Here is a 72,089-nt window from a genome sequence, read left to right as displayed (position 1 = left end):
AAAGAAGTTACGATTATTACCTAGGATGAAGAGATAACGTATGGAGTCATTATATTGTCCTGTTTCGTTGATGATTCCGGGACGTAATCATCCTAAAGGGAAGATAATTGTAACGTCCGCAGATCCAGGCTAGTCAATTTAGAGACAATAATCATCAAAAAAATGAGTTTTTAATGGAATATTATTTAGAAGGATCGATATTTTCCAAGTGGTAGTATATGTTACAAGGGTTCCGTACATATAAAGAACGTCGAAATCCAAGTTATAACGAAGAAGTTATGGCTCGTCGAAGTTTCACGACAAAACTAGCACGGCACCGGGAAACGTAAATAGTGAATTTACAATAGAGAACTTTTTAGCCTTAGTAATCTAAACAAAAGTTGTAGTATACATTAAACCGAGAGCGTCCATAAAAAGAACGCCCAAATCTGACTTCGTATGAGGAAGTTATGATTTTTATAAGATTTGGCATAGCAGTGCAAGGCCCAAAACTCAAATTTTAGTTCGAGCGGTTTTTGGCCTACACAACCTGACTGAGAGTTGAATACCTCATTAATAGGAACTCAACGATAAAAAGACAAACGAAAACGGAGTCCGTATGAACGAGTTATGAATTCTTCGCGGTCATTTAACAGTCTAATCTCCTCCTAGTATTAAATTTAAGATTGGTCGAGAATGGTATACATTAAACCGAGAGCGTCCATAAAAAGAACGCCCAAATCTGACTCGTATGAGGAAGTTATGATTTTTATAAGATTTGGCATAGCAGTGCAAGGCCCAAAACTCAAATTTTAGTTCGAGCGGTTTTTGGCCTACGCAACCTGAATGAGAGTTGAAGACCTCATTAATAGGAACTCAACGATAAAAAGACAAACGAAAACGGAGTCCGTATGAAGGAGTTACGAATTCTTCGCGGTCATTTAACAGTCTAATTTCCTCCTATTATTAAATTTAAGATTGGTCGAGAATTAGCCGATGGAGTCTAAATGAAAGTTGTAGATCTTGTTTTTACCTACACGTGGAAAAAAAGAACGTCGGAAATAAAGCTCGTATGCGAAAGTTGTGAATTTTTCAAAAATCGGCTTATTTCCATCCTGTGTGATGCCACGTGAATATCAAAAATTCACGACGTGAACCTTCCTCCAGCCTCCTATAAAAAGAAACACCCCTCTCCTTCATTCCTCACACCTTAACCCTTCATTCCTTTCTTTATACTCTCTCTCTCTCTCTCTCTCTAAACCCTAAAACCCCCCAAAAAGCCTAGGGAACCTCCCTAGCACAAGGCGTAAGCCCCAGAGTGCCCGACGGCTCCGAGAAAACGAGTCTTTCGGCTCAGGAACGCTACTCCAGCGGCGCCCGGTTTTGAGAAAAACCTGCTGTAAGTGAGCTACGCCTAACTTATCAGTCTATCTTTAGTATAGCTTATGATTCAATATAGTAATGTTATTAGGACCTTATAATAAATATTTGGGATATTATTATGGGTTATATAAGTATTGTTTAACGCTTATATAATAGTAATAATACCTAAAGTATTAATTAGTCTCTGTGAATAATAGACTAAACTCTAGTGGTAATGATACTAGGTTTTGTCAAAAGAAAATTATGTTAAGAGTAACGAAGCGTTGTCTGAGTTCTGAATCACCACCTTAACAAGTGAGAGCATAGTCCCTTTTATCTTACACATATATATATATGAAGTATTTTAATATAAATTACGTGCTATGTGTGCATATTGTCTGGATACTTGTTGTCTATGTTGGGTGAAAGATTTTTATACATGTTTTAAATGATTTAAACTGTATATGTATTTTATATCAACAAAATGTTTTGGGTAAAACATGGGTAGATGAAATAGTTGTTGTGTGATAACACGATGAAAGACATCAATGTTGACAATGACCCGGTCATCTAGTGGAGTATAGATGACGACCACGGACTATACTAGACAGTCCAGTGGAACGCTAGTAGGCTCGTAACCTGTAGGTGTTTTTTGAACTAGGTGCTCATTAGGTATTTTTAAACTAAGTGTGATCATTAGGTATTTTTGAACTGAGTGTGTTCACTAGGTATTTTGAACTGAGTGTGTTCACTAGGTATTTTTGAAATAAGTGTGTTCACTAGTTATTTTTGAACTAAGTGTTTACCAGATGTTTTGGACTACGTGTTCACCAGATGTAATCTATAAACCTTGGTAACGATGCACTTCGTGCCAATTCCTTAGGATGATCCTTATGAATAAATGAACGAGGAATAGTTGATTCTTAGGGTAGATCCTTAAGAGTAAAGAAGATAATGGGGATGGGTAATGTGGTTGGTTGTTTGATGTTTAAGCATAATAATTATATTATTGTGGGTTGAAAACCCTATGTGTAACATCCCAAAAATACAGGCCAAAATTTTCACTTTTAAATACGTCATTATAAAACCAACAGTGTAATAAAACATTTGTAATGTCATGTCATGTCAAAACCAAAGTAGAAATAAATAAGCATGTTATCATAAAACAATATCAGAGTGAAATCCCAAAGATCTCATGTGCGGAAAACCATAGTGTGATGCGCTGCGATCAAGCCGGCTCCTTTCCTTTAGACACGAAGTACCTGAAACCAAAACTGAAAACCGTAAGCACAAAGCTTAGTGAGTTCCCCCATCATACCACATACCATACAATCATATCACATACATACTGCCAGACATTTCTGGGGTGTCTGACCTACCCGGTACGACCATTCTGGGGTGCCGACCTACCCATGCGGCCATTCTGGGGTGTCGTCCTTCCCGTGTAAAGCCATTCTGGGGCGCTGACCTACCCATGTCGAGATATTCTGGGGTGCTGACAACCCTTCGGTCCTAACAACTGAACCTTGAGGACTATTTCACCCCCTACTACTACTATCACATATAACATAACACAAACATAATATCAGACATATATTGGGTGCCTGAACTACCCTTCGGTCCTAACAACCGAACATAACATGCTAGCATATAACATATCAGGTAGTAGCAAACCTAGATGATATCACAAAGACAATCATCTATCATAAGTCTCCTACTCATTGTGGCCTTAGACCCACCGCTACTGGAAGGTAACTCACCTCATACTGCTGAAGTCCCGTAGACATAACCCCACATTGCTGAAGTCCCGCAGACTTCACCCCAGTTGCTAGATGACAGATTCCCGAACTGTCAACACAAAAATAACACCCAATTAATAATTGGGTCCCAACACATAATCATAGATACTCACTTGGATAATTACTACATTACCCCAAGTTTGACTTTATGCAAGCCCAAGGCCCAATCCTTAGGCCCAAAGTCCACTAGGAAATCAAAGCCCAACATATGGCCCAATTTCCAAATTGGGCCCAGGCCTATACATGGTCTTATTCTAAGGCCCAACATCATACAATCATTAAGGCCCAACTATGCTCCATCTATGGCCCAATTTTACAAATTGGGCCCAACCCCTTACATGGGACTTGCCCTAGGCCCATTAAATCATTTTAGTCCATATAATTATTCTTGGATGGCCCATTATTAATCCAATCATCAAGGCCCAAAAGAAAGGCCCAACAATAAACCCAGGTGAAATTAGGGTTTCACATAAAATGATGATTAGGGTTAAGTTTCCTACTTAACCCATTAAGGACTTAATGCATTAAGTCCATTATCGCTTAGATTAATCTTTGCCAACGCTTATTATTTAATATCTCAAGTTACTAAATAATTCTTGTGTGACCCGAATAATTCTTAAAGTTAGGGTTTTAATGGCATTAGGGTTTTCCAATCCAAATATTAACCCATTTATCAATTTGTTGGCCTTTTATGTCAATTAGGGCTTTATCGGCCTATCAACCCCACTAAAATATTATTAAGCCCATTAGGGTTTTATTGGATCCATTAGAGTCCCTTAAGCTTCGTTAGGCCCAATAGGGTTTCAAGGCCCATTAGGGTTTTAGTCCCTTGTCCAATCATCCAAACGAGTCCAAACACCATCGAAGCACACCGCCACCCGACACGACGGTCGGTGGCGGCAGGAGGCGGCAGCCACCACCCCAAGGTGGTGGTTTTAAATTTCTTTTATTATTTCCATTTTTACATTTTACAATGAACTCTCAAACTAAACACACACACTATACTAAATACATACACACCCGCAACCACCCTTGTGGTGGCCGGCGGTGGCACGTGGTGGCAGCCACCACCTCACGGTGGTGGTGGTGACTTTTCCGTGAACTCCGACTAAACACAACACCCAAACACACATATTACTAATGGAAATACAACCACACACACCTAATCACAAAGTAAAACATGCATACAGCCACCTTCCATGGTGGGTGGAGGCGACGGAAGAAGGCGGTAGGCGGCAGCCACCATGGCTGGCGGCCATGTTGGTTCTTTTCCTTGGTCTCCTGCAAAAAAACGACCACCCAAACGAAAACTTGAGCCCTTGAAGAACACGAACCCGTCTCAGCCACCATCCAGGTGACGACAACAAACGGAGTGGAACATCATCCGTTAACAGCGGCAATGGTTTGCCCTCTTCACTCTCGACGCCTCACCGGTGATGTTCTTTAGCCACAACAATAGCAGCCACGACTGATGGAAACGGATGCAGAGCACCTTCAAACAGTGGCGATGGTGGTGGTAGCTGCGACACTGTGAGCAGGGGACGGAGAATGATGGCGACTAACGGCTGCTAGCTGCTGAGAGACGGGCTCCAAAGCGAGCGGTGAACGCATCGGTACCGGCGACAGCTGAGTGTGGCTATGAACGGTGACTAGAAAAAGGGAAAGAAGAAGGGAACGACTAAGAGATGGCATCGGTGGTCACAGCTTCATCGGGGAGTCTTTGTCGTCGCCGGCAGTAGTACAAGGGTGGTGCGACAACGACTGGCGGTCTCGGAAGTAGAGGAAGGAGGTGAGATGAATGGTGGCGGCTGGAACCGAGCATGGCGGCTGAAGAATTAGGTTTAGGGTTATGTAACAGGGAAGAAGCAGCCATCGGGTTTAAATCCCACTTCTAACAAACATTTACCCATTTCTACAAGTTCAGTCCCTCCCCATTGGGATCTTTTCAAACCAGCCCCAATAATTACAATTCCGCCCCTCCTCCACAATATATATATATATATATATATATATATATATATATATATATATATATACAAAACTAATCCAGAACTTACATTTTTAAACCCCAACTTCTAAAATTGTGACAATTAGCTCTTCGAGACCATCCTTTTATACATAATTATTTATTTTAGGGCTACTATTCGTTCATTAATTTATTTATTTAACTTAATAAATAAACGGGTATTACAAGTCTCCCCCACTTAAATTAGATTTCATCCTCGAAATCATTCCTTACCATTCCTTACTCGCCCAACCCCTCTAGTATCATGGTCACCATTATGGGCACACCCTAGCCCTACCGGGTTAGCCATGACCAAACCTCGTAAAGCCCTACAATCCGTATATGAACGAATTTCTTGCAACAAGGTAACATTTACTCGATCTGAATCTGCTGTCTCGAGATGGTCTGAATCCATGGCAGACCACTCATACTGAATCAATATCGTTGGACCCAGTCCACTTTATCTTTCAACCGAATACTCAACTTCCGATAAATCAAGGTTCCCATTATAAAACAGGATCATAGACCTAATTGTCTCTGCAGATCACTTGTACCTGGCCAAGGCTCAGATACTCCTGTTGTGAGTGACTTGTCATTCCCCAATAAACCAACTATTCAGTGAGTACTTGCAACCCCAAACACCAATACTAACACTGCCCAGACGTTGAAACTGCCCGAACACTGAACTGCTTGAAGCAGTATGCTGCCATATGGCTGCTTCCCACAAGCTACCGAGATCTCCTGGGTCTTAATTCGCTCACCAATCATCTGAAATATTGGGTTCCGGCCCGGCTGCGGAGCCAAAGGACTCTCACTTAGTCGTCTCACATGACTTTTGAACGAAATCCTCCTAGTTATCATGCCACTGGGAACCTAACAACTTTCTGATCTAACTGATCGAACCCATACGTCGAATCTTGTCATCATCAAATCCAAGGCTGGAAATAGTTGCTACCTGACCAATGGTAGCCTTAGCTCGCATGCAATCGTATACAGTCCATCGCCTTCCTGATCCCATAACCGTAGTGTCGCTCCTACAGTCCTATCATTGGCCCAACCAGATCTAATCCATTTGGGTAATTCCGAAATCCAATCCATGGATTTCCTTATCCTTACTGCTACACCCGAAGTGGTGGGTACTACTGTTCTTTCTGCATCCTAACAACACGCTCACACTATCTAATAACCTAGTGAATGTTGTGGCTACACCCGCAGTCTCACAACACTCTATCATTATTTGACCGCTAGTGAATGCTACGGCTACACTCGCAGTCTTACAACACTTCCCATTCTAACTGGCTACTTAGTGAATGCTACGGCTACCTCCGTAGTCTTACAACACTTTCCAAACTATCTGACTGCCAGTGAATGCTACGGCTACCCCATAGTCTTACAACACTTTCCATACTATCTGATCGCTAGTGAAAGCTACAGCTACCCCCGTAGTCTTACAACACTTTCCATACCGGTCGAACACGCACTCGACTTAACACACAACTGAGCTTGAATCCTAACCAGAACTATAACCTGGTTCCCGAAACCTACTATCACGTGACCCCACTGTATCAGTACCGCACCCATACTCATGATCAAAGCGTCACAGTAAACCATGAAATCATCTACACCCTCTTGCAAGGTGAGAATCAGTGCCTCGCACAACTGCTGTCTGAGAGTATTGAAGGCTGCCTGCTGCTCAGGCCCCCAACGAAAGATCACCGACTTCTTGGTCAGTTGGGTCAAAGGAACCGCAATCTCGTAGAAATCCCATATAAATCTCCGATAATAACTCGCTAGACCCAGCGGACTCTGAATCTCAGAAGGGGACCTCGGAATCTCCCATTGCATCACGACCTTTATCTTGGCCGGATCAACTAGAATACCCTTCTGGTTGACAAGGTGTCCAAGAGATTGCACCCCGCGCAACCAGAACTCACATTTGGAGAACCTTATAAAAAGTCTCTCCCCCACTTAGATTCGACTAAGTCTTCACGGCATGCGAGAATTGAAGGATTCCCAATCCGTCTTGCTTTCTAATATCCCACTGATGGCAAAAATGTGCTCACCAATGCTAGCGTTTAATCACCGATTAAACCTTAAGATCGCCCATCCTCTGAAATCTTGAAGAGTAATCTTGAAATCTGTTCCATTCTAACACCTCAATTCATCTCCCAGGCTGACCACTGAAGACCTTAATCTTCACTCTGGCTGATGACTCCTCGTTCTCATTTCCAATCATGCAGTACCACTGAACTATGATCGAACACAGCCCATGCGAAAATACAATTCTCTTGAACATGCTATGACCAACCACTTTTGCATCTAACACCCGCGACTAACATTATCCTTTTCATGTCACCAGCCCTGTCCAAGCAATGGTAGTGCCTTGAACTCCAAAGTTCATCCATAAACAACTACCAACCATACCTGAACAATGATAGGATCACTAAACACTGACTTCACTGGAAAACTATCACTCCAACCCTGATCGGGTATTCTCTAATTAATACTCCTGCATAGATCCCGACAAAGATCCGAAATGATAACGGTATGCGCGGAACCCACTACGCAAGACGCATCCCTCTTTGGGTTCATCAAAAACCTTTCCAGTAGGTAAGATGGCATATACAGTCCTTGATAACCAAACACTAGCAAAAATCTGACTCGAGATCCGACTTATCGAAACTCACTCGCAATCCCAAAGCGATACGTATTCCCAGTATCCAACTAATAAGATGACATACCCGCAACATCTTGAGGAATACTGATCCCCTTCTGCTAACATGACCAATCCTGCTACCCTGTAGCAGCCTGAACCCTTGGAGTGACAAACTCCCTCGTGTACTTTCTTGTATGCGCTGCACTGACTCAAGCCCCACTGGCCGTTCACCCGATGATCAGAAGTCATGGGTCTCTTCCCGGGACCCTCTACTATACGCACCTGGCACGCATCTCTCTTTCCAGGGTGCTCCCAAATCGATCCCGCATTTGCAACTCTTGAGAATCATATCCTTCAGGGTCTGACACCCTGTCACGCTCACTAGCTCGCTTGCCAATGGTTAAGCTGCAACAACTGGAACATCCTCTGTCCCCAAATCGGGTCACAAATGATTCCCTGAAGCTTCTTAGATTCTCCAAGACTCTCACTGATTCGAGTATGGATCCTGTGCTTTCAGTAGTACGGGCCCAATACTACCTTCCACACCTATCCATACTTTACTCAGCAATCCTCCCAGATCCTCCAAGTTGCCTCCTCAACTAGTACACCCAAGTCTAACTGAGCCTCACTACTAACTCACTGAAATATATCCTAGGCTTCCCTAGGTTCCCGAACTCACCCAGTCCTCAGTTGTCGCAAGATTCCCAGTAATGTCAACTAGCTACCTCATGAATATAGCCACATGCAACAGAGATCAGATAATCCTTCAAGTAACAGACTCATCCCTATAACGGTTGGACTCAGACAAGAGCTGCGCCATAAGGTCAAATCAATCACTATGAGATTATCCATCCTGTGCCACATGTGACTTAGCATATTCACTTAATAGTTAGCTCACATTACTAAAAGTCCCACAAAGCACAAAGCAAGCAGCATTCACATAGTGGAAACTCTAACCATCATATTCCAATCAAATCATTCTATCCTCTAATCAAGAATCTGTACATGCAATTCAAAGGCTCATACAATCAGGCATAACCTAAACAGGTTATCCTATCACTGATTGATCTGTACTAGAATGCAAGTCTACAAGCACATATAATAGGCATATAAGGCATCCTCATAGATCCTTAGCCCTAATCTAGCATGCAGTTCTCATAATCATATCATATCATATCATAACATGTATGGGTATCTTGGGGAAAACTTACTTGAGCTCGGCTGATTGCACGCATCACACACTTTGGTCTTCTCACAGTTCTTTTCTCTTTTCAGATTCTTTTCAAACTCCTTTTATAAAATGGTTTTACTTTTGAAAACTTTTATACCAAGCCCTTAGTTTGAGTTCAGACACACCCGAGAATATGTCCGAATCCTTCAAACCAAGGCTCTGATACCAACTTGTAACATCCCAAAAATACAGGCCAAAAATTTCACTTTTAAATACGTCATTATAAAACCAACAGTGTAATAAAACATTTGTAATGTCATGTCATGTCAAAACCAAAGTAGAAATAAATAAGCATGTTATCATAAAACAATATCAGAGTGAAATCCCAAAGATCTCATGTGCGGAAAACCATAGTGTGATGCGCTGCGATCAAGCCGGCTCCTTTCCTTTAGACACGAAGTACCTGAAACCAAAACTGAAAACCGTAAGCACAAAGCTTAGTGAGTTCCCCCATCATACCACATACCATATAATCATATCACATACATACTGCCAGACATTTATGGGGTGCCTGACCTACCTGGTACGACCATTCTGGGGTGCCGACCTACCCATGTGGCCATTCTGGGGTGTCGTCCTTCCCGTGTCAAGCCATTCTGGGGCGCTGACCTACCCATGTCGAGCTATTCTGGGGTGCTGACTACCCTTCGGTCCTAACAACTGAACCTCGGGGACTATTTCACCCCCTACTACTACTATTACATATAACATAACACAAACATAATATCAGACATATATTGGGTGCCTGAACTACCCTTCGGTCCTAACAACCAAACATAACATGCTAGCATATAACATATCTGGTAGTAGCAAACCTAGATGATATCACAAAGACAATCATCTATCATACGTCTCCTACTGGTGGGCCGGCATTGTGGCCTTAGACCCACCGCTACTGGAAGGTAACTCACCTCATATTGCTGAAGTCCCGTAGACATAACCCCACATTGCTGAAGTCCCGTAGACTTCACCCCAGTTGCTAGATGATAGATTCCCGAACTGTCAACACAAAAATAACACCCAATTAATAATTGGGTCCCAACACATAATCATAGATACTCACTTGGATAATTACTACATTACCCCAAGTTTGACTTTATGGAAGCCCAAGGCCCAATCCTTAGGCCCAAAGTCCACTAGGAAATCAAAGCCCAACATATGGCCCAATTTTCCAAATTGGGCCCAGGCCTATACATGGTCTTATTCTAAGGCCCAACATCATACAATCATTAAGGCCCAACTATGGTCCATCTATGGCCCAATTTTACAAATTACGCCCAACCCCTTACATGGGACTTACCCTAGGCCCATTAAATCATTTTAGTCCATATAATTATTCTTGGATGGCCCATTATTAATCCAATCATCAAGGCCCAAAAGAAAGGCCCAACAATAAACCCAGGTGAAATTAGGGTTTCACATAAAATGATGATTAGGGTTAAGTTTCCTACTTAATCCATTAAGTCCATTATCGCTTAGATTAATCTTTGCCAGCGCTTATTATTTAATATCTCAAGTTACTAAATAATTCTTGTGTGACCCGAATAATTCTTAAAGTTAGGGTTTTAATGGCATTAGGGTTTTCCAATCCAAATATTAGCCCATTTATCAATTTGTTGGCCTTTTATGTCAATTAGGGCTTTATCGGCCTATCAACCACACTAAAATATTATTAAGCCCATTAGGGTTTTATTGGGTCCATTAGAGTCCCTTAAGCTTCGTTAGGCCCAATAGGGTTTCAAGGCCCATTAGGGTTTTAGTCCCTTGTCCAATCATCCAAACGAGTCCAAACACCATCGAAGCACACCGCCACCCGACACGGCGGTCGGTGGCGGCAGGAGGCGGCAGCCACCACCCCAAGGTGGTGGTTTTCAATTTCTTTTATTATTCCATTTTTACATTTTACAATGAACTCTCAAACTAAACACACACACTATACTAAATACATACACACCCGCAACCACCCTTGTGGTGGCCGACGGTGGCACGTGGCGGCAGCCACCACCTCACGGTGGTGGTGGCGACTTTTCCGTGGACTCCGGCTAAACACAACACCCAAACACACATATTGCTAATGGAAATACAACCACACACACCTAATCACGAAGTAAAACATGCATACAGCCACCTTCCATGGTGGGTGGAGGCGACGGAAGAAGGCGGTAGGCGGCAGCCACCATGGCTGGTGGCCATGGTGGTTCTTTTCCTTGGTCTCCTGCCAAAACACGACCACCCAAACGAAAACTTGAGCCCTTGCAGAACACGAAACCATCTCAGCCACCATCCAGGTGACGACAGCAAACGGAGTGGAACATCATCTGTTAACAGCGGCAATGGCTTGCCCTCTTCACTCTCGACGGCTCGCCGGTGATGTTCTTTAGCCACAACAACAGCAGCCACGACTGATGGCAACGGATGCAGAGCGCCTTCAAACAGTGGCGATGGTGGTGGTAGCTGCGATGCTGTGAGCAGGGGAGGGAGAATGATGGCGACTAACGGCTGCTAGCTGCTGAGAGACGGACTCCAAAGCGAGCGGTGAAGGTATCGGTACCGGCGACAGCTGAGTGTGGCTATGAACGGTGACTGGAAAAAGGGAAAGAAGAAGGGAACGACTAAGAGATGGCATCGATGGTCACAGCTTCATCGGGGAGTCTTTGTCGTCGCCGGCAGCAGTGTACAAGGGTGGTGCGACAACGACTGGCGGTCTCGGAAGTAGAGGAAGGAGGTGAGATGAATGGTGGCGGCTGGAACCGAGCATGGCGGCTGAAGAATTAGGTTTAGGGTTTTGTAACGGGGAAGAAGCAGCCATCGGGTTTAAATCCCGCTTCTAACAAACATTTGCCCATTTCTACAAGTTCAGTCCCTCCCCATTGGGATCTTTTCAAACCTGCCCCAATAATTACAATTCCGCCCCTCCTCCACAAAATATATATATATATATATATATATATATATATATATATATATATATACACAAAACTAATCCAGAACTTACATTTTTAAACCCCAACTTCTAAAATTGTGACAATTAGCTCTTCGAGACCATCCTTTTATACATAATTATTTATTTTAGGGCTCTTATTCATTCATTAATTTATTTATTTAACTTAAAAAATAAACGGGTATTACACTATGTACTCACCAGGTTTCCAAACCTGACCCACTCAGTTTATTTATATCATAGGTATTGATATAAAGTCACATTACACTGAGATTAAGGAGATATAAATCACTAGTGATAATGAATGTAAGCTCTGTTTATGCTTATGTTTCTGTATTGACGATGACATCCCAAATGTTTTAAAATGAATAAAACTATTTTACTTCGGAAATTATTTGATAACGTATTTATCATGTTTTACTGGGAACAAATTCTGCAACATTTTTATTAAAAGAGGTACTCTGATTTTTATAAAGCATAAACAAAATCGGTCTTTTCTGGCCGTGAAAATGGGGATGTCACACCCAACAATCAAGGCCCAAAAATGAGACTTAGCCCAAAAGTCCACAGTAAGGTTACGAGGGGCGTACCTCCCTTGGGACGCTCAACGTACTCATGCATCCATATTGGCTATCGGGGATACTGGGGCAGTACGCGGGGCGTACTGGAATTACGCTCAAGGTACTCCCAAGATTCACTCTTTCTATTCATTTGGTCTTAATTAACTAAGACCTTGAATCAAATCACAGATCTGGATCCCCAAATAGCCCTTAATCCACAAAGTCAATGACTTTAAGCCTTTTCATGGCTGATATGGTAACAAACACCCAAAACACTCACTCTTTAAACTCAAAATGCTCAGAACTCATGCGTAGCTTGATTCCAACGTCTAAGGCTTGATTTTTATGACACAACACTACTAAATACGCTCAAATGGGGTTGGTCATAGTCTCTGGAGCTCAATAACGCATAAAGTCTCCAACTTTGTGACAAAAACCCTTAAATACTCTAATATGAAGCTCAAAACAAAAGAGTGAGAAGGCTTGCAGCTTTATACCTCATGATGAAGCTCCCAGCTCAGATATGCTCATATCCAAGGCCTAGACTTTCACTCCTTGTTCTCCAAAACTCCTTCTTTACTCCAAGAACACACAAAATCACTTAAGTCTCTCAAATGGACACAGACAAGCTCAAGAACGAGGATTAGGGTTTAAGAGGGTTTATTGGTAGAGGATGGTGTCCATGAATGAGGCCATATCATTCTTTATATAGGGACACCCCTCAATTAGGGTTTCCCTTTCTGAGCCTAGTACGCCCAACGTACCCTCTGGTATGCCCAACGTACAAGGTGGCTCAGCTTAAAGGGCATGCACATGAGTATGTTAAGCGTACACACACGTACACCTAGCGTACTCAGCTGCTACCTTTCTCAAATGAGGGACTTATCTTGGCAAAACTTCAAACTTCCAAAGCTTCCTCGATATAATTCCGATTCCAATGAAACTCATACTCACGAAAAGGTGTCCAGATGCCCTACGCTTCTAGCAACTTGTCTTAACCCCGAGACTTCATCATGCCAAGGTTGCAACCCACAAACCCTAATCTCAGACGATACAAAACAGGATGTTACAGACTCGTCGAGTTCCATAATCCACAAAATACTGGAACTTCGATCCTACTCGTCGAGTCTTTCAAGAACTCGCCGAATTCTCGTTCAAACATAATCGGAAACCTTTGCTCATGACTCGACAAGTTTATCATTTAACTCGTCGAGTCCAGCTTTATACTAGTTGGGACATTTAGTCCTTGACTCGTTGAGTTCTCCATGAACTCGTCAAGTTCTTTTTCATTCAGTTCGGACATTTCCTTGAACTCGTCGAGTTTGTTCTTGAACTCGTCGAGTTCCATGATCTTCAAGTCCATAAACGAGCCCAACTTGCTAAGTCCTCTTCAAAACTTAAAGGGTTGCTCAACATCATAAAAGATTAGGGAAGCCGCGTCCCAACTCGTCGAGTCGTATGGGTGACTCATCGAGTCCCTCAATGTCCAAATCCATACAGCCGATTTTAGTCGGGCCTAACACATCTAAAACGTAGATTTGACCTCCTAGGGTCCATATTACACGTAAAGTTACAAATTTTACTTGCATGCAAGGTGTTATGAGCCAAAAACACTATTTCCATGTCTAAAATGAAGTCTAGGCCAAAGGGAAGGGTTAAAGCATAATTGTAACGACATAATTTTTCAAATAAAATTTTCATTTTTAATTTCATAAAACACATGTCATTTTATATAAAACACCATAATAGTCAAAAAAGTTTTCAAAACCAAATCCAGGATCCACAATCATAACTCCATGTCCAAAGTGTGTGTACAATCACGTTGGTGCCTGCTCGCGATCCTCTGAAGTACCTGAAACACATAACACATAACACAGTAAGCACGAATGCTTAGTGAGTTCCCCGAAATACCACATGAATATAAAATAGCCACTCAAGGCTATAACTCTATAAGACCATCCGGTCAATGTGTCTCAATAGGACCTTCTGGTCCCACAACTCTGGTAGACCTTCCGACCCTACCATGATTTGCCTTCCGGCCCAAACTCTGACTGCCTTCCGTCCATAATTATGATTGCCTTCTGGCCATAACTCTGATTGCCTTCCGGCTTAACTCTATTGACCTTCCGGTCCCAAACATATGACATATACATATCACATAAAGTCACATAACTCATATCAATACATAAGACCTTCCGGTCACATATAAATACCACTCTAGGTAACATATAGTGAGAAGACTCACCTCGAACTATCTCAAAATAATCTTAAACTCAAATCTCTGGTCTAGCCTCCGTCTAATACACATAAAAAGAATTTCTTGTTTAATAACAACACTCGTTAAGCAAGACCCCCCCCCCCCTCCTTTATGCTCCCTCGGAAGGGTAAAATACCATTTTACCCCTTCGTGAGTCCAAAAGTCCATTTGTTGACCGAACCCTAAAAGTCAACAAAAGTCAACGCCCGTGAGTACGATGCGCGTACCAGATCCCTACGTTGGGCGTACTCGTCCACTTCGCTGATATGGGGCTGATCGAACCCTACTCCCCGCATAATGGGATTTACGCTCAGCGTACGTCCCAGTTTCACTATTTTCTCACTTATGGCCTTAATCAGTTAAGATGTTGGCTCAAAATACAGATTTGGACCCCCTACAGCCTCCTAATCCATAAATTCAAAGACTTTACGCCTTTGAATGGCTGGTTTGGCTTTAAACACTCAAAACCCTTCATCCATTTTCTTCCTTAAGCTCATATCCCATGCATGGTTAGTTCTTATTGACCAATATTGGATTTTTATGACCTTATAACATGAAATACACTAGCAAGGTACAGATCTAGGTTCTTAGAGCTCATCAACTCACAAAGCCATCAACTTTTGGGCCAAAAACCCTAAAACATCCCATATAAGAACAAACAATAGAAAAGGAAGAAAGTTTGAAGCTTTATACCTCCAAATGAATCTTCTCATACTGCTAAGCTCGGATCCGAGTGTTTGGGCTCTTACTCCTTTTCCTCCAAAGCTTCCTGATGTGTGTGAACTCAACTAGTTTTAATCCTACTTTTAAATATAAATTTAACACACAAAAGGCAGTGTACCTATCAATTGGGGGTATAATTAGGCAAGTAGGGTATCAAACACAAGAAACGGTGAATTAAACTAACTACTAGAATTATCTAAAAAGCAAATAATGGAAGGAAGGATTTTCTCTAGTTTTGCAAGACCATAAACTTAACTAAAACTTAACTAATCAACTAATAGCTAAAAAACACGTAACAACCCACTAAATTCAATGATCAAAAGGGTTTCTGTTTAGGTTCGATTCATTCACTCTTATGGTTAATTTTTATGATAATGTAATAGATTAATTGTTATTGGTTACTGACTATGGTGATTAGATTCACATTCGTTATTACCAATCCTGAGAAAATAAATTAATTTAAGCAGTGATCAAGTGATTAAACTAATAATTTCCCTAGTTTAATTATCCGAGTTAAATAAGACTTGTAATTAGCTAATTAAATTGGTAATTCAATTAACCTCTTGTTGATAGTGTATCATACAAGATCGCACATTAATTTACCCATTATCTAGTTAATCCTAGTTTCATATTCATTATTCCTAGGCATATAGCAATGTGTTCACATAAATTATATGAGATAAGCAATCAAAATATGTTCATGCAGCTTAATTACTTAGCAATTAACAGAAAATAGTTATGGTTAATGCATAAGGATCTTTAACAAGCTTAATTTAACAAAATTCACCGCATAACAATTAATCAAAAGAGTAAATTTATCCATGGGAGCAAACTTGTCTACTCTACACAGAAACTAACGAAATTGGGTCATGATTACAGTATATGAAAGCCTAAAAACGAATTTAAACAAACCTAACATAGTTCTATTCAAAGGTAAAGTGGAAAATTAAACCTAAATTGCCTTAATCTTCTAAGAATGAAGGATTAGGGTTCTTCAACGTTTTCCAGGGTTCCAGGGACTTCCTTGATCGCCAAGTAGTTCCACCAAAGTTCCAAGGAGAGCCTCAATTCGGGTTTGTTGCTTCTATTTATAGATTTCTCAAAATAAGGGCTACTCGTCGGGTATCCAACCGACTCGTCGAGTCCCCTTGAAGAATCGATGTACGACAAGGACTTTACGAATTGCTTCACGAACCTTCGTGTGTACTCATTGAGTAGACGTCCCTACTTTCCAAGTAGCTTCAGAATTTAGCATTTTTCTTCTTTCTTCCGTTCCCGAGCTTTTGATCGTACCTCCTGCTTCCTTTTGCTTCCGAGCTTCTCTTTTGGGACTAAAAATATAATTTGAACAATATTAAGTATCTTTTGTCCATAATATGTAAATACTTAGCTAATAAATAAAGAAAATCTATACTAAATATATAGATAAATATGCACATATCACTTCCTTTCCACTCTTAATTCTCAAGAACACACCAACAAGCTCTCAAGGGCACTCTCTAGCTACAAGAACGAGGATTAGGGTTTTGGATGGACAAGTCTCTGGAAATGGTGGCCAACAATGAGGCCATAACATTCTTTAAATAGGCGGCTCATTTAGAATTAGGGTTTCATTATGGGCCTGGTATGCCCCGCGTACACCTTGGTACGCCCCGCATACTAGGCAACCTCGGTGTCATGAATATGCTCACAAGTACGCGCGGCATACTCCCTATTATGCCCAACATACTTGATTATCACACAAACTACACAAGGGCTAAAACTGACAACTTAAGGAAAGAAGAAGGGCCAAGGAGATATACCTGATTTCGGGATGTTACAATTCTCCCCCATTAGAATCATATTTCTCCCTCGAAGTCTTGCTTCGCAAATAACTCGGGGTAATGCTCCTGCATCTCTGATTCTGGTTCCTAAGCCAAATCAGATCCCCTCCGATGCTGCCACTAGACTTGAACCAGAGGCACTTCCTTGTTCCTCAGAACCTTCACTTCCCGGTCTAGGATCGCGATCGGCCTCTCGATGTAATTCTGGCTCGCATCTACATGAATGTCCTCTAATGGTACTACTATCGTCTCATCAGGCACACACTTCCGCAACTGGGACACGTGGAAGGTGTTATGGATCTGGCTCAACTCCTCAGGTAGCTCCAACTGATATGCTACCTTGCCTACCCTGAAAGGTCCAATATATCGAGGCACCAACTTGCCCCGCTTCCTAAACCAAATTACTCTTTTCCATGGGGAAACTTTCAGAAGCACAAAATCTCAATGTCGCCCATAACTCTCTGCCCCACCTCTCCCCAACAGATGGGAGTACGACACCTCCTCCCATAAAGAAGCTCAAAGGGAGGCATACTAATGACTCGAGTGATGGTTGTTGTTATAGGAAGACTCGGCCAAAGGTAGGTATGAGTCCCAACTCCTCATGGAACTTCTTCCAGAATCTGGAAGTAAAACGTACATCCCGATCCGAAACTATGGACATCGGCACTTCATGCTGAGCTACCACCTCTCGCACATAAATCTCTGCCAACCTCTCAGCAAAAGATCTCTCACTAATAGCAAGGAAGTGAGCACTCTTCGTCAACCAATCCACAATCACCCAGATCACATCAACTCCACGTGCCATCCTCAGTAATTTGGTGATAAAGTCCATCGAGATCTGCTCCCACTTCCACTGGGGAATCTCCAAAGGTTGCAATGGACCATGAGGATGCTGGTGGTCTGCCTTGACCCGATGGCAGTTCAGACACCTCTATACTACCCACGCTACATCCCTCTTCATACAGGGCCACTAGTAGTCTCTTTTCAGATCCAAATACATCTTAGTGGCCCCGAGATGGATCGAAAACCTCGACCTATGCGCCTCCTCCATCAGAGTGTTACGAGCTTCACGTGTATAAGGTACCCAAATCCGACCTCGAAAGGTCATAAGCCCCCAGCTATCCATCACAAACTCGGATACCTGTCCGACCAACCGCTCATTCTTGCAGTTCTCCGGTCTCATGGCCTCCGACTGAACCTCTCTAATGGTATCCAATACCGGAGTCATCATTGTCATCCTCATGCATATATCCCAAATATGGGCACTCTCCGCCTTGCGGCTCAGGGCATCAGCCACCACGTTACCCTTGCCCGGGTGATACAGAATCTCACAATCGTAATCTTTTACCACGTCCAACCATCTCCTCTGGCGCATATTCAGGTTAGGCTGATCCATAAGATACTTCAAGCTCTTATGGTCCATGTAAATGGTACACCGAACCCCGTACATGTAATAGCACCAAATCTTGAGGGCGAACACCCCTGCCCCAACTTTAAATCGTGGGTGGGATACCTCTTCTCAGGAGGCTTCAGCTGCCTCGATGCATATGCTATCACGTGCCCCCTTTGCATAAGCACTACACCTAACCCCGATATAGATGCATCACAGTAAACCATGAAGTCCTCCATTCCCTCAGGAAGAGCTAACATTGGAGCTTCGCACAACCTCTGGCGAAGAGTCTCAAACGAAGTTTGCTGATCGGGACCCCAAACAAAAGCAACACCCTTCTAGGTCAACTTGGTGAAAGGAACAACAATCTTGGAGAAATCTCTAAAAAACCTATGGTAGTAGCTGGCTAACCCCAGAAAACTCCTGATCTCGGTGGGGGATCTCGACACCTCCCAACTCATAATCGCCTCAATCTTGTCCGGGTCGACCAAAATCTCATTCTGATTAACGAGGTGTCCCAAGAAATGGACCTCTCGTAACCAGAAATCACACTTGGAGAATTTGGCATAAAGCCTCTCTGATCTCAATACTCCGAGAACCTCTCTCAAATGCTCCTCATGCTGCTCTCTAGACCTCGAATACACCAAAATATCGTTAATAAACATGATCACCGAATGATCCAACATAGGTCTACATACCCGGTTCATGAGATCCATGAATGTTGTTGGTGCATTGGTGAGCCCAAAAGGCATCACCACGAACTCGTAATGCCCATAACGAGTCATAAATGATGTCTTCGGAATATCTTCCTCACGAACTCTCATCTGATGATAACCAGACCTCAAATCGATCTTGGAGAACCAAGATGCACCCTGCAATTGATCGAACAGATCGTCGATCCTCGACAATGGATAACGGTTCTTGACCGTTAACTTGTTCAACTCCTGGTAATCAATGCACATCTGGTGTGAACCATCATTCTTCTTAACAAAAAGGATCGGCGCTCCCCACGGTGAGCTACTCGGCCAGATAAATCCCTTTCCAAACAGCTCCTGAAGCTGCGAGAATAACTCCTGCATCGCTGGCAGCGCAAGGTGATAGGGTTCCTTGGCGATAGGTGTCGCCCCTGGAAGCAAATCAATGCGAAACTCCACCTGCCTCTCGGGAGGCACACCCGATAACTCCTCGGGGAATACGTACGGAAACTCGCTAACTACCAGAACCTCAGCGATAGCACTCGGTATCTCTGTAATATCCCGTGTATCCGACACATACGCCAGAAAACCCATGCAACCCTGTTGCAAGCTCTGACTCGCTCTGGTAGCCGAACAAAACGTTAACCCAGATCTAGTATCCTCTCCATATAGAGTAAGCACTCCACCATTGGGGTCTCGTATCATCACCATCTGACACTCGCAGTCAGTCATAGCTCCGAATCGACTCAGCTAATCCATGCCCACAATAACACAGACATCACCCATCGCGATCGGTACCGAATCTATTGGAAACTCAACTCCGAAAATCTCGAGCACACATCCCCGAATCACATCAGTCGCAAACACTGCATGCTCATTGACTATAGAGACTCTCAGAGGCCGACTCAACGCCTCTCGTCACATACTAATGTGGCGACTAAATGCTAAAGATACAAAAGATCGACTCGCGCCCGAGTCAAACAACACCAAATCAGGTACAGAACTCACAAGAAAAGTACCTAAATATATCACAAATAAGCATCATATATAATCAAAAGAATAAGCAAAAGATCACATACCAACCACAACGTCGGGTGTTGCGCGGACCTCCTCTACGGTCAACTGAAAGGCTCTCCCGTGAGCCTTCGGTGCCTCGACCTTCATTGGCCGACTCTCAGTAGCTCGAATAGAACCAGGTGCAGATCCCTGCACTGACCCCTGCAACAGCTGCGGGCATTCGGCCTTCCGATGGTCGGTCTGGTTACAATGAAAATAGAATGTGAACCCTTCGGGGCAATCCTTGGCTATGTGCCCCTCTTGCCACACTTGTAGCAAGCACCTGCTCGACAGACTCCTGCGTAACTCTTGATGCACTTCCCACAAGTGCGGCCCTTCTGGCCTCTCGATCTCGAATTGGTGGGCTTTGCTCGCATGGCCGCCGGCTGAGACTGTGTCGGTCGCCTATCCCTCCTCTGAGACTCTGCTTCCTCCCTGGCTTGAGTCTCTAGCTCAATCTCCCTTTTCCGAGCATTTGCCTGGAGCTCGGCAAATGTTCGGTATGTCGAGTTCGTCACAAACTCATGAATGTCTCTCCTCAGTATGCACAGACACGTGCTCAGGGCAAAACAACGCCCTCTCATGAAACATCCGCGGGATCACAGTCACAGACTCAGTCCCCTACTCGAGGGACAAGAACTCCTGGGCCAACCGTTCCCTCTCCACCGAAGGAACGTACTCATCTCGAAACATAGTGGTGAACCTCTCCCAAGTCACTGCGGTAAGCTCTGCAGTAGAGAAATCAGCTGTTACAAACTTCCACCAGTCCTTCGCTCCCAAGCGAAGCTGGTTCAACGCGAACTGTACCCTCAGATGCCCTGGACAAGAACATGTATAAAAGCATCCCTCAATGTCATAAATCCATATCATCACTTCTATCGGATCCTGAGTCCCATCAAACTCTAGTGACTTTGTGTTGCTGAACTCCTGGTACAGCAACGAGTCACCCCCATGTGGCCTAGCAGCAACAACGGTTGCGGTGGCTGCAACAACAACAACATCGGTAAGAGCAGCGTACCGCTCGTCAAATGTCTCAAACATCATGGTCTTGATAGACCCAAACATCTCCGGTATCTCAGCTCGAATGGCTGCAACCACCTCATCGTGAATCATCCTACAAATCTCATCATCGCTAACACCGCTGCTCTCTGGAGTGTGGCACGTACCCACCACGATGTCTCTGAAACACAACACAAAGGAAATCAAGACTCGCTCGAGTATTCTCGCACTCGACCACTCAACCCTACTTGTTCCTTAGTACCCTAAGGATTCTTACTTGGGTTGCTTACTGACCCGGTGTTTCCAGTAGTACGGGCCCTATACTACCTTCCACACCACATTAATATTCACCCCAAATCCTCCTCCTAGGATCCCAGATCACAAGTACTATATATCTTGTTGAATGCATGCTACCCTCTAGTAGACCTCTCATAAGCTCCTTCTTGCTACCTACCCACACTTGAAGTAATTCACAGTAGCAACAACTCCTAGGCTAAAGCATCACAAATCAGGTCACTCTAGTCCTAAATATAAATACCTAGCCTATTCTAGCATGCATAACACATCTCATAATATCTCATAACACATAACGTAAGGGTATTTTGGGAAATCACCGTTTGGGCGCTGGCTGATTGTACACACTGCTCCTTTCCGCGCTTTTGAAATGTTTTACTCTTTTTAGAAAAATTGTTGTTGTTTTTTTTTTGAAAACTTTTCTCAAATCCTCAATCTGAGTTCAGATATGCCCGAAGGTGTATCCGAATCCCTCAAACCAAGGCTCTGATACTAACTTGTAATGACATAAATTTTCAAATAAATTTTTCATTTTTAATTTCATAAAACACGTGTCATTTTATATAAAACACCATAATAGTCAACAGAGTTTTGAAAACATTATATCAAAACTAGGATCCACAATCATAACTCCATGTCCAAAGTGTGGGTACAATCACGCCGGTGCCTTCCCGTGATCCTCAGAAGTACCTGAAACACATAACACATAACATGGTAAGCACGAATGCTTAGTGAGGTCCCCAAAATACCACATGCATATACATTAGCCACTCGAGGCTATAACTCTGTAACACCTTCCGGTCAATGTGTCTCAGTGGGACCTTCTGGTCCCACAACTCTGGTAGACCTTCTGACCCTACCATGATTTGCCTTTCGGCCCAAACTCTTACTGCCTTCCGGCTATAACTATGATTGCCTTTCGGCCATAACTCTGATTGCCTTCCAGCCTTAACTTTGTTGACCTTCCAGTCCCAAACATACGACATATACATATCACATAAAGTCACATAGCACATATCAATACATAAGACATTTCGGTCACATATAAATACCACTCTAGGTAACGTATAGTGAGATGACTCACCTCGAACTATCTCAGACTCAAATCTCTGGTCTAGCTTCCGTCTAATACACATAAACAAAAATTCTTGTTTAATAACAACACTCATTAAGCTAGCCCTCCCCCCTTATGCTCTCTCGGAAGGGTAAAAGACCATTTTACCCCTTTGTGAGTCCAAAAGTCCATTTGTTGACCGAACCCTAAAATTCAACAAAAGTCAACGTCCGCGAGTACGTTGCGCATACCAGATCCCTACGTTGGGCGTACTCGTCCACTTCGCTGATATTGGGCTGATCGAACCCTACCCCCATGCGTACTGGGATTTACGCTCAGCTTACGTCCCAATTTCACTAATTTCTCACTTATGGTCTTAATCAGTTAAGACCTTGGCTCAAAATACATATTTGGACCCCCTACATCTCCTAATCCATAAAAATCGAAGACTTTATGCCTTTGCATGGTTGGTTTGGCTTTAAACACTCAAAACCTTCATCCATTTTCTTCCTTAAGCTCATATCCCATGCATGGTTAGTTCTTATTGACCAAGATTGGATTTTATGACCTTGTAACATGAAATACATTAGCAAGGGACAAATATAGGTTCTTAGAGCTCATCAACTCACAAAGCCATCAATTTTTGGGATAAAAACCATAAAACATCCCATATAAGAACACACAACAGAAAAGGAAGAAAGTTTGAAGCTTTATACCTCCAAATGAAGCTTCTCACACTGCTAAGCTCGGATCCGAGTGCTTGGGATCTTACTCCTTCTCCTCTAAAGTTTCCTTTCCACTCTTAAGGCTAAAGAACACACCAAGAAGCTCTCAAGGGCACTCTCTAGATACAAAAATGAGGATTGGGGTTTTGGATAGACAAGTCTCTGGAAATGGTGGCCAACAATGAGGCCATAACATTCTTTAAATAGGGGGCTCGTTTAGAATTAGGGTTTCATTATGGGCCTGGTACGCTACGCGTACACCTTGGTATGCCCCTCGTAGATGACAACCTCCGCATCATGAATACGCTCACGATTACGCACGGTGTACTCCCTATTACACCCAGCATACTCGATTATCACACAAACTACACATGGGCTAAAACTGACAACTTAAGGAAAGAAGAAGGGCCAATGAGATATACCTGATTTCGGGATGTTACAATAACAAATTCGTGAACTTTATGGCTATATGGGCTGAAAGGGATCTGTATCCGAAGTTACAACTTCATATAAGACTCCATACTAAAAAAGGTTCACAAAATTGCTAAAAGATGGCCCTAAACTCAAACATGGAGAGATCTAGCAATAGGAAAGTCAAGGAAGCAACTTTATACCTTAAAGGGATTGGAAATATAGCTTGAACCTTGGATCTACTGCTTCCTTGAACCTTCTAGCTCCATCTTCTTCTTCTTCCTCTAGCTTCAAAATCATACAAACACTTTCACAAATGACTCACACACTCAAAAAAGCTCAAAGGACACGAGTTAGGGCGTTCTGGACTAAGGGAGATGATGGGGGTTGCATGGGAGGCGAGTTAATGTGTTTAAATAGGGTGCAAACCCTAAAATTTAGGGTTTCATCCAGACAGGTCTACTCGTCGAGTTAGGGCTTCCGACTCGGCAAGTAGATTCTTCCACCTGAATCCAAGTTTTGCCTCTACTCGACAAGTTGGGGCCTCCAACTCGTCGAGTCCTAGAGTAAAAGTGTGAAATTTCTTATTTAAAATACGTACCAGGACCCGAGCGTTACAGTATTACAGTCATTTTGTAACGTCCATAAAAATTGCAACCAATTTAAACTTTTCAAAAACAACCCAATTTTATAAAGTCATTACAAAAAGGTTTTCAATACATTTATTATCAGAGTCTTCCCAGAACCATATTAGAAAACATAAGCATGAGGAGCGGTACGATCACGCCTTTGCCTTGCCACAGTCTCCTGAAATACCTGAAACATTTAAACCACAACTGTAAGCCCGAAAGCTTAGTGAGATACCCCAAAAATACCAACCACATATACCATACACATAACATGCCATATCATAACAGAACATAGAACAATCATGTACTTCGGGTCTACTGTGTGACTGGTCCGCCGCACCGGGCCTTCAGTCCAGCTGGTCCACCCTCCGAGTCTAGCCATATCCATCAAGTCTGCAGTGTGGTTGGTCCGCCCGCACCGGGCCTTCAACCCACCCGGGCCCGAAAGCATGATCCATAAATCGTATTAAAAAACAAAATTGGATTCAATAAACATAAATCAAATATCAAAATGAGAATTCCATAAATAAAAAATAATCAATGATGAAAAAAATCAGATTACGTACCGTGTATCAGCGTTTTCGATTTTCGGTTTAGGGTTTGGTTACGACCATCGGTGAATTAGCGTGTCAATAAGGATTTTCAAGTGTTACGGTAGTAATACAAATCATTTGTTGTAAATTGAAACTTGATATTTGAAATTGTAGGTATCAGTTGTTGTCGGCGAAGTATTGATAGTTGTAATCGGCATCCAAAGGAGATAATGGTGGTTATGGTCTTGGCCGGTGGTGAAGTCAAGAATGCAAATTGTTTAGTTGCCTAAATATAGGCTTTTAATTTGTACATACCTAATTTAAAGGATTTTATTTAGATATTCATTAATTACTTATTATGCTAATTACATATTTACCCTTATAATAAATATAAATAATTTAAATTTTTCTAAAATGTCATTGGTTCCTACATTCGGATGTCAATCCACATATGACCTAACACTCTCTGTGTGTATATATATATATATATATATATATATATATATATATATATATATATATATATATATATATATATATATATATATATATATATATATATATATATATATAGAGAGAGAGAGAGAGATAAACCCATTTTCTTTTATTTAATTACAACAATTAAAAGAAAGAAAGAAAGATGGGCCATTCAAACTTATGGATTATATTTGTAATAAATTTCTTATATCGACCAAGCTAGTAAATTTGCCAAGCACAGGGACCTGTCATTTTGTCTAAAAAAAATTTAATAAATCATAAGCCTCATTTGTGCACGAATAAAAACCCTAATTTCAACTTCATTCTCTTTCTCTTTTCTCTCTCAACCTCTACGCAATTAATCTCTTCAACAGCTACAGCCTCTCCTATGGCGACGGCGGGCGACGGAAGGGCTCCCTATGAAAGCAGCGGAGCCGGAGGAAAGTTCCGTAAGAGGCCTTACCGGCGTAGTACTCCGGCGACGCCGTATGATAGACCTCCTACGGCACTCAGGAACAACAATCCTGGCCTATTTACGAAGCTTGTGGACCCTGCTTCCAGACTCATCTATGCCGGGGTTCATAAGCTCTTCGGCGTTTTCCGCAAGCGTCTTCCTCCCCTATCTTTACAAGGGCTGCCAGGTTCAACGCTTTTTCTCTCAATCGAATAAAATTTTAATAATTTCATGCCTGTGTCAGCTTAATTAGGGTTTATTTGGCTGTATCCAAATGCTATATCTTATGGCTATTGTAGGGTATCAAAGTTGGTGTGCTATGTATTAGGTTTTTCTGTTTTCTATTGGATGATTGCTGCGTTCTTTTTCATTAGATTAGTTTTTTCCTTTGGCTGTAAAAAGGCATTCATTTTACGACATCACAGGCATTGCAATTATTATTTAGTTTTTTCTTGTTGAAATCTTGTTTCTGCATTTTTGAATTGCACGGGGGTTTTAATTTAGCGGTCGAAAGATGCTTATCTCTTGTTACACTGTTGGTCTTATCTTTCATAAATGCTTGGTTTCTGTTGGCCAAATTCTTTTTTCTGCATGTTTCAACTGCCTAAGCTTTTCTTCAATATGGCTGCAGAAAGCCACTTATCTATCCCTAATCAGTCAAATTAGGGTTTATTGATAGTTTTTACTCATTTAATTTGTACCTTGAGAAAATTGAGTCTTTAGGTTGAGACATTTTGGGGTTATAAAAGGATATATTATCATGACAGTGAATTTTGTCCAATGTTTCTCATTAGTGTGGATGTGTAGTTTATAAGTCTTTATCTACAAAAACTTGATATAGGCTAGGCATTATTTATGTGCAACATTGGGTTTTCAATGTTGATGAAATATGACTTTCCTGAGTTTAACTATTATGAAGTTGAAATGACATCATGAATATGCAATATTTTAGTCATATGTAAATGTATAATTGACATCTTTGAATGACAACACTAAAATTTATTGGTTTCCTACGAATATGCAGTTCCAACTTCACGAGGTCTTACAGTCATTCAAATTATGTGAATTGAGATATCTAAGAGCTTTAGGTTGGAACTCTAAATTAGGCAGTAGTCATGGAACTTTGCTTCCAAAGCATGTTTACAAGTTCATCAGTGAAAGAGAGTCATGAAGCTCAAAACAAGCAAATATGACATTTATATGTGGGAGACTGAGCTTATGATCTCATGTATTTGTACTAGCTCAATAGTAAATGGAAAGGATGACACCTAGCTTAGAATTGTGAGTCGGATCTATGAGAGAGTAAACTCCTCTTGGTCATATGCACATAGGTGAGAAACCGTTTTTGTGTTGCTTGGAATAAAATGCTTGTGATATGGATGGAATAAATATTCTTGAACATTTCAATTTTTTGCCCTGATGTGGAAAAGATAATTGTTGTGCATGTGTGAATTTGAAACCTTAAACTTTAAGAGTTCCGCTACAGACAAATTCTAGTTTATGAGGTACATGTTCCTTACAAAAGTTCTTATGTTGACAGGGATTAGTGAAGAACCACAAAATGTTTCTCAGGATGTAGGGAGAAATGTAAGTTCTTTATCTGTTTGCTTCACATGTGGTATGCTGGTTTCAATAACTGTACTAATACCATCTTAATTTTTTGCTCAAGTCTAAGGCCCAAAACTTCCTTTAGCTTTCACATATTACATTTAAATCAAGAACTTTCTTGAATTTTGCAAATATTAGTCAGAAAGCAAAATAATACATTTCTTTTTGTTGGGTTGTATGGTATTTCACTATTTCTTCATGACTTATGTTGCTGGTTTTGTCCTGATTCTCTGTATATTGTTTCTAATCTGAGCTGCTTTCTCTTATGAGTCGAATTCAGATGCCCTTTACTTGAAATAATGAACTACACAATCTCTTATATCATTGTCTTAAGCCTTTTATCCAACCATTTTGTTTGAAACTTTTGTAACCCCGATGCACTTTTGATTTCTTGAACTGAAGAATTCTATTGGAGTATCAAAAGCTAGCACTGATGAAGACATGAATTCTGCTGCCACTGGGATATCAGAGCTTGAGCAAATGTTGAAACAAAAAACCTTTACTAGGTTGGTCTTTCTCTGAGTACAATCCTACATTGCTATTTTTTACGCTTTAGTGGTAACTTTTTATCTTTACATCATATTACATATTGGGGTATGCTCATTTTGTCAATAAGCTGCAATATGATTTCACGGCATTTATGGAGAGGTTGCTTTGATTCCCACTTTAACCAAAAAACTTGCTTTTAAGGTAAAAATATTTCGTTGTAATCATATCTCATGCAATTCCAAGGTTGTACTTTTGTGTGTTTTGATAAGAAATTAGAATTACTAAAGCAACACACAAACAACACAATGATATGGCAAGAGTTTTTTAGAAGGACCGCAGGGGCAAATCTGGAAAGTGGCTAAAGAGTTAGTTAGGAGAAAGAGAAGAGTAAAGAGAGGGGAGGCATTTTCATTTCAGGGTATCGATTAGTATTGTGGAAAGATTATTGACTCTTAGCATTTAGCTAGAGAGAGAGGGAGATTCCCTGGGATTGTTTGAGGTTATTACTTCATTCAATATCACAGTTTGTAATTCATTTCGTTAGATTCAATGATATCATCTTCTTCTTCCCTAATTCTTCCTGTTTTCCTTTAATTTCATTATCTGTTGATATCTGTTTCTCATCATGTTTGAAGTAGAGGGAAAATACTTGGTGTTTTGAATTTTGCATAAATTACTTTTTGTTGCATGAGAATCAACTTTCTTGGTTGCATAAGAATTTTAAACTTTTCCATTTTGTACTCTTAATTGAATTTGCAACATTCTCTTTCAAAGCCAAAAAAGAAGAAGAAAGTTATTCCATATTGTTAAATGAACAAAAATGGCACACTGATGTTACATACTGCTACAGATCTGAAATCCAGCACTTGACAACATTGCTGCATTCAAGAACCACCGAGTCACCTGATAATGTTGTAGAAATAAATGGAGCAAAGCCTCAAACTTCACCTTCTCCCTTTTTAAGGCTTGAAGCATCAACAAGTGGCTCAATGAAAAAACATGGAGACAACAGGGATAACTTCCATGCTGCTATTTCAACTCCCTTTGTCAGTTCAAAAGTGAGTAATATTTTCATGTTTGTTTTTTTTTTCTTCTATGTGTGATTTTTATGTATAATACGTTATTATATTATCTTCAGGTTCTTGAAGAGGAGACTCCTTCACCTGCTGAGGTGGCAAAGTCTTACATGGGATCCAGGCCTACAAAGCTAGCTCCATCACCACTTGGATTAACCAGCCTTACAAGCCTTCAAAAAACATCAATTACTCCAAAAACTGCAAACAATTTCAAGGGTCTTGAAAACGGTTTCTTGACACCAAGATCAAGAGGCAGATCAGCAATGTACAGCATGGCTAGGACACCATATACCAATAGCCCTTTTAATTTTAACCAAAAGGTTTGCATTTGCTTAATTTACTTACATCTATCAAACTTACTCCTTAGTTTTTTTTTTTTTTACTGAAGTAGAATCTTTTATGTTACATAATTTCCAGGAAATCATCTCAACATCTTCTCAGTCTCTAAAACGTAGGAGTTCTGTTTTAGAAGATGATTTTGGATCTGGGGGCCCACTTCGTAGAACACGACAAAAACCTAATCTTTTATTACAGTCAAGAGAGAAAAGAGAACTTGGATACACTACTTTTCAACAACCAATGCTTTTAGAGAACAAACCTGAAGAAAATGGAGACACTGCTATCCACGGGTCAACCCATGGATCTGTTCCAGCAAAGTCAACTCAAACAGCTACAAAAATATTCCAACAACTTGAAAGATTGACTCCAAAATCACCCACTAAACTGACATCAAATATGCTCCATGGTCAGGCTCTTAGAAGCTTGGAGAAAGTGGATTTACCTAAATTTCTCCCGACCTCTCATGACACTCAGAAATCAGAGTTTCAGCATGAGTCAACTAGTAAGTCAACCTCTCGAGGCAAAGAAAAAGTTGAAGAAAATGGTGAAAGAAAGTTCCCTGTTCCTTTTAACATGTTGACACCTGTTAATGGTGATTTGGAAGTTTCTATAAAAGAAAGTTCACAGATTGTTACAGTTGACGATTCAACTTCGATTCTTCCACCTGAACCTCCTCAAAAGAGGCGAGCTTTTCAGATGAGTGCTCCTGAGGTATGTCGTGTTTATTTGTTGTTATCTTGCTATTTTTAGTTATATTTCAGCAGCTATATTGACTTGTGCTTATCTCATGAAGGATACATGGGAGCTTGATGACGATGATGATGACATCAATGTTAATGGGCATGTGTCCATTCCACCTGTTGTTGAAAACAGTAAACCAGAGACAAGTTTAGTAGCAAACAAACCTGTTTCTGCTGACATCATTGAACCTCCAACACCGCTGGAAGTCTTTAAAACTCCGGCACCGGTAGCAGCAACTCCGGTGGTGGCTGAAGTAACTCTGGTTGCAAAAACTTCAGAGAAAGTTGAGTTGAAAGAATCTGAAAAAGCTACACCATTTCCAAAAACTGATGGATTTCTTAGTGGGAATGTTATTGAGCAAGAAACAGGATTTAAATTCCCAACCTCACCTCCATCAACTTTCACCACACAAAAAGACAAGGCTACCCCTACTGAAAATGTGTCACCATTTCAGTTTTCTGGTAGCGAGCTTTCAGAATCCAAACCAAAAGCACCTGATTCGACCAGGTAAGAAGATTCTTTTATTTACTTTTTTTTTTTTTTTGCTCTCTGCTTATTACTGAAACCGAAGTTGGAAAATATGTTTTATTGCAGTGTATTTAATTTGGACACAAAGAATGATCAAGTTAAGGTCACCAACAAGGATGAAAATGGAAATGATCAAAAGCTGGAAAATATTCCTGCAGCTTCATCAACGAGTGCTATGTTCTCATTTGCCAGCTCAGCAGCGAAGGACTCAAGTGGTCCCACTCCGACCATGACACCTGATTCAAGCTCTCCTATATTTTCTTCATCAACTCCTTTTCCAGCTTCTGGTGCAGATGCAAATTCAGTTTTCAATAATAGCTCTTCCAATATTACCCCCGCCAGTACTTCCATAGCCACTAGTAGTGTCTTCTCTACTACATCTTTACCACCACCAGCCTTCAGTTTCGGGTCTTCTAAACCAACTTCTTTGGCAGAAACTGGGAAGGCTGATGCTATAACTGAAAAGGAACCAAAGTCCACCGTAAGCAGCTCGGTTTTTGCCACCACCCCAAGTGGTGGTGGTGGTCTCTTTGGCTTCAGTTCTCCGACAGCTACTTCCACCGCCACTGCCACCACCACAACAAATGGTGGTGCTCTCTTCGGCTTCAGCTCTCCGGCAGCCGCTTCCACCACCACCGCCGCCACAAGTGGCGGTGCTCTCTTTGGCTTCAGTTCTCCGGCTGCTACTTCCACCACCACCACCACCACTAGTGGCAGTGCTCTCTTTGGCTTTGGTTCTTCGGCAGCTACTTCCACCACCTCCACCACCAGTACATCAAATGCTGGCGCGCTCTTTGGCTTCAGTTCTCCAGCAGTCACTTCCACCACCACTACCACAAGTGGTGGTGCTCTCTTTGGCTTCAGTGCTCCGGCTGCTACCTCCACCACCACCACCACTAGTGGCAGTACTCTCTTTGGCTTCAGTTCTCCGGCAGCTACTTCCACCACCGCCACCACCACAAATGGTGGTGCTTTCTTTGGTTTCAGTTCTCCAGCTGCCACTTCCACCACCACTGCTCCATCGCAGGGGTCTTTCTTTACTGCTGCCAGTGGTTCTCAGTCAAACACACCGACATCTACTCCTGTTACTCAGGCTGTTCCCTTCCAGTTTTCTTCAAGCAGTTCTTTATTTGGATCTTCTGCTCCTGCTTTTGGCATTAGTTCTTCAGAGGGCAAATCCGGTAATTCCACTAGTGGGTCCACCTCCACCACTAGCATATTTGGTTCTTCTTGGCAACCCCCAAACTCTTCAGTATTCTCATTTGGGGCATCATCTGCAGCCACAACTCCACCTATCACATTTGGTGCATCATCTAATACAACCGCATCAACAGGATCTTCCATGTTTTCATTCACTACATCTGGTCCCACCAAGCCGTCTTTCACAACCCCCTCCACAGTTTTTGGAAACCCAACTCCTGTTTTTGCGAATAATAATAATAATGATCAAATGAGTATGGAAGACAGCATGGCGGAGGATTCTATGCAGACTCCTAGTCCAAGTCCTGTTTCTGTTTCACCATTTGGTCAAGCGGCTCCTGTGGCTGCATCACCAGGGTTCATGTTCGGTTCAGCCACCCCAGCCCCACCACAAGTGGCGGCTCCTTTCCAGTTTGGTGGCCAGCCAAACCAAGTGCCGCCTCAGAATCCATTCCAGTCATCGAGTGTAGAGTTTAATGCTGGTGGAGGAAGCTTTTCGTTAGGGTCTGGTGGTGGTGATAAATCTGGAAGGAGGATGGTGAGAGTTACTAAAAGCAAGAACAGGAGGAAATGAGGCCATTTTTTTAAAGGTATCAATGTTGATGTAATGCATATGCACCTTTTTTTAATATTTTTTTTCTTTATGTGTCTTGCTATTGCGAAGTATTGTTGTAGTTAGAATGTTGTTAGATCACAATTTTGACGCAAGTGTTGGTAGTGTGAAGTTTTAGATTCATATGTTACTGTTGTAGATTTCACTATCGTACTCTTTTATGTAGAAAATACATAAGCCAAGGGTATTGAATTTTTACCATAGGTATCATGTTTCTAGTTTCTAATAATAAGTTTAAGCCACTAGCAACTTAGAATGTTGTTTTTGTTTCCTATTAAAGGATTTGTAGTTTCGTTTTTTGCCTCCAATTGCAAATATTGCATCCGTCACATTCAACTCCATTTGTAAGTGAGAATTAGATGTGGTTGAAATTAGACCATGATCACCAAGAAATAGCACATTGGTTCTCTTTTCCACAGTGGCACATCAATTTGTGAGTCAAATAATGAATGAGTTCTACACCTGAAGAAAAGTTTCAAAAGGAGGTGTTAAGGATGACGGTATCCACCACATAAACGCATGATGATGATTAGAGTTTAGAGCGTCTGAATGCCTAAAATGACATCCATTCAAAATCTATCACTTGGGTTTGGAAATTAAAATTCATTGGTTCCTACGACACCAACCACTGAATGCTACCATGATTTCGACTCTGGTATCAAATTGATGAATAATATCAACTGCAGAAAATAAAGAATTAAATGAAAATTAATGTTTATTGATTGATTTCAACTCTTCATTTGAGAGAACTCAGTTTCATATCTTTAACATCAACTATAGAAGCAATCTCTTTACCCTAGGACGGAGACCCAAGTGTACGACTGCATACACATTATTACCCCATTGTTGTAAAATCGTCATGTGAAACACAATTTAAGGTTGTCCCATAATCTTACTATATTGTCCAAACTTCATGAAACCATGATCCAAAATAAAATTAATTGCTAAGCGGTTTATCCACAATGATTAGAAGGGAGTGAAACTACACATCCCCCCTAAAAGAAGGCAACAAAGACAAGTATAGAACCAAAGGAATGCTAGAATAATGAGAAAATCTCAGAAATACAACACCATATGCTTCTTTTCATAGAATCCATTTCCATAAAGTTTAATCACTAGCAGAAGAAAATAGTTCTGAGACCAACTTCACCACCCCCGACATTGGTGCATCATCCTGCACAAACCAACATTTTTATATGGATAAACACCTTTATATTTAACTTAAAACCTATCCAAAAGAAAAAGAATATATATTTCAATTTTCACAAGAGACAGAATATTCACACTCACTAGGTAAACAATGTCAAAGCCTTTCCGGTAGTTATCAAGAGAGTTCTCAATGTTATTATTCCTGCAAAAAGCCAACACAACCAATGAATTACTCATTCAAACTTTAAAGTGCACATGTGGAAATCAAAATCATGTTTGTTTTAAAACTTACAAAAATCCAACAGAAATGCGAGTTTCATAGTTCAAACCATCAGACATTCTCAAGTCTCCCATGTGATCACCAAGAAGAAGCACATTGGTTCTCTTTTTCACAGAGGCGCTATCAATCACATGATCATCGATTTCACCCAAGTGATCATGTAAAGAAGCAGCCATATCAAGAGCATGCTCATTCTTATTTAAACTATGAATCAGCTTCCCTGAAACAACCATAAAGTTTCATACTTTTCAAGAAACAAAACCAATTCAATTGTATTATTTAAACCATGATTCAAGAATATACCTGTAAAAGAAACTAGGTTACCATTCTCATCAAATTTCATCCGGTTTGATACAATCTTAACATTTTTGAAAGTTCTATGAAGTTTCTGACGAAGAACCTGATGAAATTGAAATTATCATAGTTATAAACTGGAAGCATTAGCTCTATATGTAAAGATTAGCTTTTTGCTAATTGGTTAACTTACCTCCTCAATGATATCTGCTAGACCTGCAGAAAATATAAGAATTGGGACATCCCTCTCCTGCAGATTTAAAAGAATTGAGATTACTTTACTATTAAGGAAACCCTTCAAATTATGCTAAGATGGGAAAGAAAATGTCAAAACTTGCCTCTAAAAACTCAAAAAGCTCAACCACACCTTCTCTGAAAGCAATCATGGCACCAGCTACAGAGTTTCTTATTGCATCATATGTAAGGCCACCTTCAATAAGGAGACTATGGGTCTTACCCCACCTACATTGAGTTATAAAAGAACGGTTTAGCTTTAGTATTTTGTTATATTTATCTTGAAGTACTTAGAAATGGAAATGTAGATACCACTCTTCCATGAGCTTTGTTTTTTCATCAATTGGAATTTCAGGGTCAAATTCTAAAGGGTGATAGTAGTTGAATAACTCATCTCTCTTTGCATTGTACTCAGGATTCTCCTGTTGCAGGAGGGCGTGACTAGCTACAATTGCAATTAGACAATAGTTTAATTGCACAGCAAACACATAATAACAATAAAGAATGTGTTACAGTGTTTACTCATTCAAATTTTTTAATAAATCACAAACTTACAGTGTCCTTTAAATCCATCAACCCAAAACTTTGTCAATGTGTTGTCAAAATCTGCAATAACCTACAGTTTAAACAATGAAATAATTGCAAAAAGTTAGATCAATAAGCATTAAATGATTTAAATCTAGAAAGGGAAAAACGGCTTGCATGCATCAGCATTTCAGTAGAAGAATAAAGATCAAGAAAACCGGTGACAACTCATGATTAACGCAACAAGTATAATAAAAAGCCCCAAATATCGACAGGGTCTCGAGTAATAAACCTGGAATTTCGAGGGTCCTGCAAGGCGAATAGCTGTTTTTTTCTGATGAAGCAACTTGGGATCATTGATGACTACCTTAGACGAACAGCAGTTGGAACCATTAACCATTTTTACCATTTCAGCTTGACTCATGTTCCTCTTACTACAACGAACCCTAAAAATTAGCAAAAAGAAACATAAAATCAGCAACGTAGATATAACTTCCTGTACATGCATTGTAGCTAGCATATATGAAAGAGGCAAGACCTGTTCTGTGGATTGAAGATAGCAATACCTGGAATTGGAGTGAGAGAGGTTGAGACGATGGGAAATGTAGCGAATTGTCAGAATGGCGTGTAGACGAAAGCAACTCAGAGACATATAGAGGTGGTGAAGGGCGAATGCCGAGGAGCTTTTAGAAATTGCCCTAGTGATTCGGAATATACGTTGCGGTTACGATTTCACATAAATAGATAGAAGATAATACAGATATTTCAAAGCAACAAACAAGTGTTATATATTTTTGAAGGTTCGGAACTTCTATCGTTTAAGAGAACACTTCATTTTAAATAGAAAAGCCTCATATCATACTACAAGTTTCTAATATTTAATTTAAATAAAACATTCAAATTTTAAATACTATTTTATGTAGCGTTTAACAAAACGCTACCAGTTAGAAGTTATCCGCTTCCCGCTACTAACTATTTTTACTGAACACATGTTATTTTTGCGAAGTATTCATTTTAGATAGGGAGAGGGGAGTCAATTTTATCATGGAGACCTTAACTACATTTAGGCTTCATCTAGGATTTACCATAATATTAGAATTAAAAGTTCGGGTAAAGTGTAGTTTGCTTCACCCTGTGGTTTTGAATATAATTTGATTGTGCGCTACTAATACTAGTTTATCTCTCTCTCTCTCTCTCTCTCTCTCTCTATATATATATATATATATATATATATATATATATATATATATATATATATATATATATATAAACACACACACCAAAGGATCATGTGTGATAAAGAACTACACTTTATGCATTTAAACTGACATGACATCTATATGACGTCTATATGGTAGGAGAGAGTGTGGTTATTACCTTATATAATTATTTACATTGAAAAATGAGTGGTGTTAATTTTACTATAACAATGGAGAAAAGAGAGTGCGAAAAAAATAGGAGAAATGAGAAATGACATGTATGTGTCGAGTTTGACATTTTTTGTTGTTTTATATCTTATTTAGAATATGGTATTCATGGTGGTAAAAAACAGTACATCATCCTTTATCATGTAACGTCGTATTTACTATAAGTAGTCTTAAAGTAATGATATAATTTTATTTTGTTTTTCTTTTTTTAAATAATGTGTGAAATCCTTACAATTTTACAAAACCTATAGAAAGATATTTTGTTTAGAAACAATTAGGATTTTACATCAGCTCTATTTAGTAAAAACATTCTAAGGATTATAACGGTGTAATTTATTTTCAAAGCAGACGTTGTTTAAGATATCATGTTTAACGAAAAATAAAATATAATCTTATTAAAGGTCTCTTGTGTTTTTTGTAGTCTAAATGCTTAAACTTGCAAATTACAAGTTAAGCAAACCATTCATTCAAAAAAAATGTTACACAATTAGATAGTAAGTGTTAAACACTTAAGTGATGTTGGTTTTTTGTTTGTAGATCTTTTTGGATTCTTTTGCCCGCACCGTGCATACCACATGTAGACACTAGCTCTTACAAACTGTTTGTTTTTTTAGAAGACCGCATACTTAAAAAGGTTTGTGTGGCCTCTTTTTGGCTCAGATGTGGATTAAAATATTCTAACTTCTTCATACATCTTCTAGTGTGTGTGTGTGCGTTTATATATATATATATATATATATATATATATATATTAAAACTTTGATTTATTCTAAATTTATATATGATAAACAATTCTGAAAAAAAAAATTTACACTGCTTTAAGAAAAAGTTTAATAGCACAACCATAACTTGTGTGACAAATTTATAAATAAAGATTTAATTATGATAATGGTCGTTGTAGCTGCTTATATATGTATGAAAATAATTCTAATATTGTCTTATATTATTTGTATCAAATGGAAATAGTTCTAATATTATCTTATATTTTTTTGTACCAAATTTTATAAAAAAAAATATATTTAATTTAATATTATACATTTCTTGAGAAAAATATTTATGGTAAGTTCTAATTGATTTAATTGAATAGAAGTAAATGAAAATTTTGAAGATTTTCATTTTAAAATCAAAGTTTATTTCCACCCATTTCATGTGTTAAATTTTATAACCCCTAACTACAATTTTTAGGTATAACTTTGCGACTGTGATAACCGTCAATTTCCGATCAAGTCAAAGTCAAATAAAGTCAACAGGTCAGATCGGTCAGCTCATATAACCCTTGTATATCAGGGCTTACACTATGTTACTATTATACTACTCACTATTTTAATAAGAAGTTATCACTTGGAAAGTTCATTCGTTAAGAAATTTTAAACCCTAATTGGGATAAGTGTTGAAACTATTTGATGAAACGTTATTTCATACCCCTCAGGGGCATATAACCATCATAACGAAGCTTAACGGGGTGTACGAACCTTGTGTTGCAAAGCTAAACATCCAAAAAGGTCACAGACAAAGTCTCTCTCAATCTTTCTTTATCAATCTCTCTCTCTCTCTCCCAAATCTCTCCTAAGTCTCTCTCATAACCTCCCTCAACTTTTTATAAAGATTTGGGGTAATTCTGACCCTTAACTTAGCCAAAAACTACGCAAAACGGGGAGTTAACACGAAAATCAGCCCTTTAGGGCCGAACCTTCTTAGGGCCGAAACCCTAAGAAGCGAAACCCCAAGGAACCGAAGGTAGCCTTAAGAACCGAAGATAGCCCTCGGAACCGAAACTCCTGAGAAGCGAGACCACAGAGCCGAACTTGTTAGAGTCGAACATGTCAGGATTGAGCCTCGCCTTCGCTTCTTTCCCCCACATTTGCCTTCCCTCCTCCCCAAGCCGCACGCGAGACTGCCAAGGACTGAACCCTTTTCTCGGTTCTTCTCCAGCAACCGAACCCTCCTCTCAGTTCTAAGCATTCCAAGGACCGAACCTCGGTCCTTCGTCCGGATCTTCGCAATTTCGCTGATTTTTTCCGGTTTTCAACCATTTTCGCGTTTTAAGCCCGTTTTTCATGATTTTAACGCGAGATTTTTGCCCAAACTTATATTTTGTCATATAAGACCCCATATTTCCATAATCTAATCACATTTTGAGGGTAATCATTATCTAAAATTAAAATATAGCGGGTAAGTTATTTAGGTGGAGTGTTGACTTATCCTTTGGGCAAGGACACAAGTTACCTCCCATACCCACTCCATGCCCATCCCCAGCCACTATTACACCATACCTGGACATTCCATAGTCCTTTTCCCACTCTTTCCAGTCAAGCACCTTGATCCAAGGATAGAAAAATCCTTATCTCTCCTCCCATTTCACTCACACTCCACCAAGAAGCAAAAACGCATTCTCTCTCACTATCCCTCTCTAATCTCGAAAATTCAAGGTTGATTACAAGTTCTTCATCTACTCCTAGTAAGTAATATCACTCCCCACATGATTATTTCTCTTTCTTTCTACTTAAATCATGGATATCTTACACAAACATCATCATATTTGTGTTAGATCTTCGAATCTTCAAGCATCTCCTAAAGTGTTATTGAGTTGAACACTTCCTTTCCTCATCATCCACCTACTAAAACCACACAATGTGAGTTCATGCCCCATATTTTCATGTTTTCTTCAAGTTTTAGGGGGGGGGGGGGGATACAAGTTAAAACACCAACAACATAACTAAACTCAAACATCAGCTTTCAACAGAAAAGTTAATGTCTATTCACGAACTGTTTTTAACATCTTAAACTTTTTAGTTTTCAAAACTGTATTAGGTGAAAATAGTTCGGGTTTATACCTTTAAAATGACTACTTACACATGTCCACACGATTTTTCTACAATTTATGGTGATTTTTACAAAACTGCCTATCACTGTAGCTATGAATTAAGACCTGTCTGTGATTATGGACATTTTCACACCAGTTAGGGGTTTCTAAAAATCATAATAAAATTTGTGAGCAAACTAGACATATTTTCTAAACTCTCATGGTTTACGGATCTAGTTTTCGATATCGTATGATTTTTCTGTGATTTTTATAAATCAGTGCAGAAACGGTAAAAACGAATTTACAAATTACAACTTTATTAACATTTTGTAACATGTTGAGAAAAGTGTAAATCTTAGATGGCTTTGTATTTTGCATGCGTTTTCTGTTGGGATATAATTATATTACAGAAAAATATTCACTAAATTGTAAGAACTCCTTTTTATTACAATTAATGCATTACGAGGCACGATAAACATAGTATTGTCTTGCTATATATTCTACTAACACAAAATGAATACTACACATCTGTAACATTTGAATAAACTATAATAGGTATAGTTTATGTTGCATATACATTACGAAAGAATATATTTCTACAAAAAGTGGTTTTCATTTTCACACTACGTAAATTTGTTAATGAATAAATTTATGAGACATTCGTTTCACGTTACTTCCAAGTAGCGCAACAAAAGTCCTTTAATTATAACCAGAATCTCTTGTAGGGAGAATGTGATAGTTGTGTATGCATCTATATTGGGTTTGACAAACCCACACTTTAGTTGCATGCAACACCTAGACCGCAGGTCTGGGATGACAAATGTCATTAACATTCCGACACCTGAAGAACGTCGTATACAAGACCAACTAAGTCATAGTATGGTTATAATAACTCACATGGGGTATTAACAATCATAAGATTTACGGGATTTCTATTTAAACTAACAAGTTTATGTCGATTTAAACTTGCACGATTTACAATTTTACATGGAAAAATACTAGTACACTATTAGTCTTGTCATTTAAGACTACAATACATTTTGAAAAGGGAAAATATTGGATTTTCTTGAACAAATATTACATTTACAAGGAGAAATTTCAACATTTCATACAAAAAGCTTATGAACTCACCAACTTAATTGTTGACACCTTTTCAAAACTACTTGTATTATCAGGGAATCAGTAAAACAGGTAAACAACGGATTTTGAGGATGGAATGCTAAGGCGTCAAACATTGTATTTTTGTCAACATAATGTAATTGATTTAGAAACATGTAAACTCATACTATAATGTAACTTTTTCAATTATATATATATATATATATATATATATATATATATATATATATATATATATATATATATATATATATATGTTGGTTGTTTGTACTTTGAGCACTATTATACTCGTTGTGATACTTTACATGAAGTCCTGCACCCCCGGACGTTTCCGCCCTCCTTGGTTTGGGGGTGTGATAACGACCAATTTTTTTGGTTTATATCAGCTATATTTGTTAATTTGTACCATTTTATTTTCATTTTTATACAATAATACATAAAATTTGATATAGATTTGTTAACTACTTATAATAAAGTTATAAAACTATTGAATAAAGTTTTTTTTAATTTAAAAAACAATTATTTATGTTTTAGTTTGTTTTAACAGCTTGTAGATGTTAAAAAAACTTCTTTTTTCAGACCACAAACATTTAGTCCACCTCATATATTGTAGAGGTCTACATATGTGGTATGCAGACTTCAAATATTTACCACTGGAATAAACAAACAACACCTTAAATAAGTTATAGTACAAGTGAGGATGAATTTGGAATTGTAGTTAGTGTTTTCCAATGTAGGAGGGCCAAAAAATATGCATTAAAGGTTGTCAAGTTTTGTGTATGTTTGGAACGAGTGAGGCAGGGTTAGATAAAAGTATGCAAGAAGGTTATCAACCTCCATCGATTTTTTAAAGGGATTATTTTGTAGGAACTATTATGCGTTGTGGGTATGGATGCTAAAAGTTAAAAAAAAATGATTGCTTAGGAAGTGATTTGTGTTGAGAACAAAAAAAAAAAGAAGCTAAAAATGATTTTTGATGAATATGAGTTTATATTATGGGGATTGGATCGCCTTGGTTGAAGTCGATACATAAGGATCGGTGGATTACTATTTAACATTAAAGTGTTGTTTGTTTTTCGGAAAAGAAAAATACATGAAGTCTGAGGACCACTTCTGCAATAGAAGATGTGGACCAAATGGCTGCAACCTTTAATAAGAAACATGTTAGTTTTTTTAATATCTACATACTACTACGAGAGGGCAAGTATTGCGTGTGTGCTGCGCCACACAACAAAAAGAGGTCTGAAGTGGTTTTTTGAAAGAACAAACAACATCTAAGTCTAGTGTTTGTATATAAGAACTAAGTTCTACCATTCCAAACAATTAAAATGGGTGTATATGATATATCTAGATTGTGGTGTCTATGTGTGTGTGTGTATATATATATATATATATATATATATATATATATATATATATATCTTGGATAATATGTAGTTGTTATGTATCTAATATTAGGTATAGAACCATAAAAAACTACATAAAGCTTATGATAGACTTTGTACATATATATTTTTTGTAGTTATATAAGGTTAAATTTGCACTACAAAAAGTGTATAAGAATATTTTACCAACTACTTGTAGGTCTCTATATTAAAATTTAATATAGAAAACTCTAGTGAAAAACTAAATGTGTTCATTCAAAAACTCAATAAACCACTTTCTATAACCGATGAAAGAACCATGCAAATATACATAAAGTAGGATTCGGTGGAAGTTATGATGTCAAGTAGAGGTCTAATACAACAACACAGTCGAAATACATAGATATTGAGGATGAATCATGAAATAAATAATAATATGAGTTCAAAATCAATAAGAAGAACTTAACAATGAAAGAATATTGTGCTTTTTAATCAAAATAAAGTCAATTTTCATGGTTATATACCTAACATTATATACATGACAGCCACATATTCACTTTTCCCTATATATATATATATATATATATATATATATATATATATATATATATATTGTAGTATGTTGTTAAGTAACTATATTGGCTTAGTTGATTGTTTGTTGGTGTTGTATTATGTATTTTTCTGTCTGTTATATGCCAACATACTATATGATTGAGAGTTGATGACGATCCAACTATGTGTTGAATGTCAAGATACTCTGGATGAACCAACTTTATGTTGAAGGCCAAGGGACGGTCTAGCTTTATGTTGAAGGATAAAGGGGAAGACCAACATTATTTTGAAGGCCAAGGGGCGTTCCAACATATGATGAAGGCTAAAGGGAGACACCAACTTTATGTTGAAGGTCATTATTTGTATGTGTAGACTATATAATCTTATGTATAATGGTTGTTTATTTATATGGGTTGTTTATATGTCTGTATGAGGAGCTGATGGTAGAACGACGACAGGTCACGAGCCTACAAAATCGTGTTGACGACTGAACGATGATAGGTCGTGAGTCCATATACACATGTTATCGGTGGAATGATGAATGGTAGTGAGCCATTATTTGTATGCATTGTATATGTATTGTGATATATCATATTTTGGGGAACTCAATAAGCTTCGTGCTTACATTTATGCATTGAGTGTTTTGTAGGTAGTTATGTTGTCATAATGAAGGGCCCTACTTGAATTTACTGCACACACATCGTTGTTGATTTATAAATTATATTTCCGTTGATTTTACAATATTGCTTTATTTTGAAAAACTATGAGTTATAGCGGTTAAACAAAAAATGCTTTTATATTACCATTGGAAACTATATTTTTACATTGTTATACAGTTGGGTTTTATATTATACTTATGAATAGATTTGATAGTATACTCTATTTATAGAACGAAAAATTAGGTTTGAAAAATGAGACGTTACGTTCACGGAGGGGTTTGGTTCCAAATTTGTTCGCGTTTAAAGTAGTTATATTGCATGGCAAATATCACCTCTAAAATAGTATATTATGTGGTGCTCATCTCTAAAATAGTTGACTACCGGTAATTTTAAGTTATATGATCAAATTACATGACTTTAAGCACCTAGAAAATAATTGTAACGTCCGATTTTGAAAGTGTTTCGCTGCTCGGGGCTGCGACCCAATTATCATTGCCATATGGTTTAGGGCCTTGGGGAAAAGAAATATTTGGTCCAGTTCGGAGGTGGGAGTCATGGCATGAGTGACCCAAGTATTCATTTGTGTCTTCAGTGGCCAAGGGTAGGATTGTAAACGGACGTCTCGGCCTTTTATGAGTTTTGGGTTTTATTCGGAAGGTTTTAAGGCTTGGGTGGGTTGCTGGGAGTGTAGGGATTCTGGCCACTTTTTTGTGGATATAAGGTTTGTTGGAAACGGACCTCGGATGAGGAAGTTATGACACTTTGGAGTTATTGACAATTTTAGTCCCTAATGAAGATTTATGGCAAGGCAGTCCCATGCATGCATGGAACGCATGCACGTGTTTAGATGGGTACGCCCATCGTACAAGGTCATTTGGTCGCAGGTGGTTTGTGAGTATGTCGGGCGTACTAAGAGGTACGCGGGGCGTACTCCATTCAGAACAAAACCCTAATTTTAGGGTTTGACACTATAAAAGGAACATTATACCTCAATGATCATCCTCACTTTCACCCTAAAGAAGCTACTACGAAACCCTAATCCCTTGTTGGTGTGCTTTGAGCTTAGAATATCATTTTGGAGTGAATTTTGGTACCTTGAAGGGAGTTGACCGTTGTTGAAGCATCATCAAAGGAGCAAAGGAGTATAGATCCAGAATTTTATCAACATTTGGCAGTCATATAAGGTATAAAGTTCTGAACTTGATGTTTTTTCTCTTAGATCTCTTGTATTCGGGTTTTGGACCTTTTTGGTCCCAAGAATGGAGCTTTATGGTTCCAAATCAGTTTCTAGGCTTAGGATTGCCACCCTTAGTGCTATTTGAGTCCGAAAGGCAGGAAATTTACCCTCTTGAAGGTCTTAATAGGTTCATGCAATAGTTAGGACCATTTTCATAGAAGTAAAATACTGTTTTTGGAAATTGTGCTTATATGGGGCATACAAAGTCACCAAGTCAGCGACTTTATGAGTTTAGACGTTAAGTGGAGTTAAGATCTATGATTTGGTCCCTTGGTTTGAAGCATTAAGTACTTAATAGCAAAAGAGCTTAACAGAGGAGTACGTTGGGCATACAAGCTGGTACGCACAACGTATAGGTTTCGAACTCAGTACGCGCTACGTACAGCTAAGTACGCCCCGCATACTCAATCAGAGTGGGTTTCACACAAGTGGGCCTTATTTTGGGCCATTCATTGGAATTCTTAGCTTTGGGCCATCTAGAATTAAACCTTTGGACTAGAGAAGCATTATTGGGCCTTAGGTTGAGGCCCATGTGAAAGGATGAGCCCAACTGAAATTGGGCCATATATATTAGGCCCTATATGAGTGTTTATCTTTTTGGGCCAAGAGTTGAGTAGAGTTCGTTATAAAACAAGAGTATGTGAGGGGTATAATGGTCTTTTACTCTAGTGAGGACTTATGGTTAAGTTATGAGAATCCCGAACTTAACTAGTTTAGCTCGGGGAGCCAAGAGATCAGCAGTTCAGGGATCTACCAGCTAGCAGCCAAAGGATTATCCGTGAGATTTAGCTTCGCGAGGTGAGTTTCCTCCTGTTTGAACGGGTCAAAGGCATTAATGCCAACCCGTATTTATGTTATGTGTTTCCGGGTTACGACCCGATGTCGGACAGTGCCCGAGGAATGTTGGTATGCTTGTTGTCTTCGTGATTCTTGCAAGTGTCTATATTTGTATGTTTCCGGATTATGGTCCGATTCCAGGCGATGCCCGAGGAATGTCTGTATGCTTTTCGGATTGCGGTCTGATGCCGGGCGGGGACCGATGAATGTCTATATGTATGATTCCGAATTACGGTTCGATGAAGGGTGGTACCCGATGAATGTATGCATGTTTAGTTATACTTGTTGTCTTTGTGATACTTGTATGTGCCTGGTAGGGAGGTGAGTGTTGGCGGGGTCCCATATCTCATCGCTAGTTGAGTGTGAATGGGGTTTCATATCTCATCAGTAGCAGAATAAGGGCGGGGCCCATGATAGGTGAGGCCTTAGGATTGGAACATATAGTATTATGTATGATTCTTTATGTGGTAGCATGGTTATATGTTATTGTTTGTATGTGTATAGCGGGCGATGCCCAGTGAGAGGCAGGGCCTAGGAGAAACATATGTGTATACTGAGCGGGGCTCGATGCTTGAGCGAGGCCTGATGTCGGACATTATCCGATGTCGGGCGGGGCCCGATGAAGGGGCGGGGGCCCAATATATGTGATTATGTGTATAGTATATGGTAGTATGAGGAACTCACTAAACTTTATGCTTACGATTTACAGTTTTGGTTTCAGGTACTTTCAGTTGCAAAGAGAAGAGTTTGAGATGACTACATTGCACACACCATGAAGTTTATCCTGTGATGTTTACTTTGGTGTTTTGATATGATACTGTGAATTGTTGTTTGGAATACTATGACTTATGTTTTGATGGAATGGTTTTAATAACTATAGTATACTTAATAGTTAAAAATGAAATTTTTGGACATGAATGTTGGGATGTTACAATAATAATAATAATAATGAGCTTTTACACCAATTAAAAAAAATCACCTCGGGAAGCTTTTACACTAGTTCAAAAAAGTTTATAAGGCGTCACTAACGACGTTATCCGTTTGGAAAACTAATAATGAGTTTAACACAAAGTCTCGTTATAGAAACATAACATAGATCAAAATTCATTTAATAGCTTGAATAAAATATACACCTTCCAAAATAAAAAATGAAAACCACATATTGTGTTGATTTCTCATTACTTTGTTGTTGACATGATCACGTATTGAGTTGCAATAAAGTTAGCTTTGAAGCTTTATAGACATGTGGGATGCTATTACATAAATGCACTTCTAATGAGAATTTATAAAAACATGTCCAAAATATGGGACTCGCTATTTATGCATAATAAGATATGAATATGAAACATATGAGATGTTGTGAATTGTGTTTATTTTTCATGAAAATATATGATACTTTCAGTCGACACTTGGTTCCACTATTGTATAATGGTCGGTGATCTTAACGGTGATTATATCCATCAAAAGAATCATCATACCACAACATTTACGCACAAGGGTATATCACGGAAAATGATTGAAAGATGCTTTTCCTCGCACTGGAACACTATACCACCATTGTGGTTTCAAGGGTGCGGGAAAAAGGTGAGCGAAGTATTCCTCACTCTTTCTCCTTGTGTGATTAATCAGTTTTTTTTTAATATTTATTAAATTATATATCTAACAGAAAATTATAATAAATATATTAAAACTTATGGTTTTTAATTTCCTACAAAAATAAATATAATAGCTATATAAAATATATTTAAAAATAATAATAATAAAAGATAGTGAAATGTGATAATTTTCTACGTTTAGGTGAGTGAAAGGAGAGGGGAAAAAACTGACGTGACACTTAAAAAATTAAATACGAAAGATGGTATATCTTATGCACATGCATAATGCTTTCTAGAAAATTAAGTGACAATATCATATAATTTTGGGAAAACTGTAGAAAAATCCTTACATATTGGTTTCATAATCGATTTAATCATTATATTTTTTTTATTCAATTAAGTCTCAAAAACCAGTAATCGTATTTAATTTAACCATTTTACACGGTCAACAGATCATCCAACTTTCAAAAATTCACTTTTTGCCCAGATTTCAATTTTTATTACAATTTGGTATAAAATTTACACTTTTGGACAAGATTTTAAATTTTTTACAAATTTGGTCCAAAATTTACCTTGTTGGTCGAGATTTCAAAATTTTGTTTTGAATTCATCATAACTTTAGTTTTTTCTACAAGTTTTTTTCTCAAAAAAAAATTGAATATGTTTTTTCTTCATAAAAGCATATTTATAAAAAAAATATTTTCATATAAAAAATCTTATATTTTCTATATAATATTTTTTAAAAAAATTTTTGTATACGAAATACCTATTTATAAAAATAGGTATTTATTAAGTACATAAATATATATACAAATCCATTATTTAAAAAAAATGTATACTACCATCTATTTTATTATAAATATATTATATAAAAACATATTTATACGCACCTAAATAAGTGTTTGTATATATATATATATATATATATATATATATATATATATATATATATATATATATATATATATATATATATATATATATAATAAACACCTATTTTATAATAAATGCATTTGTATTCAAACACACTTTATAGAGAAATGTATACAAACATGTTTTTATAAAAAAACACATATATAAACATGTTTTTGATAAAAAGAACACCATTTGAGAAGTAATTATTGACAATTAATATACCCTTCTAAATATATACTCCAAATAGTAGTTATATAAGAAATAATACCATAGAATAATAACACATATTCAAAATTCAAAAGGAATTTTGATCACAGATAAAAAAAAATATGCATCTTCAAATTAAGAAACAAAAATTATTGTCATACAACTTCTTTTTTCAACGGACAATATGTCACACCCCAAAACCACAAACGGCGGAAACGTTCAGGGGTGGAGGACGTCATGTACAGTATCACAACAGTGTAATATAATAAACAAACAACAACATCATCCATTGCATTATAAGTAAAGTTTTAATACATGTGTGTTTCTTTCATTGTAGTAAGACACCAAAAGTATACAATCAAAATAAAAGACGAGACTTGTCTGCTCCGTCTTCTCAAAAACCTGGCCTCCGTACCTGTCTACTGATGACCTGAGAATACAAGTTATTTTGAAAGAGAGTATCAGCTTTAAAGCTGGTGAATTCATAAGTATATAAGTGTCATTGCCTTGTTTGTGAAAATCTGATATAAAGGCCATGTAAATCGTTAAATGAAGATGTTGATGTACGTATGAAAACCCTAGAAAAACCCTTATTTTCTATAAGTATGAAATGTAGTCTTCTAACAACACCCGAATGTTCTGTACGTACGAAGTGTAGTCTTCTACCAAGACCCGAATGTTTTGTAAGTAAAATGATAGTTTTCCTTTCTATTTTTTAGTACTGAAGTACTTAGTCTAACTCATCGTTTATGTGAAAGAATCACAAAATAAAGTAAATAGGAAAAATATAATCATGTAAGTGTTAACCCTGGGTGACCAGGATTACCACGACATCGCCGAAGCGAAAGGTATACCCGATGAACATCCGAAGATTGTCCACTCACCCTCTGTAGCAGTAGCAGGGTGGAGGGAGGGTTAATCCCATAAAAACGTTAACCTAATGATCATCTGAAGATTCTCATCTCATCTCCTGTTGCAACAGGAGATGGAGGAATGGTTAGTTCCGTAACTAATTCCTAATATAAATAATAACCGAAGGCATCCGTAGATGTTCATCACCCACTGTTGCTAACAGATGGGTTCCGGAATGGTTAGTCCCGTACGTATATCCCGAGGTACTGTGGGATAGAGGCCCATCTAGGTATCCCGAGATACTAGGGATAGGGTCTGTCTAGATATCCCGAGGTACTAGGGATATGCAGGAAGATTTAAACAGAAAGTACTAATAAATCATCCTCACAATTCGAGATACAAGTATTCATGTTAATGAATATAATTAAGTGTATCTACGTAAAGGTACTCATGTAATGTGTTCATGTACGCGTATTTATGTATCATGTAAGTATATGTAAACGTACTCATGTATCATGTAATCAAATGTAAAGGTACTCATGTATCAGGTAATGTATTGGTATAGACTCATGAATGAACTGACTCTTGTGTGATTCCTTGTAATAGGAATTATGTTTGATATCTCCAAATTATCCCTATGATAATTTGCTGGAAGGTAATTGGTTGTTTAAGTAGGTTTATACACTCTTACTACTCAAGGGTGTGAGAAACTAAATGAAAACTGTAAATTATAACATCAATACGTATATGAGAACATAAGTGTACATGCATAGTTTAGTTTAATAATGAAAGATGGTTTTATAAGACACCTTAGGGGTTTTGAAACCAAAATTTACAATGACTTGATGTCATTTTTGATATACATTTCAAAGGTGAAACAATTGATAACAATACATTTTTAAGATTTAAAACCATTTCTTGCATCACATTTTGTAGTATGTGAAATTCGTTAAATCACAAACACAGTTATAAAATACATAACAATGATTTAATAACATGTTTGTTTCTACTTGTATTCCCCCCATTTAAAGCATTTAAAATCATTTAAAACATTGATTAGGGGTATGAACTCACTTGTAGTTGGTGATTGGGATGAAATGAACGGTATCGGATTGCTAGGTGTCAAGCGAGAACTTGTGAACACACTACGATCCTAATGAACATATAATCACACATATATGCACTCAAATAGACATAATTGACTAATTGATAATGTTTAAGACATCCTAGGCATATAAACACTTTATATAAGTATTTTAAGCGATAAGGATTGCATCTAAGCCATTGTGGGACAGGGTACTTGTGTTTAGGGTTTCCAAAGGACCCCATATGAGAGTTTACTCTCTATAAACCATCACACATGGAGTTTACGGTTGTAAACTATTGAGTTTACGGCCGTAAACTCCCAAACATGTGTGTTTGGTGTGTTTTGAAGTCCTAGATGCTTTCTAGAATTGTTCTAACTTAGTGGCTAAGTCCTTGGAAGAGTTTAAGGTCTAGAAGTACTCCAATTAGGAGTTTATGGCCTCAAGGCTAATACCCTTAGAGTTTACGGCCGTAAACTCTAAGTATGGTGGGTTTTAGTTGCTTTCAAGCCTCTTGCACTTGTGGGATATGTTCTAGACAATTGTTCAAAGCAAATGAGAACCCTAGGCACACTGTGGTGCCATCCTTTTTAGTTTACGGCCCAAGAACATTGTCTTGGCCGTAAACTCACTTTGAAGAGTGATTTTTATGTATTTAGGTTACTCATTTTTGTAGGAAACAATTCCATGAAGGGGTCTAGGGCTTTAGGTGTCTTGAAACCACACTTTTGTCCATCCTTATGGAGTTTACGGCCTAAGCTTCTCTTGGGCCGTAAACTCACTTTATTTTGTGTCATTTGATGTGTTTAAGACCTTGTTCTACTTGGGGAAATAGCCTAGATACAAGTCCTAAAGTCCTAGTGTCCTCAAAACACCATGTTATGTTACAATATGGAGTTTATGGCCTAAGAGAGTTCTGGGCCGTAAACTCCCAATCTTGGGTGGCTTTTGGCTTGTTTTATTGTCCCTAACATGCATACATAAACCTCTAAGGCCTTATCATAACACATGTGTCGGTTTTGGCTTCGTTTCGGGAGTTTACCGCTCAAGAACACCTCGAGGTGTAAAGTCCTAGATTTCATGTTTTAGCCTTCTAAAACATGTTATAGACACGTATATAGCTTTCTAACAATACTATAAAGAGTTACTCACGTTTTGGTATAAAAACCCGAAGATCCGTCAGAGAGAAAATGGCTTTTCTCTAGTCGGAAATGTGAATAATGAATGATTTTGGTTTAGAAATCTATTTATAGTCCTGAGATATTTTGGCAGAAAATATTTTTATTCCTGAAATGATCCCTAATAAATTAGAGTGTTGGAATAACAGTGTTGCACCAAACCCTAGTGCACACACTCTCCTGATATTTCCTGAAGTGTAAACCCTGAATTTCTCAAACTTACGCGAAAAGTCTGAAAATTAACTGTGACTGCTACAACTTCTATTGAAGTGATATAGTTTGTACAGAATGGAAATTTCGGGTTGTCACACAATATGTTATATTTTTGTGTTAACTCAAAATAATCTATCAAAATGGGTTAATTTCCAAGTTATAAGTTACCATATTTCAAAGCAAATTAGATTTTACTGTTAGGGGTTTACCTTTTCATTATATTTGTATCAAAGTTAGGTGTCCAATCATATTTGTTACCGAAAAGAAATAATATCGAAAGAAACTATTCGCACTCATCGCTTTACGCGGGTAAAAGGCTAGTGTAACATCCCGGAAATACAAACAAAAAAATTCATTTTAAATTAAACAAATATAAAACCATTTGTCTGAAAACCACATAGTAATAATATATATATATATATATATATATATATATATATATATATATATATATATATATATATATATATATATAGTATTTGCATTTAGGGTTGCAAGTTCGGACGGAATAACAGGTTGTTTGGGGTATGCCAAGTCACTCGCAGTAGAATTAGTTGAGCTTTGGCCGAGTCTAAGTGTTATTGAAGGATAGTTGGGTCTGTGACCTTGTTTTGTAGTGGGAACCGCGAGTGATCAGAAGTTGAGTAGTCAGTTGTGAGATAAACGGGTTGGATTCAACGATAATGATTCTGTATGAGTGGTCTCTCAGGAAATCAGACTATCTCAAGGCAGCAGATTTCAGACGAAGTGGATGTGATCTTGTGGTGAGGAATTCGTTCACCTGCAAATTTTAGGGCTTTACGAGGATGGGTCATGGCTACCCTTGGAAGGCTAGGGTGTACCCAAGAAGATGACTATGTTACTAGAGTGACTTGGTATGTAAGGATTGGTAAGGAATGATTTCGAGGACGAACTCTAATTTAAGTGGGGGAGAGTTGTAAAACCCCGTTTATTTATTAGTTAAATAAATAAATTAATGAACGAATGGTAGCCTGAAATAAATAATTATATATGCAGAGTGTTGGGTTCGAGGAGTTAGTTGCCACCTTTTTAGAAGTCAGGGGTTAAAAGCGTGAGTTTGTGACTCATTTTATAATTATTTTTAAAGTCAGGGACTCCGTAGTAATTAGTTGAATTTAATTTAAAGGGAATGAGGTTGAGGGGCTGAAATTGCCATTATGGAAACAAGTTTGGGGGATCGGGTATATAAACTCGTCACTCACGGATTCAACCCTAACCCTAAATATTGGAGCAACCGTCACTTTCCTTCTCTCTATGGTTGGCCGTCACCCTCTCCACCTTCAATCTTCGACTGCCACCTTCTAGCCGCCGTGACGCCGCTGCTATCACCGAAGATGCTTCCCCGACGAGTGGCGACGAATCTGTGACTTGCGGAAGACCTATCAAATCACCTCCGAGCCATAGTCGGAATCGCGAGCCCTGCCAAGCTACCGCCGCCTACTGCCTCGACATCGAGATGCTGTCACACCTTGCCGCTGGACGCCATGCACGAATGAAGACAACCACCGAGAGCGACTTCCAAATGGCATGATGGCATTCTCAGATGCTCCTTCTTCTCTTTCTTCGTCCATTCTCCTATCCTACAAGTCCGACGTCGCCATCTATTGCCTCCGGTGAAGCCAAGGAAGTTGAAGACCACGTCGAGGCATGTGGTGTTGCGGGTTTCTCATCTTCGGCCATTGCCTCAGCCACATCGGCCGCTATAACGCTGTTGTCGGAGTTGTGTGCGTCGGAGAGCAACCGAGGACGAGGTTGCTGTTATGTTCGTCCTTCATCACCATTCACCTCCCCCGTTTCTCTCCGATTGCAGCTAGTTGGGGTCCCTTGTCGCCGCCATTCACCACCCCGAAGGGGCTGTTACCACCTCTTGCCGTCGGTATGCCATTTGTGGTGCTGTTGCCATCGCTAAATGCCACCAGGTGGGTGGCTAGATCCAGTTGCAAGCAAGAAAATGCATGGGTTTGTGTATTCTACTGTAGAGTGAGCTTGGTTTGGCCGGAAAACCGGGAATGGCCACCACCACCACCGTGAGGTGGTGGCTGCCACCGTGTATGTGTATTTTAGTGCGTGTGTGAGTGTGTGAATTTGGTATTTTGCATTGTAAATTGTAAATATGGAAATAATGGAAAGAAATTGAAAACCACCACCTTAGGGTGGTGGTTGCCGCTTCCTGTCGCCACCGGCCGCCGTGTCGGGTGGCGATGTGCTCGCTTTGTGAGTTTGATTCGTTTAGGGTGCTTGTAAACCCTAATGGGCCTTGTAAGCTCTAATGGACTCTAATGGGCTTAATAATATTCTAGTAGGCTTAATAGGCCCAATAAAGTCGTAAATAACCTAAAAGTCCAACAAAGTAATAATGGGCTAGTATTTGAGTTGGAAAAACCCTAATGCCAGTAAATCTTAATTTGGGGAATTAATCGGGTCACACACACGCAAGAAATAATAGTCATTGGCAAACTAGCGTAGGGAATAATGGACTTAATGGATTAAGTCCTTAATGGGTTAAGAAAGAAACACTGAACCTTAATCATCATTTCATGTGAAAACTCTAATTTGGGATTATGCATTTGGACTTATCGAGACCCACATTTGGGCCATTGGAATGGAATTGTGTGATTAAGCCCAATCACACCATATGACTTATTTAAAAGAATGATGGACTTAATGGATTAAGTCCTTAGAGGAATAATTCCTTAATGGGTTAAGTAGGAAACTTAACCCTAATCGGCATTTTATGTGAAACCCTAACTTCACTTGGGTTTATTGTTGGGCCTTTCTATTGGGCCTTAATAATTGGATTATTAATGGGCCATCCAAGAATAATTATATGGGCTAAAATAATTTAATGGGCCTAGGGTAAGTCCCATGTAAGGAGTTGGGCCGAATTTGGAAAATTGGGCCATAGATGGACCATAGTTGGGCCTTAATGATTGTATTATGTTAGGCCATAAGACCACATATAGGCCTGGGCCCACTTTGGAAAATTGGGCCATATGTTGGGCTTTGATTCCTAGTTCGCATTGGGCCTATGGTTTGGGCCTTGGACTTGAATAAAGCAAATCTTAGGGTAATGTAGTAATTATCCAAGTATGTATTTATGGTTATGTGATAGGACCCAATTATTAATTGGGTGTTATTTCAGGAATCTGTCATCCAACAGCTGGGTTTGAGTCTGCGGGACTTCAACAAGTGTGGGATTGTGTCTTCGGGACTTCAGCAGTGTGAGGTGAGTTACCTTCTAGTAGTAGTGGGTCTAAGGCCACAATGTCGGCCCACTAGTAGGGAGTATATGATTAGATGATTGTCTCTGTGATCTTCATCTATGGTTGCTACTACCTGTGTTATATTTATGTGTTTGTATGATATGATGTTATTTGCTAGTGATAGTAGGGGAGATATTCCCCAGGTTACCGGTCGATAGGGCCGAAGGGGCAGTCAAGCCCAGCCATGTTAAATAGATTATGTGATACGTGTTATGTGGTAGTGGTAGGGGGTGAAATATTCCCCAGTATGAAGTCGAGAGGACCGAAGGGGAGACCAGCACCCAGATATGCTAGTCAGTATCCGGTCGAGAGGACCGAAGGGGAGACCAACACCAAGATATGCTAGTCAGTATCCGGTCGAGAGGACCGAAGGGGAGACCAGCACCCAGATATGCTAGTCAGTATCCGGTCGAGAGGACCGAAGGGGTAGGTCGGGCACCCAGATATGCCTGACAATATATGTATGTTATGTGATTATATGGTATGTGGTATGATGGGGGAACTCACTAAGGTTCGTGCTTACGGTTTTCAGTTTTGGTTTCAGGTACTTTGTGTCTAAAGGAAAGGAGTCGGCTTGATCGCAGCGCATCACACTATGGTTTTCCGCTCATGGGATCTTTGGGATTACACTCTGATATTGTTTTATGATAACATGTTTAATTATTTCTACTTTGGTTTTGACATGACATGATATTACAAATGTTTTATTACACTATTGGTTTTATAATGACTTACTTAAAAATAAAATTATTAGCCTGTATTTTCGGGACGTTACATGCTGACTAACTTTGAAATTAATTGTAGCGCCCCAATTCTAGGTATGAATTTAAATAAAGAATAATTGGCCTTATGTCCTACTCGGGGAGTTGGTTGCCCTACTCGTCGAGTATCAGCGGTAATAGAACGCGTGCTTAGTGACCTACTCGGCGAGTCCACTAAGGGACTCAGCGAGTAGGAGCTGGCAGATGAAACCCTAAATTCTGGGGGTTTTACACCCTATTTAAAGGATCATTGGCCTCCATTAGCCTCCCCTTATTGCTTCTTGTCCCTCTCTAACCCTAAATCGTGTGTGTGTGTTCTTTGGTGTGTTCAAGCTTGGAGGAGTAACCTTGGAGAAGGAAGCACTTGAGGTAGCAAGGAAAAGCAAGGCCAAGAACTCGTGGGAAGCTAAGGGATTTCCTCAGTCATCACTCTATGGAAGGTATTAGGTTGTTCCTTAAGCTCATTTCTCCTTTAACCTCTCTTGGATGGGTGTTATGAAGGGCTTTCCATGTTTAAGCTAAGATCTGAAGTTGTAACTTCAGATCTGGACTTCCCCTGACCTCTAGATTCATAAAGTTCCCAGCTTGTTCAAGGATGAGACTCTCCCAAGGTGTAAAACTCCATTAAGAGCTTAAGTTGATCGTTTAGGGCCTTTAGAGCCTTGCATGTGCGTAAAGTTTGCAACTTTACGTGATAAACATGCCTTAGGAGCTTGGATCTGTAATCTGGGACCTTGCCATGGCTTAAAAAGCATCTGCATAGATTAAGAACTGCAAGGACACGGCAAGTTGAATGAGAAACTCGGCGAGTTCGTTGAAGAAGGCCATGAACTCGGCGAGTTGGATGAACAACTCGGCGAGTTCGTTGAAGATTGCCTTGAACTCGGCGAGTTGTTAGAAGACTCGGCGAGTTGGCTAAGGTTTCTTCCAAATCTTGGCCACGTATGAACTCGACGAGTTAAAAAGGGAACCTCGACGAGCCAATCAAGGATTTCACGACTTCTCGAATTCAGGAAGAACTCGGCGAGTCGATGATCTGCACTCGGCGAGTCGAGTCAACATAGACTGTTGACTCTGACTGTGGACTTTGACTTGGACCAAGGGTTGACCAGTTGAATTCTGTTGGTTTCTGGTAATTGGGAGATTTATGAAAAACGTTGTATGGTACATATAGGTGGTGTAGTTCGTGTTGGACCCGGGAGTTGAGCTTTCTTATTTCCGACGACAGTTGCGAGGTGAGTTATCCTCACTATACTAAGGGGTCTAAGGCACCACGGCCGGCCCATTGGATATGATATCCTAGTAGTTGTATTAAGTTGAGTATGAGTTAGTTATGAATGCTAGTTGAAACGCTAGAGGGTAGGCCTGTGGGACTACCCGTGATACTGATTGATTGCCTGTATGTGCATTATTTGTTACATGTTGATATGTTATGTGTGATGGGTTGAGGTCGTACTGCTCCGTGCGGTAGCCACCAAACCCTAGAGTATTCCAGATATGAGCTGAAGGCCGGTAGGCATTCCAGACTCATACTGAGGACTTGGGAGCATTCCAGATACGAGCTGAGGGCCCGATAGGCATTCCAGACTCGTACTGAGGGCTCGATGGCAATCCAGATGTGAGTTGAGGGGCCGGTAGGCATTCCAGACTCATACTGTGGGCCCAGGGGTATTCCAATCTGTTAAGTTGTGGACCCGTTATGTGTTGTTCTGCTCAGTTTGTTATGATATGTTATGGTGTGACATGGTTATGTGGACTGTATGTGTATCAGTATTTTGGGGGTAACTCACTAAGCTCTTGGGCTTACAGTTTAAGTTTATTGTTTCAGGTACATCAGGGGATCGCGGCAAGGCGAAGGCATGATCGTACAACTCCTCCTATTATGTTATGTTTCTTGGAAAACTTTGATATAAATGTATTTTGAAAACAAAGTTGTAATGTTTTGATGAATTCGACATGTTTTGAAAGTTTAAATTTGGCTTGAATTTTTGGGTGTTACATTTTGGCACTTTTTCACCCTTTTTCAATATTTTTAGTATTTTGACTTCCCCCGAAGCCCCGATACTGATTCCAAACCCCGAAACACGCCCCGAGACTCCCGAGAAGCCCATAAAATTTATCTTTTCGGTTTTGGAGCCCTACCTTTGCAGAGCCCAGTTTTCAATTAAGCTCCCGGTTTTCAACATAGAAAGTCATATTTAAAGCCGAAACGCTACCCAAATTACTATTTTGACCCTCGGTTAATTCAAGGTGAGCTCAATATATAGGAACAATTGTATGTTATGTGTTATATGTGCTATGTGCTTTTCAGTGATATTATTCCAAGTTATTTTCCCGTGTTATTTTATTTGCTATGTTTATAGAAAATGTAATACCTTTGACTATGTGATCAGTGAAAGGACTTAGATTCACATTGGTACTGATACGTAGCCTCTGGCCATGTAGAGCATGTCTCCGTAAGAGAATGACTTATATTCTATGGCTTTGGCAAATGGTTAAACAGAACTATAAGCCTGAAATCTAACAAGATGCTAATCAGAAATTGCATGTCTTCTATGCCATTTGGGCCAAAGTTTTATTGATGTATATCAAGCATTGAAAAGTATACCTTTGAATAAATTCTTTGATTGATATGAACGCTTGTCACATGATTTCACATATGTCTTTGTTGTTCCTCTTTGCTTCTGCCATATCGAAGTATATATATGGCATAACGTTATTGTATCTAATATTGAACTCACTAAGCATCACCGCTTACCCTATCAATGTTTAACAATTGCAGGTGATAAGTAACTAGTATGATCACATACTGTTGAAAGATTTAGAATAGTTTGTAATAGTACTTTTGTACTCCAGTTTATGTTTGTATAAATTACAATATCTTGGGTAGTTATGTAATATATAACACTTTGTAATAGTCGGTTTGTATCCAGTAGTTTGTAATCTCTTTATCAATGTAAAATATTGCTTTTATGAATATGCAAGTAGCAGGTTTTGAAGTAATAATATTGTGAAGTATGAAAGTTTGGGTCTTTCAAAAATACGAAAGTTTGGGTCTTTCATCAAACTACATGTAGTCTCAGGAGATCAACGAACCAACTTTTAGCAGAAGAAATGTTCATGGATTATGAACTTTTTCTTTAGTTTTTATTATATTGGCCTATCTGTTAAAGCAAATTCATGTACTTATTATTATTTGTATGAACCATGCATTCAAATTTAAAGTGGAATATAACTGTCGTGTTGTTATTGTTGTATTTGTGATATATATATTCAATTTGCTTTTACTTTATGAACTAAGTCGCACAACCTAATGTGTTTCGCCACCTCGGCCGGGGGTGTGACATGGAAAGAGAGAAATATTCAGCTCAACAAAAAATTTATTTTTTATATGATTTATTAAGTTTAATAACAGTTTTTGTATAAAAAAAAATAGTATATTACTCGCCTAAGTCATTTTCTTTAATCAAAATATGTCATATTTTTCTATTCTTAATAGATTAAGGGATAAAAGCAATAATATATATATATATATATATATATATATATATATATATATATATATATATATATATATATATATATATATATATAACGAGAGAGAGAGATATGAGGGTTCAATTGAGAAAAAAAATGCTGAGAATGGGGGAACCATTCTCAGCCAATCATTTAATTAGCATCTTAACTTAAAATACACGGTGGCAAACTTGTAAATATGATATCATATCCTTCAATCACAGATATGTAACTGTGGATAATTTGATAACAATTCAAATTCATTACTACTCGATCGTTCATCATCCAAATTTCTTCTCCAACGTTCAACGATCATCCAGATTTCTCCAATTAAATCATCTATCAACATCATCTAGTGTTAATCAATCATCCATATTCTTCAAAAACACATTCATCAACATCATTCAACAGTACACCAAAATAAATTCGTTTTTGGTTCTTTCAATCCAACCTTCAACTATGCTTGAATACGGGAATATCTTCAACATCTACGATTAATTTTACTGACAGTGTCATTAGATCGATATCATCGATAATCAACAGCAGTTTCACTTCATATCATTCATTCAACATCGATCATCAAACAAAACTTCGAAATTAAGGTTAGAAAAACATCAAATCATTTTTTTTTTGAAAATTTTCGTATAATTCTCTATCAATCTACAATTTTGTAAGTTTTAAATAGTCAAAGTATCATGTTTTTAGCATTTTTAAGAAAGCTTACTTGTATGCACTCCAACTGTTTGATGAAATGCATAAACTAAATTACCATGTTATATTCACATATGAATATGTTTTCACACCTTAATCAATATATGATTATTAAAACACAAAACAAATATACAATTTTATATGTTATTCATATGTGAATAACATATGAAAATTATATATATATATATATATATATATATATATATATATATATATATATATATATTTGTGAATATATCTTGTAATATGCATATATTAATATCTTGTGTAATATTCACATATGAATATATCATCTAATATTCATAAGTGAATATATCATCTAATACTTACAACTGAAAATATTATGTAATATTTACAAGTGAATGCATCGTTTAATATTTAAATATGAATATCCTGTATCATATTCACAAGTGTATATATTATATATTATTCATATATGAATATATTGTGTAATATTAATGAATGAATATATACCATGCAATATTTAGATGTGACTAAAATGTGTAATATTTACAAGTAAATATACTATATAATATTCACATGTGAATCTACCATATAATATTCATATGTGAATATACTATGTAATATTCATATGTGAATATACCATGTAATATCACATGTAAATATACAATATAAGCAACATATATCATATAATATTCACATATGATTATACATTCATATGTGAATATACCATGTGATAATTAGAATGTGATAAATAGTTATTATTATGAACTAAAAGTATATTTTTAACATCTTTTATGTGTATTCACATGTTTTTCAGGCATCGTTATAACTCAATAAAAGAATAACATTTCAATCAATGGTTGGTTCATATCTCGGTGGTTGATGATTGATTGACGTAATTGAGAAAATATAATTGACGAAGACAATATATTTTTATATTCACGTGTAAATGCTATACAATTTAATATATTCTTCATTTTGATCGTATTAAATTCAAATGCAAATGATATTCATTAACCAATACAATGTTGTTTGTCTTAATATAATGTTGATTTTACATGTAAAATAATATTGTTACATTATTAAAAAAAAAAAAAAAAAAAAAAACCTATGCACAAACCAATTCTTATAGCGTATTATATATATATATATATATATATATATATATATATATATATATATATATATATATATATATATATAAGGTTGTATTCACAAAATAAATAAATCAACATATATAGTTTATTCACATAAATAAAAATAACATATATATATATATATATATATATATATATATATATATAAAGGTTGTATTCACAAAATAAATAAATCAACATATATAGTTTATTCACATAAATAAAAATAACAGAGTACAATAACGATGTTTTTACTAGTGGGATTGAAGATATTAAGATAATATGTCGTAATGATTTCTAAACTTTATTCATATATGAATAATGTTGATGTCATCACTAGTTGGAATGAAAATCTAGTAACATCATCAAAACAATTTGCCGCAATGAAGTTTAGTCTCGGAATTGGAAGAAATTCGCATATTTGATGTAAAATGGTGCGATTTACAAAACTCACCGCTTCGCCGTGACGTATGGTGTTTTTCGGACATTCGAGACTGTTTAGGGCCTCAAAATGATGTTTTCCTACTTTTATAATTTTCTGAAAAAAAGCTTATCATTTATTCACAAATGAATATAACATTAATAAAAATATATATGCTTATATAATTATTTTATTAACATAAAAATATTAGTTGTATGTGAATAAATATATATTCTTATCAAATATTTTTTTTATCTTTAGTTTTATATATTTTATAGTCCTCAATTTTATTGACAGTTTTATTCATTTGTGAATAATACATATATCTTCACATTTAATTATTATATATATATATATATATATATATATATATATATATATATATATATTTGTGAATATTACATATGTTTACATGCGGATATAATTCTTATATGTTATTCACATAAGAATTACAAACTTGCTTAGGACCTTAAAATGACGTATTACTTGTATTCATTTATAAATATTGTCTGTATTCATTTGTGTATATTATATGTATTCGTATGTGAATATATTTTTTTTATATTATTCACATATTAATTACATACTTGCTCTGTGTTTTTAAAAGATATACATTGATTCTCGTATAAAGACATATTCACTTGTAAATATTACATGATATAATTTATGCATTTCATCGAATAGTTGGCGTGCAAATAAATTAACTTATATAACTATGGCAAAAAATTCACAACTGAAGCCAATAATTACAAAACAAATCAAATCCTATCAAAATCGATTAATACTCAATAGGTTTATATCAAAAATTGTGAAAAAAAAATATGAAAAACGAAGTTTTTCAAACTTGAAAAACGATTTTTAAAAAATCTTCAAATATATGGTTATGTTGATGAACTTTCGATTGCTACCTGTTGTTTGATATTGGCGAAAGTTCATTTGATGAAGTTTCGATGATTGGTGATCACTAAATGATGTGACATCGATAAATGTGGATTATTTTAACGATTTTGTTTGATGTCAACGAAACTGGACAAGATTGAATCACGAGTTACACTTAATAGTACAAATAAATGTTTTTAATGACGAATCACAACATTTTGATGAATAAACGAAGATTTTTGATGAATAATTGATGTTGAAGTGTCGATGTCTTTTTTATGAAAAACATGTGATTTTAATAGCGAACAAGTAGTAGAAAGTATGTTGTTGATGAAGAACATATGATGTTGATGAATAACACAGAGGAACAATCGAGATGAATGAATAACATATGATGTTGATGAAGAACAGATAAACGATCTAGAAGAAATGATATCTGTGATTGAAGGTTAATATATCATATTTACAAATTTGCCACCGTGTATTTTATGCTAATATGCTAATTAAATGATTGGCTGAGAATGATTCCCCCATTCTTAATATTTTTTATTTTCTCAATTGAACTTACCTCTCTCTCTCTCTCTCTCTCTATATATATATATATATATATATATATATATATATATATATATATCTTACTAACTTATAAAAGAAATCCTACTATTTATATAAATAGATCCAATAAAATAATATTATTTTTTTTAAGATGTTCAAATCTTTAATCTTAAAGTACAACCAACCCTTAATATAATAATATTATCTATATATACTCTTTGAATCTAGAATTTTATGAGGTTTAACTGATAATGCTTTAAGTACTATTGTTTATACATAGTGAATTTTATATCCTGTGATTTTTTTACTAAAAATGGGGAGATTCATTCAAATCTTTTTGACTTTTCAATCTAAAACGTAACTTAGGTCAACACTGGAAAAAGGGCGGGCCTGCTCAATTAAACTCTAAAACAGATTTTGATTTTTTTTTTGAAATTAGAGCTTCTCATTTTCACAGCCCTATCATGTAAATTAGATATTTCATGCGTGATTGAGGAGAATGAATTAGAAATTTGAAAAATCTCTATATTTTCCCCTTATCTCGGCCACCCATCTCCTACAAATTAGAAATTTAGGTATTTGCATCCTCTAATTTCTCTATGCTCCCTCTCTCTCTCTATCTCTTTCTCTCTCTCTCTCTCTCTCTCTCTCTCTCTCTCTCTCTCTCCCTCTCCCTCTCCCTCTTAAAGTTTCATGTTTTTGTTGGTTCGAAGATGGTGGCTGTTGAAACAATGTTTTCTAACTCTAAGACCTCCCTGTGCACTGCCCACGAACACCAAACGCCACTATTCCAACTTCAACTAGGCATGGCTTCAGCTGCCTTCAACATATGTTATATGTCGTCGATTCTCCTCTATAAAAACCCCAGACACCGCCTTCATCAAATCTCTGAGAACAAATAGGAACGAACCGCAGGTGCGATTTAAACCCTTAAAATCGTTACTTTTTGGCTTCTTGGTTCTTATTTTTGTTTGTGTGCATATAATTTTTTACTAGGTCTGATCTTTTGAGTCCCAAAGTTAAGAAATTGATGTATTGAGTGATTGGAAAGGTGCTTGCTCACAAATCTTCATATTTTATCAAGCTTTTTGTCTAGGAGCTGTTAGTATACATGGATGTAAAACCAAACACATAATGTATATATTTTTTAATGTGATTGTGTTTGTGCTCTCATCTCATCTCCTTTGTATGATTCAAATGTTGCATATTTTATCCTCTCATCCAAAAACAACAAATTGTTCTCGAGTTCTAACATTTGAAAGGTAACACTGAATTTTGTAATGTAAACAAGTTATGTTGGCTTATGGTTTTCTATCTCTGTTGTGATTGTAATATCATGTTCTGTGATTTCTTAATATATTTTTTTTTATCTTTTATCATAACTTTTTGATGTTGAGTTTTTTTTTTATTGCAGAATAAACTTCTCTTTCACAATATGTAACATACTCTTCTATTGCAGATTCTGAATAAAGAATCTACAAAGTTGCTTAGATGAAAGTTATGGATGGTAAACTATTTTTTTTTGAAGGCTATAATGTGCTTTTTGGTTGATTTATTTAATCTTAGTTTTGTATGTTGTAGAATTTTGATTACTTTATGCATCATTTCAGTAATTTTCTTGATAATCATTATTCTTTAGTCAAGAAGGATGCCCCGCTCAAACATTGCTGATACTAGATTATGAATAATCTTGCCCAAGCTAGATTTACTATTTTGCCCCTTTTTTTTGTTATCGTTTGCTCTCATACACCGATTTATAGTTCATGTTGTTGAAAGGAACACCTTTACCGAGGGTAGCCACTCTTGATGCATAGTTATTTAGATGACCTGATCAACTTATTAACTCCCATATTTTCATCATATATATTTTTAATTTGTGGTACAACTCTTACACCATTCCTCAAAGCACCACCAGTTTTCTCACAATCTCATGCATTCGATCTAGTTTTCTAAATTGCACTTTGGTGATTAATGTTAATAAATGTGCTTTTAATTGATCAATGCTACTTTTTGTAGGTTAATATATTAGCCACGTTTACAAAAACACTCATGTCACTGTTGGTTAATATTTTGATTTAACTAATAGCCAAAAAATCAATATTCAGGGAACATGAACAAAACGCCATCTCCTTCCATCAACAATTTGCAAAAATAACGGGGGAGAACAAAGTGTATGTATATTTAAATTTTTAATATACGCATGATGTATATGCATTTCTTAAAGTAGAACAATTCGATGCATGAGCCATTCAATATTGGTTGTGACTGGTCTTATAACTAAATGAGTAGATGCATGTTGTTTTTATATTTTACATCTTTTTACTGCATGGTATATAACACATAATTTTACATTAATGACCGGTGGAGATACCACACCCCAGACGTGTTTACATATGATGAAATCCCAGTGAAAACCATTTTTCAAGCTAATCTGAAATTTACCTATTATAGTATTTTATTATGAAATTATCTTTTTTTTATTAAGGGAAGAATTTGTATCGACTGTTTGAAAGATCAAAAGGTGAGAACTAAGGTTTGACATGAGAACTGTAGATTAGAAAGTATTCCATGTAAGTCTATGTGTATGTTGTTGTTTGCCATAATAAGAAGGGATACATTCATGCTCACAATTCATTTTTTGACCATCTCTTGCATACTATCTCATGATACTTGACTCTTTATTTTTCATATTAAATACTAACCATATCATTGGTAAAATATCCGATGAATATGGTTTCTATGCTAAATATTATTAAGGCTAATTTATCTCTAATATTACAAAAAAAGATAAAAATATAATTTTGAATTTTGAAAAATTAATTCATTGTCGATATAAAAAGGGATATTTTGTATGTCTGATTTATGAATTTCATTTTTTAACATAATTTTTTTGATATTCTTTGAAAATGAAACGTATAATCAAATGGTTTAGATCTAATGCAGAATTTACGTTTTTGACATCTTTCAAAAAGTAAATTAATTTGGACAAAAGTAATATTTACCGTAAAGAAAAAAAGACCGGTCATCGAAACTAGCCACCGCTCGAAAATTATTTACCAAAATGAAACAACAGCCAGTCAGAAATAACTTACCGTAAAAGGCTATCCATAGAACATAAATTGGTTTACATTTGCCAAAACTAATATAATTGGAGCCTAAAACTCATAGTCGCCCGTTGCATTGCGTGTGTGTGTTTTAAATGTCATGTTTTATAGAGGAAACTATTTGCTGATGAATTGTATGTTTACTGTAATATGATATGTTTTCGAGAGAATATAATTACCGATAGGTAACTATTATAAAAAAAAAAAAAACAATTCACATCACCCACCTTCAATCTTCTCCGCTGAAACTAATCATTGTCTGCTAATTAATTGCTGAAAAAAACTATTCGCCGTCCGCCGCTTTGCGCGGGTAAACGACTAGTATATATATATATATATATATATATATATATATATATATATATATATATATATATATATATATATATATATATATATATATATATATATATAAAAGTTTATTATATGCAAAAGTCATTTTTATTTATTATTCTTATATATATATTTTTTTATGAATATTTGTGAACTAGTGAAGCAAAAGTATCGCAGAAGTTTATAGAAAAGGGTTTTATCTTTTGATCCAAACCGTTGAAACAAGGAGCGATTGACGTGGCGCATCGTGATTAAAGCCCACAGATACCTTCCCCTGCACCGTCAAAGTAGAAGAAAAATGGTGTATAGAGCCACCGTTTGTTTGTCCCTTTCCTATTTCATCATCTTGTTGGTCATCACTCTCAATTTCATTCAAACCCTACACGAATGCATCTCTATCTTCCTTTATTCATGAATCCTTCTGTCTTCTCCCTCCAAACCACCACATCTTATCGATTTTCCCGGCAAGATACTGTCGAAATCCATCGATTCTGTGCATAGATAGTGCTGATTTTGAACTATGTTCAACGCCCCATTTGTACTCTTGTTCGCTCTCTTACTTACCCTACCTCTTTTGTTCATCTTCGCACCTCGAATCCTTCCTCCTAGACGCGTTATAATCTCTCTCCCCGACGAACTCGATGACCTCGCGCTTTTCCGGCGAGCTGTTCTTTCTACAGTTCGCCCACCGGGATCCGTGTCCCGTCTTGGGTCCACTAACGCTAAACCTAAAATCGCTTTCATGTTTCTCACCAACACTGATCTCCACTTTGCTCCTCTGTGGGAAAAGTTCTTCGACTCGCCTAAATCGAATCAGCAAAAGTTGTATAATATATACATCCATGCCGATCCAGATTCCGACGTCAAGTCTCCTGGCGGCGTCTTCGAAAATCGATTCATTCCCGCGAAAAAAACGCAGAGATCTTCTCCGACTCTCATCTCCGCCGCCCGCCGCCTTCTCGCTACCGCCATCCTTGACGACTCGTTAAATGCTTACTTTGTTCTCGTCTCCCAACATTGTATCCCTTTGCATTCCTTTCGCTATGTATACAAAACTCTATTCCGAACACCTACTGAGTCGACTCGGTTCCCAACTCGGTTTCCGACTCGGCTCAGTTTCATCGAAGTGTTATCGGAGGAACCCCAACTGTGGGACCGGTACACTGCCAGAGGCAAAAACGCCATGTTGCCTGAGGTTCCGTTTGATAGGTTCCGGATCGGGTCACAGTTCTATATTTTGACCCGGGCTCACTCTTTGATGGTAATAAAGGACCGGAAGCTATGGAGGAAGTTCAGGCTGCCGTGCCTGAACGTTGATTCGTGTTACCCGGAGGAGCATTACTTCCCGACGCTTTTGTCAATGGAGGATCCAAAGGGTGTTAGCGAGTACACACTCACTCGGGTCAATTGGACAGGCAGTGTGGATGGTCATCCACATACGTACCACCCGGCTGAATTGTCGCCTGAGCTAATCCGGTCGCTCAGATTTTCTAATTCGACATTTTCGTATCTTTTTGCCCGGAAATTTTCGCCGGATTGCTTGCTGCCATTGATGAGTATTGCTGAGAAGGTGATTTTCAGGGGATGATGTCATTCACTACAGACAAACAGGTATGGCGTCTTGCTGTGCAATTCTATTCCAAAAAGCAATAGAAATTATAATATGTGTCGATGGATTGAAAACCCCACTTTTGTCTGCATTTTATTATCATCTATTTATCATTATTTTATCGAAATTTATAGAAAATCGTAAGTAATATGATAAAAAAATATATATAATTGTATGACACCAAATAGTTATATTCTAAAAGAATTTATTAAATTACAATTTATTTATATGTTAACTATTCTATTATTGTCTATAAACTAATAATATCCATCATTTTCAAAATCTTTTAATTTTGATTTTATTATGTAAATTGATATGGTATGATGATATGAAATTAAAGTAATATGTTAAAGAAAATGGTATAATAATTAAATGTGAAAGGGCAGTTGGAACTGTCAAGCATCTAAAGTCAAAAATGTTGGTCCATAGTCAAACACATCCAACCAAAAAGAGAAATATAGACCCACAAATTAACATCATCATTCATCTACAAAGATACTATTAATGTTTAAGAGGACCTTGGCTTGGCTTCAACTTGTTATTCGACAAAAGTTATTATGTCATTCTTTCTATCTTAAAATAAAACCAATTTATTCAATCAACCTTCAAATTATCAAAATTTACTTTAAGATTGTTAGAAGAATGTATATATACAAGTGTTGATAATTATTGATTTTGCAGGTTTGATGATTTTGATCATAAACAAATAGATAATGGGATTTGGTAGAGAATAAGGGCCCAAGAGCTGGTTTCTGGGCAAAAGCCCAGCCCAGTGTGTGTAGATGGATTGTTGGGCTTAAAGTGGAGTTTATTGGAGAGAAGAAAAACTGAAAAGCATACAACATGCCAAAAAGAAAAAGGGTGTGTATGTGATGCATTTCTTCTATTCCATATCTTCCGTTTGCTCTTTTTGTAAATATTCTTGTAAACTTTTGTGGTTTTCATTCTATTTTATATTATATTAAAAGAACACATGGTGCCCTTGGTCCCATGTGAATTCGAGTTACGTTCAAAGTTTTACAAAATATGCCCACTGGGATTGGTATTGTTTGGGTTCAATAAGTGAATGAATTCCAAAATGGTTGAAAGTAAGTTTGATTTTTTTTTTTTCTTTCTAGTCATAGTCTTCTACTCTTTTATTTAGGGATGAGCATTGGTTGAACTGGCCCGGGAACCAAACTTATTGGAAAATAGGAACTGAACCGACCCGTCGGTTCTTGCCGTGTCTTCAATGTTGGAACCGGTCCACGAGAAATAGCAATATATGATTTTGGTTTTTGTCGGTTCCGGTTCCTACCGGTTCCTGATTCTAAAAATCCACGAGAATATCGTTTCGGTCAGGGTCCGATCGGTTCTGTCTGGTTCCGATTTTGGTTGGTTCTTCAAATGCTCATCCTTATTTTTAATGAAATGATGGTTAGACGTTGGTGTAATTGTTATCGGGTCTAAACCCAATTATCCAAGAGTTGTTGAAGCCCATAAATGGAATCTATTACTTCGCAAAAAAAAACAGTATATCAATAAATGAAATCTATTTCTTTGCAAAAAAAAAAACAGATAAATAATAATAATAATAATACTAGGTATATGGTCCGTATAATATACGAGTTTTTTTAAATATATTTTGTTAAGCATTTAATTTTTAATAATTTACAAAACTGAATTTGGAAAGAATTTTAATATTAGCTGTGAATGAATCAATTTTTGAAAGGTTTCTGCAAATTATTATGAATTCAAAAAGGATTAACTGAAAATTATGTTTTTTAAATAGGAAGGTTAATTTAAATTTAATACATTGATAAATTACGCGAGAATTTAATAACATATTTAAGTTTCTTTATATTATTTATTATATTTCTAGATTATATATATATTTTTTTATAATTTAATAACAAAACAAAAAAATCACAATTTGCTAAGTGGATTTAAATGAAATTAAAAAATTAAAAAAAAATGTCATGTCACATGTTGAATTAGATGATGATATGTGGTAAAAAAAACATTCATTTATTAGGTAGGATATTAAGTAAATTATTGAAAACGTTTATATGGTTTGGTCAAATTTGCATGTTTGATTACTAACTATTTTTTGTACTTGGATCGTCCTTGTGGTGATTTTGTTGCGTTTTTTATACATATGGTTTTGTCAAAATTATACGAGTGGTTCCTAAATTTATGGATGTAAGGGACGAAAAATACAACAAAATTAAACCATATGGACGATCCGAGTGCAAAAAAAAAAAAAAAAGGTATCAAACGTGCAAATTTGACCAAGTCGTAGTGACAATTTCAATAATTTACTCTAATATATTTGATGTTTCAAAATGTAAATAACGAAATTGCTTCCAAATCTTAAACAACAACAAAACCTCTAGAAGCCATGGGGTAACCGGAAATTAGACGTGGATAAACATATCTGTGGAGCATGTAAATGCTCTACAAATAATGAGTGATAATTACGTTGTATTTTTTTCATTTATTGTATTGTTGGTGTATTTTCTCTCCATCATATATAAAAGGAAAGATGATCATTTTTAAGAGTGTACTTTCAAAAATGTAATTCTACAGAGAGAAATTAGTGGGATTTCTCCCCACCATGGGAGAATCTTCTCTCCCTTGTTCTTTTCACGTTATTATGCATTTTCTCTCTTTCATTTCTTATCTATCTATGAATTCTCATCATGTGTTCTTCATGTTTATATTTTATACACGCTAAATCTCAAGATATTTTTCTTCCACATCCACCGTTCGTATAAAAATGGGTTCTAACAATTGGTATCAGAGCCGTACCTTAAAGGTTTAATCGACTAGTTCAAGGGAACGACTCCCGTTCGGTGATTATCTTGGTGATTTTTTGTGTTTTTGCAAAATTTTTTGCTTCCAAACCAGAATTTTTTGATGACTTTTCTATTTTTTCTGGGTTGATTATTGCTTAGAAGAATAATTTTGTTGCTGTTGTTTATTCAAAATTTCTGCTGAAAATTATGTTCTTGATGTTCTTATTATTTTCTTGTTGAAGAAATAAAGAAAAATAGGAGAAGAAATTAATCTTTGTGGTCTTAAAAAGTTGAAGATTTGATCCAGACATTTTATTTATGTATTGGAAATGAGACACACATTTTGGGCTTATTATTCAAGAATATGGAGTTTCTCTGTGAATATTATTTTTCCAGCATCTTCTTTTGATCTTCATAAAATGGTATAATGTTCATATATTTCACCTCATAAGCTGTTGTGAATCTTTAATTTGTAGAGTTTTTGACGTAATATTGTGTTTTTATAAAGCATTATGTCTTTTTTACTTTTTTGGATAAAAAATACTTCACTATTCACTCCCTCAAAAAAACAAAACCATGTGACTTTGACCCTTCCTATCAACATTTTGTCCCTTAAAACCCCTGCACACTTCTCTTTTTGCCTTCCTAAGATCTCTTTTGACCCAAAATACTTAAAAAAATATTCTCCTCATTAAAATATGAATAAATGGCCTTTCTGGCATCATTTTTCCATTAAAAATAGTATTATTTGTCATCTGTTCAGCCCTTCTCGGACCCCCGAACCACATCCAAAAACTGTCTACCGGAGTCTCATAAGAAGCCTCCCCGCAGCCCCTCTCAGGCCTTGGTCTGCAACCTTATTTATGCCTCCAAGACCGAAGTTCTTTTTTTCTGTCCACAGCTTCGAATTAGCCTTCAGTTTCGGGCCGCAGTGCCTTACCCTTCGGACCGCAATGCCTTGCCCTTCAGACCGCAGCTGTTGTCATCTTCTCGGACCGCATCCAGCGCCTTCTCATTCCGCAGTTGCTTCTTTTTCGCAAGCCCGTAGCCGACCCGACCCTGCAACCCGGACCGCAGCTATGACTGCCCTCTTTCCTACCGAAATCAGATTCCTTCCTTCACTACCGTAACCTTCACACCATTCAAACCTTCCCCTCTCGTCCGCAACATAACTTGAAGACAAAGATTATTTTGGCGATGTTTCCCGTTTCAGATTATTTATTCTTCGGACTCTACCACAGGATGATTCTTTTGTGTTTGCATCCGGTTCAGATCTTATGACTTCTCGAGTTTGGATTTGTGATATTTTGAAGACAAAGATTATTTTGGCGATGTGACGTGACACTTATTTTTGATATTTTGATCAATTTTTTGGCATTTCTAGACCATGTCTTTGGACTCACATTATTTATTATCCGGACTTCATTTTGTGGATGCTTCACATTTTTAGATGGTTATTCTTTGAAGAATTTTGGGTGTATTATGATTCGAGAACTTGAGATGTTTTTAGACTTTTTGAAGCCGAAGTGTTTCTTTTATTGGATCTTCTAATTACTCATGGTGATCTTCTTCTTATTCATGACACTTATGATTAGTTTGAAGATTTGGAGCTTACTTTTCTACTTCATTGGTGGTGCTTTGAAGCCGAAGACCTTCATTGTTTAGAGATTTATGGCCAGTTTCAGACTTCACAGACACTTCAGAGTTTCAGAGACATTTCAACATTTGGTTCTCATTATGTTTCAGTAGGATATATACAGTAAAGTCCCGATATTTTCATCCAATTGACACAAAAGTCCCAAACTATTTTTTTTGACACAAAAGCCCGAATTACCGGCATTTATTGACCCAATTGACCTTTTTTGCC

The 72,089-nt window shown here is 37.5% G+C and overlaps 3 protein-coding genes across 5 annotated transcripts; 2 read left to right on the top strand and 1 right to left on the bottom strand.

Annotated features, from left to right (window-relative positions):
- Nucleotides 1–25,894: 25,894 nt before the first annotated feature.
- LOC145008333 (uncharacterized) lies at nucleotides 25,895–32,845 on the top strand. 3 transcript variants are annotated; one of them, XM_078966950.1, is made up of 8 exons: nucleotides 25,895–26,240; nucleotides 27,594–27,640; nucleotides 28,064–28,167; nucleotides 29,001–29,208; nucleotides 29,289–29,546; nucleotides 29,644–30,276; nucleotides 30,359–30,813; nucleotides 30,901–32,845. In XM_078966950.1, the coding sequence occupies exons 1-8, from the start codon at nucleotides 25,988–25,990 to the stop codon at nucleotides 32,606–32,608; spliced, it is 3,666 nt and encodes a 1,221-aa protein (XP_078823076.1). In that variant the 5' UTR covers nucleotides 25,895–25,987; the 3' UTR covers nucleotides 32,609–32,845. The 3 variants fall into 3 exon arrangements, with proteins under 3 accessions (XP_078823076.1, XP_078823077.1, XP_078823078.1); XM_078966951.1 differs by lacking the exon at nucleotides 25,895–26,240 and adding an exon at nucleotides 27,134–27,384; XM_078966952.1 differs by lacking the exons at nucleotides 25,895–26,240; nucleotides 27,594–27,640; nucleotides 28,064–28,167 and adding an exon at nucleotides 28,371–28,649.
- Nucleotides 32,846–33,557: 712 nt separating this feature from the next.
- On the bottom strand, nucleotides 33,558–35,913 carry LOC145013319 (5'-nucleotidase / magnesium ion binding protein). The gene is made up of 10 exons (XM_078972119.1): nucleotides 35,696–35,913; nucleotides 35,422–35,575; nucleotides 35,160–35,220; nucleotides 34,917–35,049; nucleotides 34,709–34,832; nucleotides 34,564–34,620; nucleotides 34,380–34,476; nucleotides 34,089–34,296; nucleotides 33,938–33,998; nucleotides 33,558–33,821 (listed from the first exon to the last, which is right to left on the bottom strand). The coding sequence occupies exons 1-10, from the start codon at nucleotides 35,779–35,781 to the stop codon at nucleotides 33,756–33,758; spliced, it is 1,047 nt and encodes a 348-aa protein (XP_078828245.1). The 5' UTR covers nucleotides 35,782–35,913; the 3' UTR covers nucleotides 33,558–33,755.
- A 30,249-nt stretch (nucleotides 35,914–66,162) lies between these two features.
- Nucleotides 66,163–68,537, top strand: LOC145011495 (glycosyltransferase BC10-like). Its single transcript, XM_078970227.1, has 2 exons — nucleotides 66,163–67,447; nucleotides 68,127–68,537. Exon 1 carries the CDS (start codon nucleotides 66,357–66,359, stop codon nucleotides 67,422–67,424), a length of 1,068 nt encoding a protein of 355 aa, XP_078826353.1. The 5' UTR covers nucleotides 66,163–66,356; the 3' UTR covers nucleotides 67,425–67,447; nucleotides 68,127–68,537.
- The last annotated feature ends 3,552 nt before the right edge of the window (nucleotides 68,538–72,089 follow it).

The sequence above is a fragment of the Lactuca saligna genome, chromosome 8 (assembly GCF_052625555.1).
Source record: "Lactuca saligna cultivar CGN05327 chromosome 8, ASM5262555v1, whole genome shotgun sequence".
Taxonomy (NCBI): Eukaryota; Viridiplantae; Streptophyta; class Magnoliopsida; order Asterales; family Asteraceae; genus Lactuca; species Lactuca saligna.
This window is presented reverse-complemented; position numbering and strand designations above follow the sequence as displayed.

Coding starts and splice junctions, on each gene's coding strand:
- LOC145008333 (XM_078966950.1), top strand. CDS start 25,988: ATGGCGACGGCGGGCGACGGAAGGGCTCCCTATGAAAGCAGCGGAGCC. Junction 27,641..28,063: donor CTCAGGATGTAGGGAGAAAT/GTAAGTTCTTTA, acceptor CTTGAACTGAAG/AATTCTATTGGAGTATCAAA. Junction 28,168..29,000: donor AAACAAAAAACCTTTACTAG/GTTGGTCTTTCT, acceptor ATACTGCTACAG/ATCTGAAATCCAGCACTTGA.
- LOC145011495 (XM_078970227.1), top strand. CDS start 66,357: ATGTTCAACGCCCCATTTGTACTCTTGTTCGCTCTCTTACTTACCCTA.
- LOC145013319 (XM_078972119.1), bottom strand. CDS start 35,781: ATGTCTCTGAGTTGCTTTCGTCTACACGCCATTCTGACAATTCGCTAC. Junction 35,050..35,159: donor TGATGGATTTAAAGGACACT/GTAAGTTTGTGA, acceptor TTGCAATTGTAG/CTAGTCACGCCCTCCTGCAA. Junction 34,621..34,708: donor AGCTTTTTGAGTTTTTAGAG/GCAAGTTTTGAC, acceptor TTAAATCTGCAG/GAGAGGGATGTCCCAATTCT.